The sequence below is a fragment of the Psammomys obesus genome, unplaced genomic scaffold (genome assembly GCF_907164565.1).
Source record: "Psammomys obesus unplaced genomic scaffold, mPsaObe1.curated_primary_1811, whole genome shotgun sequence".
NCBI lineage: Eukaryota > Metazoa > Chordata > Mammalia > Rodentia > Muridae > Psammomys > Psammomys obesus.
In genome coordinates, this window is record NW_026596057.1 from 1 (window position 1) to 69,905 (window position 69,905).

Below are 69,905 nucleotides of genomic sequence, written 5' to 3' on the forward strand. Positions count from 1 at the left end.
GACAGGGGAGGCAGGAGAGCAAGTGGGTGGGGTCAGCTAGAGGGTTGCTGCAGAGGGAAGAGCAGGCGATCAGGGGCTGGAGTCAGGGGCTCAGGGAGGGGTGAGTGTTGGTGATGCGGGGCTTGTGTCTGAGGATGGAGCGAGTAGTGGGCGTGTGATGTGTCGGGCGTGTGGGCTGGGCGTGAGGAGATGCAGCAAGGCCGAGGCGGCAGGGTGCAAAGTTGTTTGGAGGTGGAGAGCGTCAGTGGAAGCTTCCAGTGGGAAAATGATGGTGAGTGCAGAGAGGGTGTGGGTGAAGCCACCAGTGTTGGAGAAAAGAAGGGCAATGGTGTCAGGAGAGAGCAAAGGAAGGGCAAAATTGAGAGAGGCTTCCCTGACCGGGAATCGAACCCGGGCCGCGGCGGTGAGAGCGCCGAATCCTAACCACTAGACCACCAGGGAGCGTTGGGACTGCCCTTGGCCTGTCGGTTTCTGGAGCCAAACCGACAGCGACTCTCCGACACGGCGCCCTCACACCCGCTTCAGGGATCGCCCGGGCTTAGGGCGCCCGCCCTGCCCATCGCTGTCCCTCCCTGCCCTGCCCCTCCCTGCCCGCTGCGGCTCGGCGGGGAAGTGGCGCCCCCTCCCGGGCCGGACGCCCGCTCCTGCCGCTTCTCCCGCTCAGCACAACCCCCAAACGTCTGGCGCCTCCTTGGCCCGGGCGCGCTCTCTCGGGCACAGGCTGAGAAGTGCCAGACCGGGCCCCTGGGCCGGGACTTTGGCAAAACGTGGACGACCCGGCGCTGGCGCTGAGCCTTCCGGCCTGGAGCTCGGGCCCAAGGGGCAGAGTCCCCGCCCGCCCCGCTGGCTAAAAGCATGGCCAGGTCTCCCCGTCGGGGAATCGAACCCCGGTCTCCCGCGTGACAGGCGGGGATACTCACCACTATACTAACGAGGATCGCGACGCCGCCCTCCTCCACGCCGGGACCCACCATCGCGCTCCGCTGGGCCTCGGCCCCGTTCCCCGACGACCACGACCTCCGCGCCCAGCCCGGGGGCCTCGGGGACGGAGCCCCGCCGACGGCCGCCGTCCAGGCTGCTCGCACAGGCCGGGGCGCCCTGCGGGGTCACAGCGCGGATCCGCCGGGACCTGGAGGGACTCCGTGTGCACCACGACGGCGAGGTGACACCGGGACGGGCGCAGCGGGTCCCGGGCGGAGGGCGAGGTCCACAGCCTCAGCACCCAGCCCAGGAGCCCGGGAGCCCCGTCGAGTGCAGAGCGCTGTGAGCGCTCGCCTGTGGGCCTCGGCTCTCAGCCTCTCCATCGGCCTTCTGCGCATGCCCGCTGTCAGGATGGCCGAGCGGTCTAAGGCGCTGCGTTCAGGTCGCAGTCTCCCCTGGAGGCGTGGGTTCGAATCCCACTCCTGACAAGGTTTTGCCATCCCACCGGACCCTGAGAGAAGACCGTTGCTTCCTGAAGCCCTTGAAGAGGGCACAGGTACAGGCCCCTCCCACACAGCCTGAGTCTGATTTTCTTCCCTGATGTAATGTTATTGTGACCTGGAAAGGTACTTAGATGAAAAGCCACTTTTTCTCGTCGGATTTTCTTGGCTCGTATTGTGTGGACCCTTGTCCACGGTTACTTAATACTGAAAGCTGAATGCAGCATTAAGCAACGTCAAAAAAGTGCTTCGCACCTGGAATCCTCCAGAATACTCCTGAGTGGAACAGACTGAGGAGAAGAGCAGTCACGGAAGTTACTGGTGAGAGGGAATTGGAGGCCTGATCACTCACATTGTGAAAACATCACTTTCACTCTGAAGGGAAAGCGAAACCACCGAAGGACTTTTGAGCGCCCGAATGTAGCCTGCGTTAGCTGCAGGAGGATCCTTCATGCTCTGCTGAGAACAGGCATGCATATAACAACGAAGAAAGGGAGAAGTTGGGGGCTATTGCAGCAAGCCAGGCTGGAGAAGATAGAGGCCTGTATCGAGTCACGTATAAGGTAGCTGAAGTGTGTTAACTTCCAGGTTAAATAGAACTACCAGGCAGGATAGCTTCCCTGACAAAGTAGATACGGTAACAGAAAGGAATGGAAGGGTGATTGAGCCTAAGATTTTTTTTTTTTAAGCTACAAATTTTACTGTTGTTTATTGTAGCATTTTTTTTTAAAGCAATTAATTAGCTGATGCACACCTCCAATCCCAGCACTGGAGAGGCAGAGAGGGGCGGATTTCTCTGAGTGCCAGGCCAGCCTGGTCTATAGATTGAGTTCCAGTGACACGCAAGGCTGCACAAAGAAACTCTGTCTGAAAACAAACAAACAAACCACTTATTGTTTTAAAACAACCAATGCCATGGGGAGAAACAACTCAGGAGTTAAGACTGCTTTTCTAGAGGTCAGTTCCCAGAACTGTTCACAACTGCTGTTAGCTCTGGTTCCAAGGGATCCTACACTCTCCCCTGGACCTCCTGGCACCTGAGGCACATGCATATACCCACACAGAGACACCCACATATAAATAACTTTAAAATAAGTACTGTGAAAACAACCTCTTTTTTCTTTTCTTTTCAGAGTTAAGTGGGGTAAACTAAACATTCTAGCTTGGAGTTTCCTGCTTCTTCAGTCAGAGAGTGTTATTCGGAACCTACGGAGATTTGATTGTGGGAGGAATGAAGGTTGGATTGAGAGACTGGTGCTTCTTCTGTTGACCGACATAAAAGGAGAAAAGAACATAGCAATAGACAGAGATAAGGAAACACCAGAGAGCCGAGCTTTGCTGGCCCACACCTTTAATCCCAGCACTTGGGAGACAGAGGTAGATGGGTTCCTGTGAGTCAAGGCCAGTCTGGTCTACCTAGTGACTTCCAGGACAGCCAAACCAAACCAAAAAACCAAAGAAACAGAAGGAAGGAAGAATGGAAAGAAGGAAGGAAGGAACGAACGAACGAAGAAGAGAGAGAGAGCAGAGAAGTAATGGGAAAGAAAGGAAGAAGGAAGGAAGGAACAAGAGAGAGAGAGCGAGCAGAGAATTCATGAGCATTTTTATACAGAACACAGAAGCCATCTAGGGTTTCCTCTTGGTTCTTGTAAGCAGAGATATGAGTTAGTCCCGAGGTTGTTAACCCCGAAAGCGGTCCAGAGACCCCTGCTGTTACCCCATACATGCCATCTATTTTAATGCCTGAAGTCAGGGGCCATCCAAGTAGTGGGTACTTTGAGGTTTCAGTGCAGTGCACAGAGCTGAGCTTGCTCATCTCTTTGTGAAATTGGGAGTTTTCTAAATCATTTTTTGTGTACACATTTGATATATAGTATGTGTGTATATATATCAAGTATTTGAACCCTCTAAATACTTAAAATTGAGTCTAAATTGAAATATGTTGGAGGCAAAACAATCTATGTTGGCCTTTTAGGAATTAAAAAGCATGAAATACTGAAACATTATAGCAAAAGTTATAAAGAATTAACAAGCCTCCAGGACAAAAGGAAGGCACAGTTCCAGGAAAGGTTACCAAACAGCCAGCCATCACCTACAGAAGGGGTCTATTAACTGACAGGCAACTATACATGCATGTCAAGTTTCCTGTCTTTTGTTATGTCTGTCCTACGAGACAGCCCTGTTAATTCCAGGTGGAGAGTTTCAGAACTGAGTTGAAATTGTAGGAACTCCAGATGGTGTTGGAGACTTGTTTGATATGGAAGCCACGTCCCCAACATATTTGGTGTCAGAATTGTATAGATGAGCATATAGACCAAAAACAAATGTGGTTTCTTTTTACACATTTATTTATTTAGTGTGTGTGTGTGTGTTCAGAGGACAGAGGAAATCTGTTCTCTCTAACCACCATGTAGGTTCTAGAGGTGGAAGTTAGTAATACACTTATTTTTTTATACTTAAAAACTTTGGTTTTGCTCTGGGCATGGTGGCACGTGCCTTTAATCCCAGCATTCAGGTGACAGAGGCAGGCTGACGTCTGCGAGTTCAAGGCTAGCCTGGTCTGTGTAGTGAGTTTCAGGATAGTCAGGGCTACGAAGAGAGACAAGGGCTCAAAAATCAAAACAAAACAAAAACCCTCAACAACTTTCTTCTGTATGTGGAGGGCAAGATCAGACTCTTGCATATAGGCTAGAGATTCTCTTGAACTAATTTCTTTGGATAATAATAATAATAATAATAATAATAATAATAATAAATTGTCTAATATTGACTCTTTCAATCACCTGTTTAAAAGGTCTCTTTATCTCATGACTGGGTCAAAGCTCCCTGGGGACTTTCTGCCTTGTAAGGCAGGACAGGAAGTTGTGAAAGCAACGCGAAGTCAAGGTCCCAGAGAGTAAACAGAGGTTCCCTCTGCTGCTTTCTAGTGTTTGTCCCAGTTTCCTCCCAGCAAACAGTTACTTGGGGTCCCCCCCTCCCCGACGGTATGACAAGGAACTAGGTGTAGAAAGTCTTGTCTGACAAGCAGAGTCCATTGTTTGATTTATTATTCTTAGGTTAGCAGAAATGGTTGGCTGACCCACGAGGGCTGCGGAAGACAGTTTACTTCCTTCCTCTTTTTGTAGCTATCTCCTAAATCTCACTAGACGCCGATTCAGTTCTTGAAAGATTTTAAGGACCCAGATGTTTCAGAATGCATGTCCTGGAAGCCGATGGCTGCTTCAACCACTGGCGATTTTGCTGCTGTTTGGTGAGTGAGGGTCATCTGAAATACAATAATCTCGGCCTCCCCTATGGTCTGGACCCCAGAGACCAGGGTAGTAAGGAGCCAGTTTAGAAACTGGGGAGAGATAAAAAGGGAAGATCCAGGTCTGGCGGGACCTTCTTGTAATCCCCGAACTTTCGTGGTGGCTTCGGGAGAATCAAGGAGTTCACGGTTAGCTTCAGCTACAGTGACTTCCAATTGCAGGCCAACCTGGCTTCCTGGGACCCTGTCTCGAAAAGGGGATTCTAGAGCCGGGTGCGGGGCTACATGGTAAATGGTTAGTCTGGTCGACACAGTGAGTTCCAGGCCAGCCAGAGCCACACGGTGATACCCTGTCCCAACAACAACAAAAGAGGATTCTCACTTCCTACTATTCTAGTGGTGGTTTGGTTTGGTTTGGTTTGGTTTGGTTTGGTTTGGTTTGGTTTGGTTTGTTAAGGTCGGAATTCAGAGGTGTTGAATCACAGTCCCGGGAAAGGCTGTCCAAACGTTCGTACCTGCTCTGCAGGTGTGCCATTCGCGTGGCAGGATTAGGCGAGGAGGATGTGAGAGCTAGGTAAAAATAGAAACGGATAAGATAAACTAGAAACAGACCCTGGAGGGAGTTCATGGGCGAAGGAGAGGCTCCAAGCGAGTGTCGACTTTCCCTTCTACACACCTGCCTTCCTCCGCTGCCGCCTCCCCACACTGACCCTATCTCTTCTTATTTACAGCTTTTGCAGACGGGCAGACAGGTGAGTTCGTGCTTCCTGTGGTTTCACGGTGTTACTTCCTTACAATAAAATGCTATGTGTACTTTGTGGAGAAATGTCTGTTTTACCAAGGATCAGGCTTGGGTTCAGATTGGACGGTGCTCTCACAGCAGGGCCTGGAGTATAATCCTTGGTAACACTCCAGCTGGATTCTCCAAAGACCCAAGGGAAAAAGACCAGTGCAACTACACAATTATTTTTTTTAATGGTCTGGAGATTGAACCCAGGACCTGGAGTGTGCTGAGCAAGCTTCTACCACTGAGTTCTAACGTTTTTTATTTTTTATTTTGAAACAGACTTGCTAAATTGCCCACAAGTGGTCTTGAATTTACTTATATGCCGCAGTCAGGTGTTAAATGCTTCACCTTTCCCACTGCTGGCTTACGCTTTTGAGTCATCATCCCCAGGTCTTTAACTGGGTCAGTCACAGGGACTTTTTCACATTCCTTATTGTTCTCTCGCTCTCAGCCGATCTTCCCAAGGCTGTGGTGAAACTTGAGCCCCCGTGGATCCAGGTGCTCAAGGGAGACCTTGTGACGCTGAAGTGCGAAGGGTCCCACAACCCCGGGAACTCTTCCACCCAGTGGCTCCACAATGGGAGGTCCATCCCGAGCCAGGTCCAGCCCAGCTACACGTTCACAGCCACGGTCAATGACAGCGGAGAATACCGGTGCCGGATGGAGCAGAGCAGCCTCAGCGACCCTGTACATCTGGACGTGATTTCCGGTGAGTAAAGCCGGGCCCAGGGAGCAGCCGGGGAATCTGCTTACAGAACAGAAGTTTACAAGAAAGAGGATGGCCTGATTCCTGCGAAGCATCACCAAGCGCTTTTTTGAAAAGCATTTGTCTGCCCCGTTTCCCTTCTCACCCGCTCTGTTTGGTATTGTGTGAGGCGACAGCCTTATCTGACTCAGCTCTGGTTGAGCAAGGGGTTCAAGGCCACAGAAAGGCTGCCGTGAGAGGAACAGGGAAGTTCCCGCCTCCTCGTAAACACCCCCGCTGTGATGGTAGGGTGGGGAAGCGGGGAGGCTGTCGGCAATCAGACCTGTACAGACGGCAGGACAGGAGCAGCCTTGACCCTGTGAGGGGCAAGGAGGTGAGACCCCCAGGGAAAAAACTGAAGCCTGGAAAATGAGGCCAGAGACGAGGGCAAGGGGATCGCACCAAACACGGAGAAGCAAATAGGCTGTGTGACGACTTTCATCCCTAAAGGAGATAGAAACCTGTAAAACTTCAGGTTTTAAAAACTTGAAACTAATTTTTTTTCATCCGATACGTAAAATATATTTATGGAGGACAACGTGACATCTCTTTACGTGTGTATGTTGTTTAATTCTTAGATTGGGATAGGTTATCGTTTCTTTAAACACAGAATTCTTATTTCTGTTTTTTTTTTAATATACAGTACATTATCATTGGTTATAGATATACCTTGCTATACAATAGCACCTCAAAATGTCTTGCTCCTGACCATAAATCAACCTTTCCCCAGACCACCCTCCCCTCTTCGCTTCCCAGCCTCTGCTATCTTCTGTTCTACTCTCCACTTCTGTAAGATCTTCTATTTTCAATACTATAGCATGTGTGATATTCCATACTGGTCTTTCGCTATCTGGCTTAGCTCACTGGACATATGATTTCTGGTTCAATCCAGGTTGTTGCAAACAGGATTCCTTCTTATGGCTGAACAGTATTCCATTGTGTCATGATGAGGTGGTTTTAATTTAAGGAGTCACATGATCTGATTTAGGTTTGCATAAATACGATGTTCAGTTTAATGGAGTCTCTAATGAAAAATGCCCTCAGACGCTATTTCTAGCCCACTGCAACATCTGAAAATATAAGTGTGTTTATAGTGTATGTCAGATTTGCCTTGCTACGTAAGCCCTGAAGATGGTACATGTAAGTTTCTTGTGTTTTAGGTTCACCTGTTTAATACCAAGAAGGTAATTTTAAAAAACAACAACAACGACAAAACAACAACAGCATTTTAAGTCTGAGTGTGGTTACACATGCGTTTAATCCCAGCACCCAGGAGACATAAGCAGGTGTATTCTGTAAGCTCTAGACCAACCAGGGCTACATAGTGAGACTGTCTCAAAATAAGACAAAAGAAAATGGTTCTTTCAGGTTCCAGTGCCAAAGAGATCCTGGAGGCGTAGTCAGTTTCTGTTGGCAGTGCTCTGAGAAATAAATATTGAGTTAACTTTAAAAATCTTCCCAGTGATACCATAGCTACCCATTTCCTTTGTTTACATCTCACCTGTCCTGAAACAGCCAATGGGACTTCTTGCTTTTCCTATGAAAATATAAAATTACAAATTAAAAACCCTTAGAAGCTATAGGTAGCCCTCTAGTCACTGCGCGGTCTGCTGCCCACAGGCAGTGTCGTTGATAAATTATTCTTCCTTTTAAAAACAGACAAATAGCGTGGGCTGTAGTGGCACACGCCTATAATTCCAGCACCCAGGAGACCGAGGCAAGTGGAGCTCTGTGAATTCCAGGCTGGCTGGGTCTACATAGTGAGTTCCAGGCCAGCAAGGGCCACATGGTGAGATACTGTCCCCCAAACCAACAAAACACAAACACACCTCCCCCCCAAAAGCAAAAGACAATCAAGCAACCAACCAAACAAACAAACAAACAAAAAGGTAGAGCTGGCAAGATCAGTTTCTTGGTAAAAGTACTTTCCACACAAACATGCAGACCTGAGTTCAATGTCTGGAACCCATGGTGGGAGCAGAGAACCAGCTTTGACCTCCGCATGTGTTCTGTGGAGCTTACACGCCGTGTGTGTGTGTGTGTGTGTGTGTGTGTGTGTGTGAGATTCCCACCATCAGTGAAGGCTGGGAATGGTTGTAGTAAGAATGCTCTTAAGATAGAAAAGTAATTTTAAGTTTTAAAATGTTCTGCCCCTTTTGTTCAGATTCACAAGGAACGCTGAATTTATAAAGATCGTATCGAAAAGTCAGGCATGGTGACACACACTTTTAATCCCAGCACTTGGGAGGCAGAAGCAGTTGGATCTCTATGAGTTAGAGGCCAGTCTGGTCTACATATTGAGTTCCAGGACAGCCAGAGCTACTATAGTGAGACCTGACACATCTCAAAACAAACAAACAAACAAACAAACAAACAAACAAATAATCAAACAAATCTTACCTGGCTTACCAGGCATGATAGCTCACATCTGTTTGTAGTATCAACTGAGGCCTTAGTTATATAATGAGTTCCTGGCCATCCTGAGCTTCATTGACACAAACTGTTACATTCCCCCAAAAGGTCATACACTTTCTTTCTTTTTTTTTTTTTTTTTTTTAATGTTGGTGGAAGATTCCACTCAGGGTGTTTTGTGCTCTCAAATGTTTGTATTCCAAGACTGAGATATTGCAATTTTACCACCAAGGTAAAATTGGGTGGTCCTTTGGGGAGGTAACTAGGTCCTTAAAAGAGAGACCTAAAAAAATTCTGTAAGAGTGTGACAATAAACCTCAGTTCTATAAACTAGCAAATGGACTCTTATTAAATGTAAATTTTTCTGCATCTTGCTTTGGATTAATCTGAGGAGTAAATGTGTATTGTCTATAGGCCACCACGGTTATATTTTGAACATTTGCTTATTGAAATAGAGTACCATATAGCCCAGGCTTGCCTCCAGCTCACAATTTAGATGACCTTGAACTCTTGGTCCTTCTGCTCTGCTTCCCAAGTTCTGGGGTTACAGACATGCACTAACAGACATGTGGCTCGTGGGTACTTAGTTTATGGTACTTTGTCAAAGCAGCCTGAGTAGACCACGACAGAGAGGCTGGCATGATTCAGGCTGTACTCACTGCAAAATGGCTACTTACCTCATTTTGTAAGATTTGTTCAACAGTCATAGCATTAAATTAGTAATCTGAGACCATAAACTCTGTACTTATAATAAGCTGAAGGATTCAGGCTCTGTTCTATAACTCTATAGTTACTGAAATTAATGTCCTATGTGAGTATGAAGAGGTTAAAAGTAACAGGGCTAACTCCATTTTGTTTCTCGGACTCCACCTTAAGTTGACTGTCCTTAGAGTGACTTGGCCCCCACCCCTGAGTTCCAGAAAAGGCTGCACAATGTTCTCAGCAGCTTGTAGCTAGACACAGCAACTGAGGCTAACCAATAACCACAGGGATGGTCAAGGAAAACATGAGTTGTTCCCAGGTCAAGATACCCCTTTTGGACTGTTTTTCTCTGTGATTTGATCAGATGCAATTAACCAACTTGTTTACAGTGCATTGCATTCCTTTGCCCCTTTGTCCAATCATGTAATGCCAAGGCTTGTGGTTTTTCCCTTTAAAAACCCTGTCTCCCCAGACCTCGAGGACACTCTCCCAACCTGCTGTGTCTGGAGGGATTTCAACCCAAGCTTGAGCTTGAAAAAAGACCCTTGTGTGTTTTACATTTGGACTCGTGTTCCTGGTGATCTCTTGGGGGTCTTGTGATCTAGGCATAACAAGTATAGTGTTTCAAATCCATAAAATTGTTTTAAAATTGCTTTCAGTATCTCATAGATTAATGTCATGTTTTCATCACGTGAGAGGATGTTGCAAAGGTTTTTGTTTGTTCATTTGTTTGTTTGTTTGTTTCTTTGTGAGACAGGGTTTCATGTAGTCCATGCTTGCTATATAGTTAAGGATGACCAGGAGTTTCTGAATGTCCTGCCTTGACCTCTGAGGTGTTATGATTGTACGATACTCTCTGACCCTAGGGGAGTGGCCCTTATGCATGAATTCCACTGAGCAATATCTCCAGCCCCTTGGTGTTTTGTTTGTTTGTTTGTTTGTTTGTTTTTTCTCTCTCTCTCAGTTTTTTTAGACAGAGTTTATCTGTGTAGCCCTGGTTGTCCTAGCCAGATTGGCCTCAAACTTACAGAGATTCACCTGCCTCTGCCTCCCAAATTAAAGGCTCCAGACACTACTGCCCTTTGTATCTTGCTTATGGTAAACTTCCTTTCCATCTTCAGACTGGCTGCTGCTCCAGACAGCTAAACTAGTGTTTGATGAAGGTGAAACCATCGTGTTAAGGTGCCACAGCTGGTTGAACAAACCCCTGAACAAGATTACATTCTTCCAGAATGAAAAAGCTGTGAGATTTCGTCATTACAATGGTACATTCTCCATCTTAAAAGCCAACCACAGTCACAGTGGCGACTACTACTGCGAAGCATATCTAGGAACGGTACAACACTCATCCAAGCCTGTGACCATCACTGTCCAAGGTGAACCATTATGCCCAGCTTTAAAACATACTAGCCGCTCTGTTTCTTGTGTCCTAATGCTAGGATTCTGAGACCTACAGCTATCTACTAACCTCTTAAGCCCTAGCTTGGGGCAGCCAAATTGATCTGGGAGTCTTTCTGTACTCACAAGGAAACATGACTCTGTGCTTAAGAAAGTTTGCGTTGTCAAATCCTAATTATGCCTTTGAGGAGGCACTGCAACTGTTGTAGCTCAAGAATAGCCACACAAAATACTCACATTCCAGTCTTAGTCAGATAGGGATGGCTTATTGAATGCACACCCCAGGCCTAACCACAATTAGGGACACAGAGTGGACTTGGGAGACAAACTGTGGCATCGACGTGTTTTTTGGGCAGTCTTTTTATAGCAAAGCCAAGTGCGGAAGATAAGGGTAGGGCGTAATAGAGTGTAATACACTTTGGCCAACTAGACAAAATATTATCAGCTGACCTATGAGCTGATTGGTGCCAAGCGAGGTAAGAGAGGTGGGGGTTACGGTTTCCAGAGGACAGCCAAGTGCAGAGGTAACATAGAGCGCATCCAGAGTGCAGCCAAGTGTGGAGATAACAGAGCATCAATTATGACTCCATTGAGTGATAGTAAAATATAAGGTTAACTTGACCTCTGGCAGGTCTGTTAGTGTCAGCTATGAATAACTATTTCTGGGAAGCAGAGTTAAGTTTTTTTTAACTTAATTTCACCTTGTGAACAAAGATGGATACTGAACACAAAATGGCTTCAGCAAGGTTAAACATCAACCTGCTTTGACAGACTAGTATTGTCAGTGAATACCTCCCTGTCACAGGACCAGAGCAGATGGTTGGTGAAGAGCTGTTGAGGTGGTCTATGGATCGAGAGTTCAAGGCTGCCCAAAGGCTGTTTTCAAACTGAGAATGCGACATGACTTCTGTTCCTCTCATTTTGTATCCATAGTGCAATGAAATACATTTAAGGATTCCTGTTAATGCAATTCTGTAATCCCAGCACTTGGAAGGTTGAGGCAGGAGGATGATAATTAGAGATCAGCCTGGAGAGGGAAAGCTGTCTTTCATCAAAACTCTGACTGAAAAATCTGTCTCAAATGGGGGAGAATGGGGAAACCCTATTATAAAGAAAACATTAAAAGTTCTCTTTCAACAAGCCATGATAGCAAAAAACTTCAACGCCACCACCTGAGAGACAGAGGTGGATGGATCTCTGTGAGTTCAAGGCCAACCTAGTCTACAAAGCAAGTTCCAAACCAGCCAGGGCCACAGAGAGATCCTGGCACAAAAACAAAAATGGTGCTCCTTGTGGTATTTGTTAAATCTCAATGACCACAAAGTTTTTGTCCTTCTATAACTTCAGACAGATGTGGCCATGGTCACCGTTTGGGAAATGCAGACTTAGCAACCTCTTGGAGAAGACTGAGAGATAAAAAGTCCATCGAATGCTTCCCACTTCTTATATGCCCTTGTCCTTCCTTTAAGTACTTGGTGTGGGTGACTTTACAAAGGCTTTGCCCTAGGAACGTCACGGTTTGTTCTGAATTCCCGTATTAATGGCTCGCTCCTTCTAATTCTTCTGGTTCTCCTCCCAGGTTCAGATCCTGCGTCTATCACCTCTCTGCTTTGGTACCAGCTTGCTTTCTGCCTAGCGATGTGCCTCCTGTTTGCCGTGGACACAGGGCTTTATTTCTGCGTGTGGAGAAAGCTTCAGCCCTCACGGGAGTACTGGAGGGAAACCCTGTCAGTGAGAAAGAGCAAGGCTCCTCAGGACAAGTGACGTCTCAGCGTGGCTGCTGCACCTTTCAGCCACACCGTTGCTTCTCCTGCAGTCTTCCTTTGAAAGCAACTTTCGGCTAGGTCTGATGTTTGATCCTGCAACTACAACTGCTTAGGAGGCTGAGGCAGGAGGATCCCTGGTTCAAGACCTGCCTGGGTTATATAGACAGTGAGTGCACGTCTAGCCTGGGATAACTCTGTGGGATCCTATTTCAAGGAAAGAAGGCTGGCGTGGGCTGTACGGGTGTGTTGTTGAGATGGCTCCCCGGAAAGGGTGCCTGTTGCTAACCCTGCTGACAAGACCAGAGTTTGATCCCTGGCACCTATATAGCAGAAGGAGAGAACAAATTCCTCAAAGTTGTCCTCTGACCTCCCCACGCCCACCATGGTGGATGCACCTTCTCTCTCTAAATGCACAGAAAATAAACACACAGGCGGTGGGCTGAGGATTGGTGACAGAGCTGTTATCCAATATACATGATGCCCTGTCTTTGACCTCCTGCAATAAAACAAAAAATCAACCCGAGCTAAGGCTCTCCTACTTGTGACTTCTTTGCTCAAAAATATTTAAAAGCTTCTTCTTGCACATAGAAGGAAATCTCGTGACTTTGCAATGTTCTCCAAGAAGATACCACATGACCTTGTCTCTCTGTTCTCATTTCCTTCTTTTTCTTTCTTGTTCTTAGTCATTTTTGCTCTTCTTTGAGCACAGCGGCTGTACTCCTATAAGCTGTCATTTTCTGTCTCGGGCATGCTCTCTCGCTTACAGGAACCACATCCCATTTCACTTCGTTTAAATATGACTTGTTCCAGCCAAAATTCATGCTGAGGCTTGATCCTCAGTGCAGTGCCAGTAGGAGGTGGAGACCACTGGAAGGCATTTGGATCACAAAGGATGAGCTTACGCCTCCACAGATGCAGGGATTGCTGATTTCCAGAAGGGATAGCCTCGCTATCCTGCTATCCTGCAGCTTAGGTGCTTTGTCTCTCACCCATGCCCCTACTCGCTGCTGTACTTTTCTGCCATGCACAGAGCAACACAAAGTTGTCATCAGAAGCCAAGCAAATGTGGTCATCTATAACCATGAACAAAATATACCTATTTCCTAAAAAAACAAAACAAAAAACAACCTAGTCTCATATGCTTTGTAACAGAAAACAGACTCAGATAATGTCCTTTCAGTTTTTACTCAGATGTCACCAGTAAGGGCTCTTTGATTGTTCAGTAGTATAACCTTATTCCTCTCCCAAACTCCTAACTCCCCTTTCCTGCTTTTTCTTTTCCTCCTTCGTTGTTACCATCAGTCAATGTATATTGCTTGCTTGCTTAATGTGTGACTCTCTTCCTCCACCCATTAGTTTACTGGCTACAGGAGTGACTGCCTGTTTTGTTTACCACCACACACCTCAGACCCTAGTTCAGGGTCATGGCACTTGATAAAACACTTGATAAATATGTGTGGATTAAGTGCATTCTTTACTGTCTGAAATCAGAGCTCATTAGTCTGGAAAGTCTTTATAGAAGGTGATCCAGACCAGTGGTAGTGGCCTTTAATCCCAGCACTTGGGGAAGCAGAAGCAGGTGAATCTCTTAGTTTAAGAACAACCTGTTCTACAGAGTGACTTCCAGGACAGGCAGTACTACACAGAGAAACCCTGACTCAAAGCAAAATGAAAACCCACCCAGCCCCAAGTCGGGAGCCGTGACTCCAAGCGGCCGGTGGAGAGATGGCTTTTAGCAGGCCTTTACTAATGGCAGAGAACTTGCAAGTCCATCTCCTTTTGTTTGTGACAGCAGGTGGGATAGCTTGTGAGGGTCACACCTCCTCCTCAGGCTCCTGGTGGAAATTAAACATTGTTCTGAGATGTTTCTACTCTGGCTTAGAAACTCTACAATAAAAAGACAGGCCGACAGTTACTGCAGAAGAAGGCTGAAGATGATGCTCCAAGCATCCTGTCTCAACTCTTGTGTAAACAGGACACAAATAAGCAACTAGATACAATGTTGTGCAATGGGAGGAGCCAGAGGACAGGAAAGAGGGGAGGAGCTAGAGAAGAGGGCTGGAGGCAGAGGAGGCAGAGGAGGCAGGCAGAGCCGAGAGACTTGCTGCTGGCACAGCTTGCTGCAGCAGTCTGCCTTTTGCCATGGCTGTCGAGTCTGGACCTTTAAAAAATTTCCTGTGTGCTGTGTGTTTATTTTATTAATTTTAATCCTCACTCCCAACTCAAGAACTGTTCGACTCTGCTGGTGGGCTCCGGCAGCCCCCCAAACAACAAGCAAACAAACAAAAAGGTGGTCCAATCTCATTTTAAAACCGAGGAAGGTGTGCCCCAGAGAGATGAAACCACTTGACCGAGAACGTACGGCTAGTTGGTGTGACAGGCTTTTATGTATAGTCTGAGGGCATGCTCTAAAACATACTGTAGAGCTTGGCTTTATTTTGTGCTCAGTATTGGATCAGGGGTATCCCTTCCGTTCACAGAGGTCAAGATACCGCACTGGGCTGTGATCTTTCCGGGAAGAAAACAGCCGTTTATCCAGTAGGAGTTCTAACATCTATTTTTGAAAATTAGAAGTTTCAGCTGGGGCTGGAGGCCAGTAGTGCTGGTATTAGGCAGCTAGACAGGCATTAGCAGAGTTGGAAGCCATTGAGACCGGATCTCTCTCTTGTTATCAGCTTTGGACTCTCATTTACATATGAAAAGGTGAGACCTCAGAGTGATGCCCATTAAGGGAAAGTTGTTTTCCTCCAGGTCAAAGGAATACAATCTTAGGCAGGTACTTACAGATTTTCACTGCTAAATCTGCCCTCTTTTCCTGGTTCTAATTCAAAAGCATTCCTTTTCCTTTTCCTCCTCCTTTGTTTTGTTTTGTTGAGAAAAGGTCTTTCTGCAGAGCCCTGACTGACCTGGAACTCCCTCTGTAGTCCAGGCTGGCCTACAAACTCACAGGAATCCATCTGCCTCTGCCTCCTGAGTGCTGGGATTAAAGGCGTATGCCACTAAACCTGGTTCTTTTACTCTTTCGATCTTTAGATGCTGATGAGAGACCAAAAGATTAAAAATTAGCAGCTATTATTAATTAAGGCCTGAACTATGTGGGTGGAGAAGTCCAGCCATGCCCTGAGGGGAAGAACATGCCTTACTGCATTCTTTTCCCACCCACTAGAGATACAGTTGCTAGGAAACTGGCCCATTCCCCCCCCTAGGGAGGGACACCAGATCATTAATGGTCTGGGGACCTTCCTATAGCCAATCATTTCAAAATGCAGCATTTTGACCAATAGATGCTTGCCAGGCAGGAATCGCCCCTGCCTTGGGCTTGCTGGGAGGGACCAGAATCTTTAAATTATCCAACTAACCTGGGCACAGGGCTCTCAGCTCTCACCACTTCAGCGGTGGGCGCTGTGAGCCTGAGCTGCAGCTTGTAATTTGTAATAAAAAGATCCTCATGTGGTTTGCAATGGACTCGGCTCCTGGTGGTGGTCTTTTGGGGTATCGCGATTCGGGCACAACACTGACCAGAATCCTAGTGTGCTGCCCTTGACACTTGTCCTTCTTAGTGTTTTCTTGAAGACCTCCAGTCCCTTTTTATAGCTGCTTGCAGACCTCCATTGCTGACCTCCAAAGGCACGACTCTCTCCCTCCCCTGGCAGCTTCTGGCATTTGCAGTGGGTACAATACAGTCTGTGGCTTCTCTTCTAATAAAATCGTCCTTGAGTTTCCTTAAGCGTTTGCTTTCAGGTTCCTCTATTGAGGATACTGAGAACTTGCAAAAGGGAATTCTGAGTCCCTAGCTTGAAGAAAGCGAGGATTGGTCTCAAAAAGAGGAGAGAAGTGCGGGCTCTCCCAGGTGTTGCAAGGGTAGGGTGTTTCCGAATTCCATATGGCCGCAAGGTTAAGTTTGACTTCCTCAAAGGTAAACCGGTAAAAGAAGAACCCTGAGTTACCGAGCTAGGCTAAAGAAAAGGAATCGAAAAACAAGCAGCGTGCATTGGCCGGGAATCGAACCCGGGCCTCCCGCGTGGCAGGCGAGAATTCTACCACTGAACCACCAATGCCGAACGAGGAAAGGATTTGCTGTTCTCCTATTTCAGTTGGCCTCTGTTTCTCGTTGCATCTCCTAGGCAGTCATCCTCTTCGCATCAGTTTTGCAGACGCGACCTTCATGCTCCAAGAACCCGCTCTTTTAAAAACAAGCCCTCGGTGTTTACAGTTCTAGCTTGGAGGCTGTGGTTCTGTCTCGTGGCGGCACCCGCCCGGCTTCCCGGGGCAACCGGGCCGGGCGTCCGGCTGGCGCGCGCGGGGAACTGCCCTCGATGGGGCGCAGCCGCTCTGCGCTCCGCCTCTCCAGGTTGCTGGGGCCGAATCTTCTGCCCGAGTTAGCGGCTGGTCCTGGCTGAGCCACAGGGCCCCGTGGGCGGGGAGGGCGCACCATGCCCGCTACGTCGCCGATCTGGGTGGAGGCACCTTCGATGTCTGTCAGTCTGTCAATCCTTACTATCGAAAGGGTCAGACTAACTTTGTAACCTATGTGTCTTCTAAAGCCTGTAGTTTTGAGTTTTCGGTCCAGGTTAAGCTAAAGCCGCTTAGTACCTTTCCAGAGAACGGAGGGATGTGACCCTATCTGTGAGGACAGATGGAAAAAAAAAGCGAGCAAGCAATGACCTTCACTCAGCGAGAAGAACGACCAGACCCTTGTCTTCGAGAAGTAGGTGGTGGGGCTCAGTTTTCAGAAGTGTAAAGGGCTGGAGTAGATGCTGAAGGAGGCATGTGAAGGAAATCCACAAGGCTATATACAAGGTATCTTTCTTTAAAATTAATTTGTATTTAAAAAAGTTTTACTTATATTATTTTTAACTGTGTGTGAAGGAGACAAAGGTATGTGCACATGAGTGCTGGTGCCCTTGGAGGCCAGAGGTACAGGATCCCCCTGGAAGTGGAGTTTCAAGGTGTTGTGAGTCGCCTGATATCGGCACCGAGAACCTAACTCAGGTCCTGTGTAACAGCAGTATTCAGTCTTAGCTGCACCTCCAGCCCCTAAAGCAACGTTAAAACAGAAAAAAATATTTGCATAGAAATGGATGGGCTTCAGGCCTGGAGAGACGGACCGGTGGTTAAAAGCACCTGCTGCTCATGCGGAGGTTCAGATCCCAGCACCCACATGACAACCTACAACTGTCTCAACCCCAGATGCAGGAGATCTGAGGCCCTTTTCTGGCCTCACAGGCACCAGACACATGTGGCCCAGAGATAAACATTAAGGCAAAACATTGATATGCATTTTTTTTTTTTAAAGAAAGTAACGGGCTTCATTGTGCCATTCTACTTTCTCCTCACTCGCTACTCTGAACTTCCTTCCTTAAGCTCCCTCTTGCCTTCAGTTGGTGCCCTTTCTTCTCATAGTTAGTTTCCCCTTCTGCTTTCTTGTCACTCTATTTAATTGTGCTTTCCCCCATTTCCCTTAAGATCCTTTTTCCTGTTTCATGTTCCCCTTTCTAGTTTTGTGAAGCGCGCGCGCACACACACACACACACACACACACACATCAACTTATTATATTCAAGATTTCTATATGGGGAACACAGCACTTAAGTGGAAAATTTTAAGGTGGACACATGGAGAAAATATGGCAGTGTGAAGATTGTGCTAGAAAAGGAATATGGACTTTCTCTGACATGAACTCAGTGGCTGGCTCTTGACCTCCCCACCCCTGAGGGAGGAGCAGCCTTGATAGACCAAAGAGGAGGACATTGCAGCCAGTCCTGAAGAGACCTGATAAGCTAGGGTCAGATGGAAGAGGAGGAGGACCTCCCCTATCAATAGATTTAGAGAGGGGTATGGGAGGAGATGAGGGAGGGAGGGTGGGGTTGAGAGGGAATGAGGAAGGGGACTAGAGCTGGGATACAAAGTAAATAACCTGTGATTAATATAAAAAAATAAAATTTAATAAAAACTTTAAAATAAAATAAATGTTTTAAGCTGGAAAAAAGAAAGAAAGAAAGAAAGAAAGAAAAAGAAAGAAAGAAAGAAAGAAAGAAAGAAAGAAAGAAAGAAAGAAAGAAAAGGGATATGGTGTTCATATACAACCTTAAGGTAAAAATTACATATTGGAAGTTTAGTTTGTCAGCATCGATTACACTAATAAATAGTTTGTTATTGTTTTGTTTGTTTGTGTGGGTTTTTTTTTTGCTTGTTTTTAATTTTCTTTAATTTTATGTGTATCAGTGTTTTGTTTGCTTGTATGTCTGTGTGAGACTGTCAGATCTTGGAGTTACAGACAGGTGTGGTTTGCCATATGGGGCTGGGATTTGAACCCTGGCCCTCTGGTCAGTGCCCCTAACTGATGAGCCATCTCTCCAGACCCCTGTTCTGGCATTTTTGAGATAGGGTCTCAGTACGTTGTCCAGCTCACACAGCTCCTCCTGAGTGCTTACACTAAAGCCGTGGGCCGCCAGGCTGGACCTGTCCACATGCTTGTTTCTTAATCAGCTCATTCCATTGTCCTTTTGGAATCAAGACCACCCAAGGCTTTAGGTGTGTTAGAGTAGGTCTAGGGAGGTTAACTAAACTTAGGCTGATTCCACCTTTGTGAGGGAAACAGCTGGTTTCATCTGGTTTCTGCTAATGTGAGGACAAGATCAACACTAGACTGCCGGGCTTTTCAGCTCTGTCATAAACTACTGTGCAGATTAAACTCTCCAAACTGCAATGTTCCTGTCTATGCAGTGGGAACGGTGATCCTAGCATTCCTTTGTATAGCTGTGAGGCCTCACTAGGTGTAAAATGCGAAGAAGGGTAGGCATTTAACATACTGTTGGCAAACATCAGCTGTTACTAGTTGTTATTCCTTGAGTACCAGTTAGGTGACAGATGTTTGGTGTACTCAACTCATGCACTATCACGAGGCACTAGTATTATTATTACACACAGTACAAGTGTGGAGGCCAGAGGACAACTCCGTGGAGCTGGTTCTCCCCTTCTGCCTTTAGGTAGTTTTAAGATAGAACTCAGGCTTGTGTCCTGAGCCGTCTCGCCAACCTCTTATTTTACCTAGAGATGAATATTCTAAAGTAGAAAGAGGTCAGATGAGTTATTCACGGTCACCTAGTCATTATGGGAACAGAGGGAGGGTCAGCTTGACTTAAAGGCCCATTCTCAAGTGACTGAAATTGGGAAATATTCTCCTGCTCAGCTGTCCCTGCCACTCAAGCAAATGACAAGGATAAGCTTGCACGGCTTCGTTCCCAATTCATCCATCCCACCTCTATGTATCTCAGGAGCTGGGGATTCTCTTCCGGTTCAGAAGGGACAATGAGCTTGCCCAGAGCGATCCTAAATTCTATTTGAGTGGGTAATAAACTCTTGCTGATGGACAGGAGGCAGCCACAGTGCCTGGATGTCATTTCACATTTTTAACCGCGTTTGTTGGCCTGCACTTCACCCAAGTGTTTTACAATCCGGCTTTACACTAAGAGAAACTGCAAAAAGAAGAAAAGAAAAGAAAAAAGAGAAAAGAAAAGAAAAGCATTGAAGAAAGATAGAGTTGCATGTACCAATCCTGTCTCCCTTTTCTTTCTTTTCAACTTACATTAACCTCTTCAACGTGTTCACCCACAGACAGGATGAGTATGCAATATTCCGGAGTTTCTTAGCATTTCAACAATGTGCCTTTCTCTTTTAATTTTGAAAACGTGTATATTTCTTGTAAACAAAAACACCTCAGATCCTCCCAAGGAGGTCCTACTAATTTTCTATAACAAGATTTAAACAAATTAAGTTCCAAATCTGTTTTGTTGTTATTGTTGTTTTGGTTTGGTTTTTTGTTTTTTTTTTGAGACAGGTTTTCTCTGTGTAGCCTTAGCTGTCCTAGAACTCACAGAGATCTGCCTGCCTCTGCCTCTGCCTCTCTAAGTGCTGGAATTAAAGTCATGGCCACCACCAGGCTCCAAATCTGTTTTTAAGCAGTTACTGACGGTTTGGGTTAAGTTTCTTTAAAAAGTGTTTATTATATGATCAGCCATTATGGATCCTTAGGTTGTACGACAGTCTTACTGCCGAGTCCTGGCACGGCCTTAGGGACTGACCCGACAGGGGGAGACAGCAAGGGGATGAGGAAACAACAAATACGCACAGGCACATGGACTCCTACAACAGCTGTTGTCAAGTGGACGAGGGTCTTCGACGGAGAGACCACCGCGCCCGGGGAACTCGGTGTTCATTATACACAGCTGAAGAGTGTGTGTGTGGGGGGTCATCGCACCCAGCTGAACAAGGAGACGAGTCTCTGTCGGGGACGGCCTTCAGGCCTCAGACAGCGAGAGGAGAGCGCTATGGCAGACGTTTTCCACACACACTGTCACTGTGCACGCTCACACAGAGAAAGGCTTTGCTGTTCCCGTGAGCACCGCTCTCCCACGGCCCTTGACACGGCCTCGTCCACATCAACAGCGAGCGTTCACCCGGGGCTTCCCGCACCCCTGTCGTCTTACTTTGATTGTTGTAGTTACAACCATGTTTCCCTAGTTCTTCCAAACAGAACAAATTAAGTCAGCACAGATGTTCATTATTAAGCAACCAGACGCCGCCGAGGGTACTTTCTTGTCTTAGTCCCAGCTTCTCCTCATAGGCAATGACTTTCAGGGTCCCCCCTCCCCCCGCCAGTAATTTCAGATTAATAAAAGAATTGCAAAGACACTATGGAAAATTACTTCATTTCTCCCAGTCAACTTCCTTTAATGTTAAGGTGTTACATAAGCATGAAACACTTAGGCTGGAGAAAAGGTCACTAGAAAACCACTACTGATTAAGCTGTTGGTTTCATTGAGGCCTCGAATCTTCCCACGAATGTGTCCTTTCCCTGTTTCAGAAACCAATGCTGGGTTTCATATTACACCGCTTCATCATGCCTCCTGAACTCTGTAGACTCTGACAAATTACACAGTCTTATTTTTCATGATCTTTGCATTTTTAAAGACAGGCCAGGCGTTTTATAAATGGTCTCTTCATTCTGACTTTTAAAAAAAGTTATTCTTACTTATGCACATTTGTGAGCATCCACCTGAGGAGGCCGGACAAGGGAACTTCTGCATCCCCAGAGCTGCTGGTGAGCTGTCCAGTGGGGGCACTGGCCACCAGTCTCGGGTGCCCTGGGACAGCGGCGCGCTCTCTGACAGGCGGAGCCACGTCTGCAGCCCTCAGCTGTTTGCTTTTAAAATACTTTTTAAGTAAATTTATTCTCTTATAGGACATGTCAGCACTCAACAGGCAGAGAGGAGGGTGCCTGTGGTTTTGAGGCCAGCCTGGTCTACCTCGCAAGGTCTAGGCCAGCCAGAACTGTACGGCGAGATTCAATTTATAAACAAACAAACAGGTTCCTTGATGATTTCATATACCCATAGAGTGCATTTTGATTATTGCCATCCAAATGGTCTGTTATTTTTAACATCATTTATTTATCTTTTGAGAACTTCATACATGCATACACACTATCTTTATCCTATGCCTTCTGAAGATTCCCCTCCTATCATCTTCAACAGCCCCTGACACAATCCCCCTCCAATCTCCATGTCCTCTCTCTCTCTCTCTGCCTGAGTCCAGTTAGGACAGTCTGCTAGAACTTGACTGATCTTGTTGGTGTGGTTCTGTTCAGGTAACCACAGCTACTGTGAGTTCTTGAGTGCCATGTCATGCCCAGAGGACAATTTTACAGCACCCCTCCTGTTCTCCAGCTCTTACATTCTTTCTGCCTCCTCTTCCTCGAGTTCCCTTAATCTTGAGGGGTTGATACAGAGGTCCTACTGAGGGATGAACATTCACCAGTCACACGTTTTCAGCGTTTTGACCAGTTTTGAGTCTCTGCATAAACTGTGGCCCGTTGCAGAAAGAACCTTCTCTTGCCTAAGTTGAGAGCAGCTCCAACCTATGTTTATAAACATAAGTATTTAGATGGCATTTTGACACATCCACTTAGTAAACAATAATAGGAGGTCCTCCTAGGGCCTGTGGCCCCCAAGTCATGGGCTTTGGCCAGGATTACAGTACCAGGAATGAATTTCCTGTGGAGCAGGACTCACATCTAATCTAAAAGTGGTTGGCTACCCCATGACTGTCATGCCATTAGTGTACAGTGATCACCTCTCCCTCTCTCTCTCTCTCTCTCTCTCTCTCTCTCTCTCTCTCTCGGTTATTTGAGTCAGGGTTTCTTCACGTAGCCCCGGCTGTCTTGGAATTGTCTCCATAGACCCGGCTGATCTCAAACTCACAGAGATCCCCCTGCCTCTGCCTCTCAAGTGCTGGGATCAAAGGCATGTGCCACCACTGCCTGGATAGAGCACATCTGTCTTAAAACAAAACTTTAGCTGTGTATACAGGTGTGTCTGTGTGGCCTGAATAACACCTCCGAGCAACTGGAAAGCTAACAATCAGGGAGGAAATTTCTTGTCGGCTCAAGATTAATTTTGAATGTCCTGAAGCTATAGCATGTGTGTCTTCGGCAACGGGGTCCTGCCGTAGCATGGTGGACAACCAAGAGGGGTGGCAGTAGTCTCTGGGGCCTTGCTGACTAATAACTCACAGAGAGTCTATCCCTGACTTTCATTTTAAAATTTTTATTTAAAGACCCGTGTCTTTAAATATATATATATATATAAATATATATATATATATTTTTTTTCATGACATGATTGATGCTTTTGTGGGGAATAACATAGAGATGAAAGTACTCGAGCCATCACCTTACAGATCATAGGTGATCTACTTTACTGCTTGGCTCATGTTTCTTTTAAGAACTTGCTGAATGTCTAACATCTAATGTACATACTATGGTTTTCACAGCAGTTTTCTCTCCTTTGTTTTAAGCATAGTGGCTGACATGTTGGAAATGCTGAAACGAGGCAGAGTGAAAGGCAGCCTCTTGAGAAGCCCGGGAATGGGCGCCTCCACATCAGCTTCATCCTGTGAAGAGGACAGGCCAGCTCTTCTGCAGCTTTAATAAACATTCCAGTTACCTGGGAGTCTTGTGAGAGGCAGTCAGCTGGCCTGAGACTATCTCACTCCATCAATTCTTATATCCATTTTACTAGGATTGAGACTAAGAGAGATCAAATGCTTTTCCGAGAGTCATAGCCTCGGCAAACTTTAATAAACCTATCTAAAGGTTTTCCCATCCTCCAAGTGATGGTCAACTTCTTTTCATTTTTTTAATTTTAATTTTTCCAAGACAGGGTTTCCCTGTGTAGCCTTGGCTGTCCTGAACTCGCTCTCTAGAGCTGACTGCCCTCGAACTCACAGAGATTCCCCTGTCCCTGCCTCCCCGAGTGCTGGGATTACATGCATGCACCACCACAGGCTGAAGAATTTTCATTTTCTTTTCAATTTTCCAAAAGCTATACCTTAAATACCGTTAGTGCTCAGCTGTGATGGGAAAGTAACAGGACTAAAGAAAAAAAAAAAAAAAAAGTTGAGCATTTGTCAGAAGTGGGATTCGAACCCACGCCTCCAGGGGAGACTGCGACCTGAACGCAGCGCCTTAGACCGCTCGGCCATCCTGACACGCTGAACAGCTGTTTTCTATTCTGTCTTATAAGATCACAAACGGCGATGACGCAGCCCTCATCCATGTTTCTCTTACAGACTCCCCGGAACGCTTTCGCGGAGCGGGAAAAGTGACAGCGGCCGACACCCTTTCCTCTCTCCTGCTCGTCACTCTGGGCCTTCCGTCTCTTGAGAGGGCGGAGCCAGGCCGCAGAGGACCCCGGACCGGTCCGTCCGCGGGGCACGCTGGGAGCTGCCCGGCGGGGCCGGATGCAAGCGGAGCCGGAGCCGGGAGCGTCGGGCCGTGAGCAGGAGAGGCGAACGGGCCACGACGGTCTCACATTGGGAAGGGAAAAGAGAGCCCGAGCGCGTCCTGCGTTGGTGGTATAGTGGTGAGCATAGCTGCCTTCCAAGCAGTTGACCCGGGTTCGATTCCCGGCCAACGCAGACCCGTTTTTGAGCCTTTGGGAACAGGCCGGCGCGCGTGAGAAGCACATTTTGAAACCGTGTTTTAAATTGGAGTCACTGAGATGAATAACCCATGAAGCGCCAATGGCTGCGCGCTTCGGCCACCGAAGCCCTTTCAGGCGGGAGGCAGGCGCACGTGTGTTTTTTTATTTATCGCATGTTTAGGAAATCCCTAGAGAAACTGTCTGTCCTTCCTGATGAAGGCTGAGTGGAGAGCACATTACAGACCTCGAAGACTAGGAAAAGGTAGTGATTTCCACGTTGGCTAATGCCGAAACGATGCTTCGAAGGGGCACCGGCAGACGGGTAACGCTTGCACCTCCGCGCTCCAGCGTCCCTGCGTGGAAGCCGGCTTCGCGCACCTCTGGGGAACAGCAGTAGCGCACACCTACCCTCCTTAAGCACCTACTTCAGGTGCCTCGTCGCGGCGCTCCTCGTTAGTATAGTGGTGAGTATCCCCGCCTGTCACGCGGGAGACCGGGGTTCGATTCCCCGACGGGGAGGCTGGTGTCATCCTTTTATACAGTTTTAGCCGAACAGCGGTGAGACGTTGAGAGGCGGCGGCTCTCCAGTAAACGCAGTGACGTAAACCTGCCTGTCCGAGCTCCTCTCCCGGGCCACGCTGCAAGAACCTAGCCCAGGAGCAGCACGGGGTCTGGAGGGTCTGGAGGTCTGGCTAGTTGTTGGCAGTTTTAAATCACCAGGGGAGAGTCCGCCTCGGTTCCTCTGGACTTTAATCGGATCCACGAGCCCCGACACCCTCTGCAGGGGGATAGGGTCCTGCCAAGGAGGAAAGCGCTTCGTGCAGGCCGGCCTCGCGTTGCTCCATCCTCCATCCTCGGAGGCCCCGCTTCCGGCCTTCCTTTTAATCACTTCAGTGTGTTAAGCTACACACGACTCCGTAATTAGGCTGACACATTTGTGTCTGAGCACTTGCGTCATTTCCAGTGGATTTTCCCCCCTATCTCCCCTAAGGGGTGCGTGCGTGCGTGCGTGCGTGTGTGTGTGTGTGTGAGATTGTACCTATTTTGAACGGTTGACTTGAGCATAAATGATTATATGGCACATAATACATGCTCATTTTGGGAGAAAAGAGAATCGTTTTCCTGTAGTACCTACTCCTCGCAGAAAAATAGTCAACAAACGAAAGCCACACCACCCCCATCACGCCCCTGTTCCCATTCTGCCGAATATTTCTCCGGCATATTCGTGCTCGCAGTGCTGGGAATAGAGCCCAGGGTCTCCCGCAGGCCAAATGCTCTGCGCTAAGCTGCATCTCCAGCTCCCTCGGGCTTTTTGGGGTGTGTGTGTGTGTGTGTGTGTGTGTGTGTGTGTGTGTGTGTGTGTGTCACGTTTTGAAAATAAAGTTGGGATAAAATTTGAGCATCTTGCTTGCTCTTTGACGAGGCTCTTTTTACAGCTGCCTCGGGTTTGCAGCGAAGCTGGGAGAGGGTAACCGAGATTCTTGTTTGCCCCGATGCTCCCACGCCTGTGGCCTCTCCGTCACACGTCATAAGCACCCCAAAGGCGTCGTTTCCGTAGCTCATTCGGTGTTGTACATCTCAGGAGTTTTCGCGTAAAACTTAGTGTCTGTTTACTGTATATATATATAAAAAAAAAACCCCAAAAACCCCAACACATGTCTTAGAGTATCACCTCTGATTAGGTTAAGGCTGAAGGAAAGAATCTAAGGTGGTGGTTAAGTTGTGGGGCGTTTCCTGCCGCGTTGGCTTTCTTTGTCAGTCTCTTTGTTGTTGTTTTCCTCTTTAAATGCTTTCTCTTCTTCTCTTCTGCTCCCCTTGGACGGCTCTCACAGGCACCATGGCAGGCAGGCAGGGCAGGGGCACTGGAGCCATGGCAGAGAGCTTACATCTAGATTCACAAGCACAACCAGGAGAAAGGCAGGCACTGGGCGTAGGCAGCCTTCTGGACCCTCAAAACCCACCCCGCGAGGACAGGCCTCCCCCAACCCAGCCGCCTCTTCACACGTCATTCAGACCCCCACACAGCGCAGAGACAGTGTCAGCGGGAAGGTCACGCGTGGCAGATTATACGGGTATAAAGGACTCAATAATAACGACAAATTGTATGTGTTTGCACGTTTGCACGCGTGGGTCATCCGGACCAGCCACGTTTCCGAGCAAAAGCAACCTTCCTCCCAAGCCCTCGGGATTTTCCGGAGAGCCTCGGCGGTGGCGTCCTTCCGAACCCCGCGCGCGGGGACGTGTCGTCCGTTCCCCTGTCAATCTCGGCCCCAGCGTTCGGCAGGCGGAGGCGACCGACGTGTCCTTCGGTAAAGCCTGACTTGACAGCGCCACCGAGCATCACCTGTCTCTGTGGCGCAATCGGTTAGCGCGTTCGGCTGTTAACCGAAAGGTTGGTGGTTCGAGCCCACCCAGGGACGGGGACGATCTTTTCTTTTTTTTTTTCCGTGCACCTCGCATTCCCGAAATTTGTCCTTCGAGTAACTCAAAGCTAACGTCAGCTACCCGCCAGGAGCCCAGCGTCTGACCTTCCTAACGCGGTGGTCTAGAAACACCTCAGCCCAAGTTTTTTTTTTGCTAGCAGTGTCTGGAAGCTAATCCGCTTTCGCAAACACGGTTGCTCGTTCACCGCTGAAATTGCATCAGAAAGCAGACACCCACCCTGTGGGGGTTTGGACGTTTGGTGCCTGGCTTCCTTCGCATTCCCTGACTTCTGACTCCTGGATCCCTCCCTGACTGCGGGCTCGTGGAGCGTCCGCGTTGGCTCAGGTGCCTCCGCCTTGCCCCTCTCACTTCCTCTTTGATCTCATCGCCATTAGCCCCCGGCTCCCGGAGCTGCCCCAGAATCTGTTCAGCGTGAGCTGGCGCCGTCCGACGCCGTCTCTTCAGCTGGGGTATCAGCGTCTCACACCGAGGGGCCCCAGCTCCCTCCCTTCTCCCTCACTGGCTCTGTGAGATCCAGCAGGCAGAACCACACCTCCTGACCTCGCCAGCTTAGGGGCGGCTGGATGGAGAAGGAGACTGAGTTGTTCGCCTCATCTTCTCAGCACCTGCGTTCACTGCTGGCACTTTGCAGGTGGGAAGGCGAGCACAGGGGGCATTTTACCACCCCGGGACCCCACCTCGGTCTTGGGTTGTGCACATACACACACTCTCTTCCTATAATGCAGCGGACACCCTGGTGCCCGCACCGCGGCACGCTTACCCCTCTCCAAGCAACGCTTGGAGTGATCCGAGAACCCTCCCGCCCCAACCTGCACTGCGCCATACATACTCCATCTCTGAATAATCACATAAGTCTCCCCAACCCTGGCAACAATCCAATTTAGATAGTTTCTATTACTGCAGTGTATTTCCATTGTACCCGGATGTGCAGAGCAGAAGAATTTGACCCAGCTTGAATTGGGTTGGGGTACATGCCAGCCTCCTTTAGCGACCTTTTAGGGAGACTCCCCTACTTACCAATCTTTTGCCTAGACACAATCGATAGTGCATATGACTAGAATCAGCTGTATTATGGGAAGGGACATAGGAACTGAAAAGCTGATTTTTATAGTCCCAATGTAATTCTTACTTGTAATTCGGACTACTACGACTTTGGTCAACAAACGTCTTCACCCTGCGGCCATTCCTTTCTGTGGACTGGTGGTGGACTCTTAGCACGTTTTCCCAAGTCAGATCCTAAGCCGGCTGCATTTAGCGTAGCACAGGTCCCCTGCTGCTTTCTTTTCAACTCCACCCCCCCCCCCCCCCCCCCCACCCACACTGGCCCAGAACTGACCAATGCCCTGGGCCAACGCATCAAGACGTTTCAATATGACATCCTATTCAGACCGTTTTCAGTTCTGACGGAGCCTCCCCCAAACAAGGCTCACGTCAAACAAGGCTCACTACTAGTACATTTAGCTGTGGCTTCCGGTCTAGGATGAGTCGTCTCTCCAGCTCCCTGCTCTGCTCTTCACAATTAAAAAAAAAAAAAAGAAAGAAAAGAAACGTTTTTAACTTGTAGCTGGAGAGATGGCTCAGCGGTTCAGAGCACTTCTTACAGAGGCCCTCGGTTCAGTTCCCAGCACCCATTAGTGGCGAACAACCATCCGTAACTCCAGTTCTAGGGGACAGGACACCCTCTTCTGACCTCTGACGACACCAGGCAGGCATGTATGTGCGGACTTACGTGAAGACAAAATGCTCATACACACAAAGTTAAATAAACCTGAAAGGTTATTTGACAGCTTCAGATATGCATCCGATAAATATATTTCGGTCATTCTCCAAAGGAGAAAATGCAGGCATGACCGGCAGCCAGCATGGCTGGCACGCCGTGCTTTTAAATAAGAGGCCTCACAGGCCATGCCTCAGACGCCAGAACACTGAGTCCTGAAGCAGCAGGAGTAGCTGGTAGCTGGCCTTCGGTGCACTCTCCAGGTCTTCCGCATAGAGACGGGAGCGGTATGAGCTCTCACTGTCCAACCTGAGGTCGTGTGCTAACCAATCACACTTGATTTGCCTTCCACTGTGTAAGAGGTTGCTCTGTGCAATGAAGCAGACGCTGATTTCTGAAACTGGTTCTGAAGGGGTCCGCCTCTGCACCCTTTAATGAACCGTGGCCATTGCTGTCTTGTCAGGAAACTCGCCTGCAATTTCAGCAGTTCTCACGTTTTCACCCTTTCCTGTTCCCATGGAGGCCCACCCTTCTGAACAAAGCCCCACTCCTACTTCCTTTCCCATCTTGCTTGTTTATTTCCCACTGAGTTTAATTAAGGCCATTTGCATGAGCCCAGGTGGTAGGTTAGGGCACTTTACCCAAGGCTACAAACTGATTTCCCTCCCTCCCTCAGAAACCACCAACTGCTCCTGGCTGCCATTCAGTTCAGCTGTAAGCCCTAGATCCCCAGGACTTCCCACACTCTGATAGAAGTCTCGGGGTTCCCTGAAGGCAATGAGGCCTGAAGAAACGCATGCAGAAAGCTGTCACATTAGCTCAGACAGCCATTCACTTTCCTACAGAAGTTTATTTAGGAACACTTTTGAGCATGGAAAACGTCACCACCCCGGTCCATGTTGCTGCTTTACTCTAAGGGAGTGTTTGAGACAGAGAAAGCGTAAAACTCTGAAGCATCGCTTCTTGTGAGGACAGCTTCATACTCACTGGTGCTTCACTGTTGGTCCTTGAAGATCACAAGCCTTTCCTTTCCCCTGAGACGGTCCATTGGAGACAGACAGACAGACAAACAAACAAAGCCAGAGTTGGGGGAGGGGCCTTTCTCTGTACCATTCGTGCTGCTCAAGGCATGATGCCCAATGCAGATGGGAAGGTTGCAAGTCCACAGAAAGGTTCTTAGGTGCTACATCATTGCTCTTATCACCCCATGAGATACGGGGTGACCTCACTTGTCCTGAAGTTCCTTGCTCCAGTGAACCTCGGGTTCCTCATAGTCTGCCACTGAACTTTGAAGACCCTTCCGCACAGAGAAATACAGCACGGTGTCTATTGCGAACAAGAGTCCTACCAGCAGGCAGAAAATAATCTGAGATGGAGAGACGGAGGGAGGTGTCCCATCTAGTAGGAGGAACAGAGAAATGAGAAAGACGATTGTCATCAAGTCATTGGATAAACAGTGAGGTCAACGCCACCAGACAGGGCTCCTGACACCTGCCTCGATTCAGGTGCGAGGGGATATGTGGGAGAACCTGGACCAGTTCTTTGCTCCCCCCACCTGGCTCTGGATCTTAGCGGAACCTAAGCGGAGCCCGGCAGGCAGGTCAGACATTTAGTTAACGGCTTCCGCTTGTTGGGTGGTGATGCGGCAGAGCGGGTCCGGCAAGGTAAGTTGTCTACCGGTGTCACATGACAGTTGTGACACTGTCATGTTACTGTTGGCTAGGAAGTGGACAAATTCACGCATTTTGGTTTCTCTCTCTCTCTCTCTCTGTTAAATTTGAAATACAGGGTCTCACTATGTAGCCCTGGCTGTTCTAGAACTCACTATGTAAACCAGACTGTCCTCAAGCACGGAGATCTGCCTGCCTCTGCCTCCTGACTGCTGCTGTTAAAGATGTGCCCCACCAAGCCTAGATAATACTTTTCTTATTTAACATTTTTTAATTTTGACTTTATGTGTATGGGCATTTTACCTGCATGTATGTCTGTGCCCCAGGTACATGCCTGGTGCTCATGGAGGCCCAAAAACAATGTCAGATTCCTTGGAACTGGAATTACAACTGTGAGCCACCATGTAGGTGCTGGGAATCAAACCCAGAACCTCTACTGAGCCATCTTGCCATCTTGCCTGGGTTTAATTTTTTTTTTTTAACTAAGAATTTTAAGCATGTGGTGTGTTTATGTGTGCATTTGTACATGTATGCATGGGTACATGTGAGTGTGTGTGTGTTTGTGTTCATGTACATGAAGATCAGAGGACAACCCTGAGTGTCATTCTCAGAAATGCTGTTCAGTTCCTTTCAGCAATGTTTTGGTTAGTTTTTACTGTCAATATGACGCAACCTAGGATCACCAGGGAAGACAGAACCTCAGTGAAGCAATTGCCTAAGCCGGAATATCTGTGAGAAGTTGTCCTGATAGATGTTGATGTGGAAAGGCCAGCCTACTGTGGGCAACACCATTCCTACGCAGGTAAGCCATACGAGGAAACTAGCTGAGCATGAACCAGAGAGCCAGGCAGTAAGCAGTGGCCTTCCACAGCTTCTGCCTCACTTCTGCTTGAGTTTCTGCCCTGACTTCCCTCAGTGATGGGCTACGACCTAGAAGTATGAGCTGAAATAAGCCCCTCTGTCCCCTAAGTTGTTTTTGTCATGGCATTTATCACAACAGAAAGTGAGCTAGGACAGACAGGGTCTGGAACTCACCACTTAGGCTAAACGGGCGTGTCCTAGGATCTGTTGTCCCTCCCTTCCCACCATTGGGATTGCTGGTGTGCCACCACCCCTAGCATGCTTTGTGGCTCTGGGGCTGTGACCCAGGCCCTCATGCTTGTTGGGCAAGTGCTTCAACATCTACTGAGCCAGCTCCCCAGCCCTAGCTGCATTTCTTTGCTCGCTTGAGACAGGGTCTTACTATGTGGCCTCTGCTAGCCTAAAACTCACTTATGCAAACCTGTCAGGCCTTCAGTTTACAGAGATCCACCTGCCTCTGCCTCAGAGTGCTGGGATTAAAGGCACGTGCTATCACACGTAGCCCAGCTTTAATTTTAATTTTCACTTTTAAAAAATAAATATTTATTTAATTTCTTATGTATGTATGTATGTTTGTGTGTGTGTGTGCGTGTGCGTGTGTGTGCATGTATGCCTGAAGGTATGTATGTGTACCACATTCACAGGACCCTGGCAGGTGAGAAGAGGCATCAGATCCCATGGAATAAGAATTGTGGATGGATGGTTGTGAGCCACCACTTGGGTGCTTGGAATTGAACTCAGGTCCTCTGCAAGAGCAGAGGTTTGAAACGGTGGTTTCAAAACGAGAATGGCCCCCTAAAGGCTCATGTATTTGAACGAGCCTAGTTGTTGTGCCTTAGTTGGTGGACTGTTTTGGGACAGTGTGGTCTTGCTGAAGGAGGTATATCACTGGGGTGGGCTTCCAGAGCCCAGGCTCTCCTTCTCTCTGCCTGCTTTGTGAAACATGGTTTGTGAAGAAGATGTAAGCTCTCAGCTCCTGCTCTAGTGCATGCGGCCATGATTCCTACCACAATGGCCACACTTAGAGTTTCACCCTCTGAAACTGTAAGCAACCCTCCAAGTACATTTCTTTTATACATTGCTTTGGTCACAGTGTCTCTTCTTAGCAATATAAAAGTAACAAAGGCACCGTTTGAGAGTACAATAGGTCCTCCATATCTGTGCCAGGTTAAGATTTTTAAAACTTGAAAAAGGCCAGCAAAAGCTCTTGATGCCAATCCTAACTGCATTAGTTGGTTCAATCCCCAGGACTCAAGTATTGGAAAGAGAGAACTGACTTCTAAAACTCGTCTTCTGTCCTCCACAAGCTCACTGTGGCTTGCGCACACAGACACACAAACATATGCATGCACACACACTAAATATAATAATATATAACAACAAAACCAATATAATAGTAATAATAATAATCATAAACCCTAGCATGCTGTGAACCGTTCTGAAGAACTCTCACCTCCTATCCTGATTATCAAGGACTCTGAAGATTTGTTGTTGTGGCCAATAAGCCCTCTGCAGAAGTAGGAGCCGCTGTCTTTGTGTGTGGCTTTTTGAATGTGCAATTCAGCATTGTTATGGAAATACTTCTTGCCTCTGCCGTTCTGCAAGTACGTGACCTTCTTCACAGGTCTGTTTTCCCAGCTGTGGCAGTTCAGCCGGAGCTGGTCCCCCTCCTGGAACTGCCACTTAGTGGTCTGAAGCACCAGCCAGCCTGAAAGACAGAGAGATCTCAGAGTGGGAAGCCAGGTTCTGAATCTGGATCTCTTCTACAGGGAAAGGTCACCACTCCATCCTAGATGCAATGGAAATCCAGACGGAGAATTGTCCTACACAGCTCCTCAGATCATACTATGACTTTCTGTCTAAAGGAGAAAAGGGACACACCAGGAAGACTTGTCCAAGAGAGATCAATTTCTATTATTTAATAAGGTAGATCATTTATCAGCCAAGACAGCAAACAAGAAGCTAAAGCAAGAAAACCAGGAGTTTTAAGTTTAGCCTAGACTCAATACATAGTGAGGTGCAGGCAACTCTGAACTACATGGAGCCTAATATTTAAAAAGTAAAATAAAACAAAAAGAAATGCCCCAAGCAAACAAAAGCTATAAACAAACAAGCTATATTGGCCATTAAAAATACCACCTATTTAGCCTCTTACTTTTTCAGCTAAGGAGTACATTGTGGTTAGCATAAGATTGTAATTGATATGGATATAGCTTGGCGTTTGGGGTGATATTCTTTTATTAAAATATTACGTTTATGTGTTTGTTTCTTACACAAGACAGGGTCTTGTGTAACCAAGGCTTTCTTGAGCTTGCTTCGAACAGCAAGGAGTCTTGTGTCGCTTGATCCTCCAGTTCTGCCTCCCAGGAGCTGGGGTCACAGGTATGCTCCGAGGCAAAGTCTAGGGGAATATTCTTGTTTTGTCTGTCTTGCTGCGAGCATAACTGATATATGGACATACATTCATTCAACAAACATGTGACAGACATTTTACACTGGGGACATTCAGAGTTCTAAGGCGTTATGATGCCTAACCTCACAGAACCTATAGCCTAGAACATAGAAACGTAAATACTCCGAAGCATTATACTGGGGTGTGGTTAATTTCTACAAGATATGTAATTGAACAGGGAGTGGGGATACTGCAGGCAGCTGAATAAGAAACTGGGGTTATTACATCCAGCCAAACATGAGGTAAGGTTATTGTTGCATATAGATGATCAAGGAGGCAGGTTTAGCTAATTCAGGTAGGAGCAGCCTCTGTAGGGGTCAGTCTCCAGGCCGTAAGCATCCAGGGGAGAGAGCCACGGTGGACATTTTCTGCACACACTGCCAACATCCACACTTGGACCCTCCCCCTAAGTCTCACGCCAAGAGAAGGCTTTGCCATGTTCCACAGGTCTGAGGCTTTGGAGTCCCTGACATGGCAGCGAGGGAGGTCTGTGCATCCTCATCCTCTACATGGGTGCTTCTCAGCCTTCCTGATACAGTTCCCCAGGTTGTGGCGACCCCAATCGAAAAATCACTTTGTTGCTACCTCATAACTGTAATTTTGCTGCTGTTTATTAGTCGCAATGTAAATAACTATCAGGCAGGCTATCTGATATGCACCCCCACAGGGGTCCCCGCCCCCACACAAGTTGAGAATCACTGCTCTACATTTATCATAGGATGGACATGTGTGTGTCAGCATCCTAGTATGACAAGCAGGTAAAAGGACGACTTTTTCGGGCAGAGATCTTTCCTCGTACCCTCGGAATCTCGTCACAGAAGCCTCACTATGTTCACACAGCTGTCTCCTTTGTACAGTGGGAGTGGGTGGGACGGGCCTGGAGGGAAGAAGGTGAAACAGAAGGAGCTCTACATCAGGGTCCCATTGAATTGGGCCTCTCAAGCTGGTTCTTGTGGCTTCTTTGTCTATCCACCTAGACTGCACAGTTCTCACTCTGCAGAGCTACAAGAAGGAATGTCAGTTTGCATGTTGGATGAAAAATGGCTATCTAAGAGTGTACCTTTGAGGGGAGATACTAAAAGGAAGCGGTAGAAATCAAGGAACAGGCCTTTAATCCCAGCACTCTTGAGGCAGAAACAGGAAGATCTCTGTGGGCGGGTTCAAGGCCAGATTGATCTACATAGTGAGTTCCAGAACAGCCAGAGCTACATAGTGAGGCCTTGTCTCAAAAACCAAAACCAAAACCAAAACCAAACAAACAAACAAACCCTCCCAAAACAAAAACAACAACAACAACAACAACAACAACAACAACAAAAGCTGAAAAGAAAACCCAACTCTAGTGTAGAATTTCCTTGACTTGGCTCTAGAAATGGGCTTTGGACAGTTAGTTAACAAGGACTGCAAGAGGCTGCGACCATGGGCAATTTATCCTGGTTCTCTTTTAGGACCCAGTTTCACTTTCACTCATGCTCTGTATTTTCTTTGGGTAGATTTTTTTTTTTTTTTCTGTGAACATTCTTAGCTTCCTGGCTGCTGTGAGCCCAGCCCATTGGATCTGAGCTTTTCTGTGTGTCCATCTGTGTTTATCCTTTCTTTGTTTCTTTGCTTCCCTGGTCAGGTCTGTCACTTACACTAGGTGTGTCACCCCTGGAAGGGTCCAAGCATACGTTAACTCGTAAGCTCCAGCATGGCATTGATGGGAAGATGGTCCAGACCACTAAGTGGTCCAGACCTGAAATTGAGGCCTGCTCTTTGGCCTTTTAGATGAGCTTGAGCGTGAAGTCTGGGAGTGAGGAGAAGACTTAGATCCTAAGAACAAATTCATCCGTCTAACTAATGAATGCTGTGGAGCTCGCCATTGACCTCAGACCTCAGAGCACCTATCTGTGTTGCGTGAATTCTGTGAAAATGCCAATTCCTGAAAGCGTTCCATGTCACCGTCCTGCACTCACTGCAAGAGTTTTGATGCTTGGCTTGGTTACAGCTAGAACTGTAGTTCTGCTCCCATCCCAAGCCATACCAGCTTTCCCCAAGTAATTCCCCAAGAAAGGGCCTCTCTTTCCCCTCAACTCACCTACATGGACTTCTAGCTTCACCGGGTCACTGAGCATGGAGCCGGATGTCTGACACTTGTACTCTCCACTGTCATTAGCTCTGGCATCTCTGATGAAATAGATGGCATTCCGGTGTGAGATGATGCTTTCATTATGGTACCACTTGGTAGAATTGTTCTCAGGTGAGTAGGTACCCTGGCACTTGAGGGTCACATGGTCTTTCTCGAGCACCCTGACCCATTCAGGGTCTAGGGTCACCACAGCCTTTTGGAGACCTGATGTGGAGTCAAGAGAATGTCGAGTGAGAACACAGATGAATGGGCATTTCAGGGCACTCCCAGGCTAACACTGGCAGAGCAAACAAACCCACAGTGCCCTAAGCCCATCTATGGCTCATTTTTAAGGTATCTAGGCAGCAAAGCACCTGGCCCCATTTTTTGACCTTTTCTATAGTTGGAGGAAAATTGGCCAGGGGTGCTTGGGCTGATCCTGACTGTGTTAGGGTATTGCTCCTAGCCCCCTGACGTGCCAGACATCACACAACAGTCCTTTCCAACTTTCTGTGGCCTTTGTATGTGACTCACTCCATCAATCTAAGACCCCGAGGCAAACTCACCAGCTCCAATGCCTGAGGAAACTGCAAGAAAAACGAAAAAGAAGAAGCAGTATGAATCAGATGTTGAGGAGGGAGACTCCCTCTCTCTCGCCTTTACTCCTGCTGGTTCCTTCTCCCCTCTAACGCTCTGGGCCTGTCTGCAGGAAACTCAAATGCTAGTTTTTGACATTGTTTCCTTTCCTGTTCTTCTGTATTTAAACTGTCAGGTTAAAAGTAAAGGCTGCATTTCCCTAAATCAAGCCCACAGAAACCATCATATCCTAAACCCCCACCTGGAAAGAGAAGAAATGGAAAGAGAGCCTGCGATTATCACACTGGAAGGCATGAACCTTAGGAGCCACCTGAGAGTCCTTGCTCTTCAGTTCATACTTAGGGATGATAGATGGGTGGACTCACAGCCACCTCCAGAAATGCAAGTCAGAGCTAGGACACTGCTCATCTCTAACAATCTGTCTGAGGAGCTAAATCCAGGCCCATAGTGGGGATTCCATGCCTGACTTGAAAGTGGGCAGACCTCTCCTGACAGAGGCCACCGTAAGTTTTTACCTCCGTTTAGACCGAGCCTCACTTACCTGTAAGTAACAGAGCCGTTGGTAGTAATAGCCGCCACATGTCGCTGCACCAGACAGAAAATGCCACTACAGATATCCGGAACCCTTAAGGGGCCTATTTGACTAGAAGAGAGGAAGTAAATAGCTTTTTTTCCCCAACCCCCAAGTCCATCTCACTAGTTTCTTTTCTCCAGAAACATCATCTGATTCCTGAATGTGATGGGTGAGCCCTGTTAGCGGGGCAGGGACAGGAGGGACAGTGCCTGGAGGATACCAGAGGGGGTGTGCCCACTTGTTCTGTGTAGAGCACAGCTGAGCACCTGGGGTTCACCTGGAGGACCTATCAGAGTGTATGGGGCAGCACGACCCTGGTGATGGCCTTCACAGTAAGGGCCATGTCCCAGGGGTCCCTTGGGCCTATCTCAGAATTTATGGCCATCTTGTTTGGCACAGACTCATTTGCATCCAGCTCAGGGGCTGACCTCATATATAAAATAGTAATTTAAACCTCTTTTCTTTTTTCCAAGACAGGGATTCTCTGTGTAGCTCTGGTTGTCCTAGAATCTTTCTGTAGACCGGGCTGGCCTTGAACTCAGAGATCCACCTGCCTTTGCCTCCTGAGTGCTGGGATTAAAGGCTTGTGCCACCGCCTCCGGCTAATTTAAACTTTTTTAATCCTTTAACATCTCTTTCAAAATGTCGGCTCCTGGGATATGTAATCCACAGAGGTTACAAACTTCTTACTGTAAATTTGATGGCTTTTGTTGTTGTTGTTGTTAAAAGAAACACAGGAGGGGAGGTATGCTCTGGGAAGAGAAGAAACCAATGAGAGGCAGAGGGAGTGGGAGTGCAAGGTGAGAACAAGGGCTCCTTCAACATCCCCCCCCCCCCCCCGCCCAGGATGATTCCATTGATTATATAATGAATCAGCCTACACGCCAAGGATACACATTACTTTTGTGGAGAAACCAAGATGAAGATGTGAGCTGAGGGGGCTTGGCAGCCGGTTTCAGGATGGAAGAGTAGCTACTAGTGCTGAGCCCCAAATATTGTTGCTGCTGTCACAGTTAACTGCCCAGGAGAGGACTGAAGGAAGTAGAGGACCCCTGTTTGATCTGTCACCATCCCATTTTACATCATTCTCAGCGGATTTCCTTTCTCTGCGGAGCTTCAAAAGGGCTCAGCGTTTCCATTTCACAGCCTTTGGCCCCATGTGTGAGACCTGTGATGAGGAGGGACGTTGTGGCAAGATCACATCACTCACCTCCATCACAACCAAGAAACAAAAAGCTGGAATAGGAGTTCTATCTTCGCTCCAGTGTGGCTGGGCCGTGCTCACCACAGTAGCCCAGGGTAGCTCAATTCTTAATGATTCTCTGGGCGTGGGCTGGTCTCTGGGTCAAATGGCCAAAGTGCAGGGCTTCTCAACAAAAAACGTGGAGGGTGGAGTAACAGGAAGTGGTAAGATTGGTTAACATCTTCTCATATATTCACACATTGTTCTCCCCTAAACAGAGCCAGTGTTTGGCAGTCATATCAGCTCAACCCCCAGACAAAAGAAGTTAAATGTTCTATTTGCTCAGCCTGCTCCCTCTGTGGGTTCTTAGGAACCTGGTCTGCTCTCACCTGCTTTGGGAGAGCAATCTGGGGTAGAATAAATGAAGCTTAGCGAGGGTTGAATGGAGTAGAGGCTGCCAAAGACGCCTGCTGACCACTGCTTTCGGCTAACTCCCTCTTTACTCCAGAGTCATCTGAAGATCATTCTTCAGGTTTTACTTTTGCTTTGTTTTGCTTATGGGTAGAGAGAGTTGATTGTGGCCTGTAAAAGTTGTTTTTTTTTTTTTTTTTATTTTCTCCTATGAAGGGATGAGATGAGAGCCATGCTTAAGCTTTATGAATACATGGCTGAGCCCAGAGCCTTTCTATCTCTGTTCTATGTATCCCTAGGCCTAGGTAAGCTTCTAGCCTCCATAGAATCTAATCTTCTGTAAGCCCGGAGCATGAAGTCTTCAGCCTCTAGCCTCTGCCTGCTAAACTAGGCCTAGAACATTTCTGAGACTTACTGCTGAACATGCGTCACCCTTTGTAGGTTTTTCTGAACTGCGGCTGGCTGGTTCAGCTCAGCTGTTCTGGCTCAAACGCTTCTCCAAGATGATTGATTTAATCTGGTTTCTCTGACTGAATTGCTTTGCTTTGAAAAACTGCCTCTGAACTACACGAACTGAACTATATGAACTGAGCTGCATTGACTGCGAGAACTGAACAGAACTGGATGGAACTGCATGAACTCAGCTGAACTCGGCTCCACTCTCTCTCCCTGCACTGCTCTTAAGTAGCCTCTCTTTCCTGTTCTCGTGACCCTCCTATCTTTGATTCTTTCTGTCAAATCTTTCCCTGATTTGTCACTTTGTCTGCCCCTCAATTACATCCTTGTTTGGGATCAGAGGTGTGTCTAAGGGTGTGTCTGCATTCCAGCCAGATCACGTAGACCTAGGTCTTTGGACGTGTATTCATGCTGCTGGATTAAAATTCCCCTACGGTTGCCCATTGCCGTCCAGTCCTCCTCATGTGCTTGCAGCAGCCCCTCCTTAACTGGCCAGCAGTGTAGACGTCTGATGAAGACGAACAAAGGCCGTGATCCAAAAAGCCATTCTAATGTTGCTCAGTAGATTCACATTGTAGAAAACATAGCTGAGAATCTGGAATCTGAAAGCTTTGATGCTTATCTATAGTGCTTTGATGCCTAAAACAGAAAAAAAAGGAGGGGGTGCCTATAGGCCTATGGGTACTCTGTAAGGTAAAGGGTATGTGTTTCCAGGCACTTTCTGTTCTTCAATTTCTTGGTGGCTTTCTGCTACTTAACTTATGACATAAAGCTTCACTTTAGTTTTCCTTCCTTGAAGTTTCACTTTTGTCTCTGACTAATCTTTTCTCCACGCCCTCAAATGAAGGAAAAAGGTGTTAGGAGCATGGACATAGGCTTGATAGGAAAGAGAGAAGAGAAAAGGGCCCAAGATGGGTGATTTCTTAGTTATTTTTTATTGCTATGATAAGACACCATGACCAAGGCGACTTATAGAAAAAAAAAAAAAAGTTTACTGAGGCATGGAGTTTCAGTGGGTAAGTCCATGACCATCACGGCAGCATGCAGGCAGACATGGTGCTTGAGAGTTTACATTCTTATCTGTAGGTGGGAGGCAGAGAGAAACACTGGAAAAGGCATGAACTTGTGAAACCTCGAAGCCCACCCCCAGTGACTCCTCCAACAAAGCCACATCTCCTAATCCTTCCTAAACAAAAATGAGGACCAATTATGCAACTATATGAGCCTATAGGGGCCATTCTCATTTAAGTGACCACAGGCAAGAAGCATCCAGAGGGATTTTATGGGTGCTCATTGAGTAGACGTTACATGGAATGTCATTGAGGTTGTTGCAAGGGTTCCTTTTGCAGTGTTGGGTAAGATTAACTTTTTCACAGAGGAGCAGCTAGGACTTGGGATGTCTCATGCAGGATCTGTGAACACATGATTATCTTCACCTTTTGTTTTCCCTCCCTCCTCTTCTCTCTCATTCTTTTCTGCCTTTTCCCTTTTTTCCCCTCTTTCTTCTTTTTCTTCAACACTGGAATGCAAAGTACAGCACAAATTATTGAGATTATACAAATCAATCAGTTGCTTTTTCTCAACACTTACTGATTCCTAGTGAGAGACCACCAGATCAGAAGTGTTCTGGGGATTACAAGAGTGCTTTGAAAATACTACATATTCACAGATAAGGCAATGGCTGATCCATTTTGGTGAAGGGTATCCACGGAAGAGCATGTGTTAGTTGGACCACAAAACATGAAGAAGAAGCACAGACTTCTTGTTCACGTGATATCTGGTCTCAAATGAGCCTGGCATCAAATCTCAACGCTATCATTTCTTTAATCCTTACAGGCCTCATTTTTCCTTATCTGTGAATGTGGGGCTAGCAATAGCAACAGTAACTCCAAGGGGCTGTGGAGTTTAACTGGAACAGTTCAGACAGATTTGGTGGTCTGGAATCATACCTGTTGATCAGCAGTAGAGGTGGAAGATGGGAGCTTGAGGCTTTCTGTCATTTTCCAGATTAAGTCGTTGTATTACTCTTTCTCTCTCTCTCTCTCTCTCTCTCTTCACTGTGACCAAAGGTTTTGTTTTGGCTCGTGAGCCAAACATAGGACGCAGTCCATTAGGACACAGTCAGTCATGGTGGAGAGGGCACGTCTGCAGACAGCACTGTGGCTGTGGGAGTGTACAGACAGGACTCTACTTACTCATGGCTTGGCAGAAGAGAGCAAAGAGAGGACCTGGAAGCAGGGTGAGGCAACAAACCTCAGGGGCTGCCCCCTTTGAGTCACTTTCCTCAGCTAGACCTCACCCCCTAAAGATTCCACAACTTCCTAAAGGAGTGGCTGGCACTGGTCAGGGGCCCAGGGCTTTCGGGTGGCATTTCACGGTGAAACCGTAACAGTTGTGACACAGCTGACCTCTGGAACTAGTTTTGGTCCTCGTGCTTCGACACTGTGACTCATCACAACACCAACTGGAAGGCCTCAGAGGGTGTGGGGTCTACTCATTTTGTTTAAGGACTTTATCCCCAGTTTTCAGCCCAGGGTTTGGCACCTACTGGGGTGGGGGGGCTCAGCTAGCACTGGTCGAGTGATCACAAAGGGCTCTGTATGGAAAACAGTGCTAGGCACTCTGCTCTGAGAGCTCCCAGGAACTCATTAAAGACTCTCAGTTGTGAAGTAACGATAAGCTAGGAGTACATGGTCTTGTGTGTGTGTGTTTGTATGTGTGTACCTCATGCATGTAGATGCCATTAGATGTGGATGGGAGGGTGGGGGTAAGGCATGTGAGATGTCCTGGAACTGAAGTTTACAGGTAGTTGCGAGCTGCTGGGTGTCTTTCCTAGGAGCTGAGTTTGGGTCCTTCGCAAGGGCCGTAAGTGCTTTCAGCTACTGTGCTGTCTTTGCTGCCTCATCAGCCTTATTTTTATTAAAAAAATAAAAAAATAAAAAATAAATTAAAAAGACTGAAAGCTGACTGAGGCAGGGCATGCTGGGAATACCAGCACGTGGGAAGCGGGAACAGGAAGATCAGGAATTGAAGGCCAGCAAAGTTCCATGAGACCCTGCCTCCAAAAGGCAATAAAAACAAACGAGAAGGTGGATGATAAGGCTCAGAGGTAGAGCTGCTTGTTTTTTTCAAGCCCAGTGACCTTCCTTTGCTTTCTAGAACTGGCTGCACACAGTTGTTCTCCGACCTCCGTAGGCATTCCTTAATCAATACATACGTAATTGGATAGAAGAATGTATTATTTATTTTTATTTTGTGTGAAGGGGTGTTTTCTTTGCAGGTTTACCTGTGCACTGCCTGTGTGCATCATGCCTGTAGGGGTCAGGAGAGGGGGTTGGGATCCCTTGGAAATGGAGCTACAGAGGTGGTTGTGAGCTGCCATGTGGGTGCTGGGAACTGAACCCAGGTTTTCTGCAAGAAAATGTTCTCTTTTGTTGTTTCTGACTATGAGGCCATTGTGGAGATTTCAGGTGGAGATGCCAAGAAATCAGTTAGACCCAAAGCCCTGACCCTCAGAAGGCTGATTAGGATGATGACATGGTTGAGGAGGCACTTGAGGTTGATGCTCTAAACTCCTTCCCCTCTCATTTAAGAAGTTCCATGCCAACCCTTGCAAACACAGCTTGGTTGCAGAGTGCTGGCGAACATGGTAGCCTCCTGGCATGAGAGCAGAAAGAAGGACTGACAATAGACTGGACACGATCTCTATAGCTTACCCCTGTATCCATGGAGAAGAGGGGAGGGCAGTGAGGGAAAAGAAGGTGGGGCTAAGAAGGAGAGGTTGCTGAAGAGAGAAAACTCGGCACAAATTTTCATACCTTGTGAAAAGGAAGAACAGCTTAAAAAAAAAGAGAGAGATTTTTGAGCAGAAGAGGCCCAAAAGGAGAGAGCAGGAAGATCACCAAGGAAGGAGTGGTCAAGGAGTGGAAAGGGCACATAGGGTTGCATTAGTGTTTCAACTGGGGAACTAGTAATATCCAAATTCAAAAGTCAGAGCTGAAGGACACAAGCTTGATAGTTTCGATTGAAAATTAAGAGGAGGGGAGAAATCCTATTTCTTTTAAGAATCTCCATCAGGAAGGGATAGTGGGTATTTTTCCTGGCTGTCCAGATCTCCTTTCCTCTCTTCCTGTGAATATTTTATTCTCTTTTGGGGAAGCCCTACTGTGCAGTCCTAAAAAAAAAAAAAAAAAAAGCTACTGCTTTCTACCCTTGAAAGTAAGGGGTCAGGTTCTCCTTTGCCCCACTTTGGGGCAATGTTATGGTCTAAGCTGTATCTACCCAAATCCAATATGTCAAAGTTGATGTGTTGAGCCCTTTGTACCAAGGACAGGGCTCTAAAGTGGCCTGCCATTAAATTAAAGCAAAGTCATTAGGGTGGGTTGTGATATAATTACCAGCATAAAAAAAAGCTTCAGGGTGTCGGAGGGATGGCTCAGTGGCTAAGATCACTGTCTGCTATTGCAGAGGACCTGGATTCAAGTTCCTGCACCCCCGTGGTGACTCACAGCCTCTCTGACTGTCTCAAGGCAGTGGACCCTATGGCTTGTATGTAGTATTTCCAAAGCTGCTCAGTAGAAGGGGAAATGGTACATGAAGGTGTGAGGGACTTCAGCGGCACCACCCAAGCTAGGAAGTTATAAAGGGAGCTAGGAGGAACGTCACTAACTGTCTTGGTTGTCTTTGGAGTAGGCCAGGTAAAGAATTCCAGGAGTTTATTATGTAAAAACTTAAAAAATAATGAATGTGAGTAGGTGTGTGTGTGGGGAGAGTGTATATGGGAGTGGTGCCTGTGGAGGACAAAATGTTGTATTGGATCCCCTAGAGCTGGAGTTACAAGTGGTTGTGGGCCACCGGATGTGGGTGCTAGGAACTGGACCATGTGCCTCAGGAAGGGCAGCAAGTGCCATCACCAACCACTGAGCCACCTCTCTAGCCCCTGGTAGTTGTGGTAGGACACAGTGTTTATCCTCCTGCCCCTAAAGATTGATGAGACTCAAAATGTTTTTTTCCAAATACCTAGGCCATATAGGTAGGCTCTTCTCTGACTAGCTTATAATGTAGAAACCTGTTTATACTAATCTACATTCTGCCAAGTGGCTGGTTATCTGTGCTCATGAACCATGTGTCCATCCTCCTCACATCTGTGGGATGAATTTCCTGCACCTGATTCTATCCCAGAATCCTTTCTGCCTCCTGGATGTCCCACCTCCTATTTCCTGACTAAGCTATAGGCCATCAGGCTTTTTTGTTTGTTTGTTTGCTTTGCTTTTATTGACAAGTATTGCATCCATAGAATACACAACACTCAATACCCAGTGATCTAATCTCAAGTAACAAGACTGAGACTTAATGTCTTAAGGCAGCAATAACTCCTCTGGCTGTGGGAAACAAAGATCCTTCCTTCACAATATGGGCACTGGGGCAGTTAGTGAAGAAGAGAGAATACTGAACAAGAGGCTGGAAACTCCAGACCTGGCTACCTCACCCAGATGAGCAATGGAGTCTGACCGGATCTCAGTGTTTACACTGTGAATGGAGGGCACACGCTAAGATGCCCCTCTGGTTTCAAGGTCTTTATACGCTGGCCAAGATGACTTTGAACTCACTGCGTTCTTTTTGCCTGAGCCTCCGAAGTAGAGGCTCTACAAGTCGTACTCCACTTCCCCCGGCCAACCTAATGTCTTAACAAGCATCAACCAGAGGAAAGATGACTCCCCCACCCGTTCACAGGAAATTAGCAATTGACGACTACAGAAAGACAAAAATTAATTTAATTGCCTTGTTTTGTTGAGACAAGGTCTCACTAGGTAGCCCAGGTTAGCCCCCAACTTGAGACTGTCCTACTCAGTTCTCCAGAGCTGGCAGTACAGACATGCGCCATTGCACTTATCTTTGTCTTTTAAGCAAATACTCTACGTGCTTATTTTAATTTGCATAACAAAATATGTAAGCACAGAATTGTAATCTGGTGAGTACTGGAATCATTTGATTAAACAAATGTTCACTCTACATATCTAGTAATCAAGGAAAAGAAACAGGAAACTGGCAGCAGAGAAGGGAGAAGAGGGTAGTTAAGGACTGAAGGTATTATTTATTTTTATATTAGATGTCGGTGGGTGTTTTCATCCGTGTATGAGTGTGCACCAGGTGCGTGTAGCACCCATGCAGTCCAGAAGGGAGTATCAAGCCCCTGGAACCGGAGTTACAGATAGTTGTTAGCAGCCACGTGAATGCTGGGAATCGATCGAATCCTCATCTTCTCTGGAAGAGCAGCCAGTCTTAACTATGGAGTCATCATCTCACCAGCCCAGAGACTTGGAGATGGGGCAAAAGGCAGAAGAGGACGCCTGGGGAGGGGACTAGGAAGATGGATTCGGTAGCACCTGCTTTCACTCTCAGTGCTTAGGAGGCAGTGGTAGGGGGATCGCTGTGAGGCTGAAGCCAGCCTGGCCCACCGGTGAATTCCACTAGGGTGCCATAACAGGACCCTGTCTCAAAGGTGGTGGTGGTGGGAACAGATGCTGGAAAAGTGAAAAGAGTACACCAGCGAAGACCTTCAGATTCTTTAACATGGAGTCTTAGAAATACAAGGAAAAAAAAAAAACAACAAAAGAAATACAAGGAAAAGGCATGTAGAGTCAGGCATACCTACACAGAGAGGTCCAGAGACAGTTTCGCGTAGAGACAGAAAAGCAGTCATGAGAAGGAGCCGAGGACAGCACCCACAGCCAGGAAAAGACAGACAGAAGTAAGAGAAGAAAATGGCAAGGGATTTAAATACACATTGTGGTGCGGCCTTAAGCCATAGCTTGTTTACTTTACCTGTGAGTTTTCAAATAATACAGCCTTGTTGCCATAGGAGAACTTTCCAAGCCACGACACTGTCTAGCTCTCTGACCTGTAACCAGCTCATCACATAATCCCATTAGAGCACAGTTAGACTCTGCTCAAATTACAAAGTCATTTTTTTTAAAACTCAGCATGTATGTTTCTTTTATTATTTTAAGTTCTCTGTGTGTGTGAGTGCGTGCTTGTGAATGCAGGCGTAAATGAATGTGTGTGCTTTTGAGTGCATGCATGAATGAGTGTGTGTGTGTGTGTGTGTGTGTGTGTGTGTGTGTCTGCTCACATGAGTGCAGGTGCCCTCAGAAGCCAGAGGCATCAGATTCTCTGGAGATAGAATTGTAGCCAGTTGTGAGCCACCAGGTGTAGGACCCTGCAAAAGTTGTTTGGGTGGTCTGCAAGAGCAGGACACGTTCTTAAGCACTGAGCCATCTCTCCAGAACCTAATATATATATAGTTATAGTTAGTTTTAGGAGGTTGGACAAATGGCTCAGCCATTAAGAGCACTGGCTGATATTCCAGAGGACCTGGGTTTGACTCCCATCACCCACACGGTGGCTCATAACCATCCCAGAAAATCGATGCCTTTCTCTTCTGCACATACATACATTCAGGCAAAACACCCATACACATAAAATAAAGGTGAAAGGGCTGGGTGGTGGTGGCTCGTGCTTTTAATCCCAGCACCTGGGAGGCAGAGACAGGTGAATCTCTGTGAGTTCGAGGCCAGCCTTGTCTACAGAGCGAACTCCAGGGCAGCCAGGGCTGTTACACAGGGTTTTGTCTTAAAAAACCAAAAATAAATAAATAAATGTTAAAACTTTTAATTTAGTTTTTTTTTTTTTTTTAATTGGCTTTACTCTTTAACTGATGCATAAAAAAAGAAAAGCTGTATGTACTCATGGGTACCGTGGGATAGTTCCATGCCGCTCCATAACTTATAATGTTTAAGTCAAGTGAAACATACCAGTCTCATAACACATTTATCATTTCTTTGAAACAGCCACGTCTTAACGTTTCAGATCAGGGGACTGTTGGTGCAGTGAGTACCCTGTTATGAGAGGAATTTTGGTCTAGAAGGAAGGAAGTCCAGGTTTTGGTTTCAGTCTCAAGCCACTTCCTTCCCTAAGTACATTTCCTCATTTGTAAGACTAGGTAATTAGCTAGATGTAACCAGCTGTCTTCTTCCTGTCTGTTCTGTAGTTCTGGATCTGGCTACCTCCAGTTGAGGTAGGTTAGAGAGACATACGGTGGGAAAGGGAGCCCCACACCCGCTGGGAGTCTGGCTGGAGCCTTGGAATTCCGGTAGAGTGGACATTTGCTGTGAAGGATGTCAGCATAAAGACGACATCCTTCTATACGGAGACACATCCCTCTAAATAGCAGTGGAGGAGTGCATGCCCATGGTCTTGCATCCCAGAGCCTCATTCCTTTCCCTACACGTTTCCTGAGACCCTCAGGATGCCTAACCACCATGTATTCAGGTGAGCACCACCCCCCAGAGACGTCATTTACATTCCTTAGCAGACCTTTCAGACGGTAACTTCAAAATCCACCAAAGTGGTATCTTTGACTACTGTGATGGCAAGGAAGGGCCCCCCAGACAATCCCAGGCTCATGCCTTTAGGTGTGTTTTCGTTGCTTCTGTGCTTCCCCCTTCCTCTTAACCCTCACGCAAAAGTCCATGTTAATTTGTTATTATTATTAAATCTGGTTTCTGCTTCATACTCATTAGTCCTGAAATTCTTATGTGGGCCAAAGCCTTAAATCCCTGATTGACTTGAGTTAAAGTTTCTGAAAGATTAATCGAGTCCCTCTGGGTGCTGTGGGTGACAGAGTGGGGGAGCTAGGCCTCCTGTCTCTACCCGACACTGCTAACATTAATGATAATTTCCAGACCCCATAGAAAATGGTTTTCTGCCTCCCTTTCTCAGGGAAGAGGAGGGGGTGTGGGGGAAGGGGGCGTGAAGGCAGGAATGGGTGGAGAGGAGGGAGGGGACTGCAGTCAGGCTTTACAGCCTGATTAAATAAGTAAATTAATGAAAAAAAAAAAGTGGTATTCTTTCTTGGATACCTTTTCATTTCCTGAAAATCCAAATGAAGATCTGATGTTGGACAAGCCACAAAAACAAACAAACAAACAAACAAACAAACAAAACCCTTTTCTTTTTGAGACAGGGTTTCTCTGTGTAACCTTGGCTATCCTGGACTAGCTTTGTAGACCAGGCTGGCCTCGAACTAACAGAGATACTCCTGCCTGCGTGCTGGGATTACAGGCATGCGCCACAGCATACACACTGCACAGCAAAGCCTTTAACATGTAAGAATTAGTTATAGAAAGAGAATTCTTGCTTTTACTCAGACTCAAAATAGAGACTGATACGGAAATGAAGATGTAGCTCTTGAAACGGAAATGGGAACCAGGAGGTGGTGGTACACGCCTTTAATCCTAGCACTGAGAAGCAGGCAGATCTGAGTTCAAAGGCCAGCCTGGTCTGCAGAGTGAGTTCCAGGACAGCCAGAACTACACAGAGAAACCCTATCTTCAACAACCACAACAAAACCTGAAACCAACCAACAAAACAAAAAAGGAAATGGAAATACTGCTTTGTTTTATTTTAATTACTGCCTCCTGAGGCCGGATTCAAAGACGGGAAACTTAAGGGAAGAGGATAAGCGGAAGACGCCCCACAACCGGAAGTGGCTCGCCAGCAAAGAACCAAGAATTCCCTTGCAGCTAGCAGCTAGCAGCGGCTGACGGCTTTCCCCTCTTCCAGCCACAAACCATAGGAAAGCACATATCCAAAGTCCGTGTGTAATCTGGTTATGTTTTACCGGGTTATAATTCTGTACAAAACACCGGGCACCTCCACAACGACCCAAAAATCTCACTTAGCAAAAGATTCCATGCCCAGCTACTTGGGTCGTTGTGAACAGTCAAAGATGAAATTTCTCTTGGATGGAGGCTGTCTACTCTTCTTTTTTACTTATTAACTGTAATCATTAATTTCAGATCAACTAAGAGACAAGCCCATGGGTACATCTGGGAGGGACTTTGTTAATTAGGTTATTTGACATGGGAGGATCCACTGTAAAATGTGGGTAGCAGCTGATGGTGATCCAGGTATTCTGAGGTCTCAGGGAAAAGCTTTTGCCTTTTGCATGCCTGACATCCCAGCCCACCAGTGAGTTCATATATCCTGCTTCTGAGTTCCCCTACCCTGTTGCTGCCATCACTGCCACCCACCGCCGTCATTCCCAGACCTGAGAGCCCAGCTTCTGCCTTTCACTGTGGGCTGAAGACCAGTGGCTCTCCAGGAATCATCCTGACCTTCAGCACCAGGCTGGGAGGGCTGAGATTCCCAGCCTTGTGGACTGAACTGTCAGTTCTCAGCCTTTCCATTGTGAAAACTACTGTATCATGTGAGCCAATCTAATAACCCTTTAATCAGTTCTCTTTCCCTGACCAAAACAGAAACAAAACATGATCTTTCTCAGTATATGATAATCATGAGATTTAGGGAAGGCTAGAGCCTTCCTCACCAGGAAATACTTTTCAGTTAACTTAAGCTGGCAGTTCTCAAAGTTGAGCTATATCAGAGTCATTCAAAGTGCTGGGTTTCTCTCTCTCTCTCAAAGTTTCTAATTCCAGTAAGTCCTGAGAATTTGCATTTCCAACAAGTTTCCAAGTAATGCTGACGCTGACTTTGGGAACCACAGCTCTAAGGCAATCATATGATTCCATTCTCTTGTCAGTCACTGGGCTGAGCGTGTGACACAGCCGTGGACAGCAAACCCCAGTCTGCTGGATTTTGAGGTACAATCATTGGTGAGTTCTCCATCTGTCAGTCTTTGGACACAGTGCCACTTAAAGGCACAGTGCTGGGAGCTACTGCAATCATCTTCACCACACTTTCCCAAGAAAAGTGGCTGACAAGGTGAAGAGAGCAAAGAGGAGGAAGTGGCTAGGGACCACCCCAACAGAAGATCCCTATGATGAGTAGGTGTGTTGAGACCAGTAAAAAGCAAGACCGCCCAAAGCTGACAGGGATCCAACACAGATGACAACTGTCATTTGCTTCATCAGAATGATGTCTCTGTATGGTTGGCCCTGTGAAATGGCCTGTTCCTTTCATGCATCGGCTTCCATGACATATCGGACATCTCCATATAAGGACAAAAATGGGCAGTCACCCAGTTGGGGAAATGAAAGAGACCCCAACCCATTCCTGGGGTTCCCTGATTTTTCCCTGCCTTAACTCATGAATAATTTTCCCTTCCGTTAAATTTTGTCCCACACAAGCTTTCTAAAATCCTGTGCAGGGTGACTGTTTCTAGGAGCCCTCATGTACCTCATGTACTTCCTGAGTGTGCGCTTTCGTTCTGAAGCAAACTTCCTCCTAATTCCTTACTTTGTTTCATTTAAAAACTCTTTTTCTGATGATGATGAGAAAACTGGTAACAACCTCAACTGGGTAGAGTTTGCAGTGTTCTCTCCCTCTCTTTTTCTGTGTGTGTGTGTGTGTGACTTCCTCGGCTTCACCTCCAGCAATATTAGTATGAATTATCTAAGTCTGGGACTGTCCCTCCTTTAAGAAACCTGGTATGGTTCAGAGAATAAGAACACTCGCTGTTCTTCCAGAGGTCCTGAGTCCAGTTCCCAGCAACCACATGGTGGCTCACAACCATCTATAGTGAGATCTGGTGTGCAGGCAGAATGCCGTATAAATAATAAATAAATCTTAAAAAAATCTTTCTTAAAAAAAGAAAAAGAAATTTGGTATGCCACGTGGTAAAACCATTGTTTTTACTTAAATTGTTTTCTGGAATTTGCTGTGGAAAGCCACCTAATGATACTCTTTCTATGACTCAAAGACTCCAGTTAACTTAGCAGAGTCTAGGGGACCAGGGTTCTCTAGGCTGAGGGCTCAGGGCTGTAATGCCAGCCAGTACTAATCCCTACCTCTAGAGCACCATGAAGGCTACACAAGACTTAAGGATAGAAATATGTAGGACTGATTGGAGACCACACATAGCCATAACCAAGGCTTAGGAAGCTCTTCCTAGAAGCCCAAAATAATCATGATGTGTAATAAGGTAGGGTAGTAATTTCAGAGGCATAACACTAGAGGGCACTATTGTTTGCTGCAGCCAAGATCTGTGGAAAAGGAAGCCTGCCAGAGACCTTGCTTGGAAAGCAAGACCAGCTTCCTCCTCTGCCTCAACCTTGAAAAGCCTTACTAACCCCCCAGACAACGACCATTAGTGAAAATCCTTTGCTTGGGACCTACTCTTGCTATCCATGAGCTCTACTTGCCTCCGATCTCTTAAACTCTTACTTGTAAACCTATAATAAATGTTATAAACATGCCTTCCTGTTGCTGCCTATGAAATTCATGCTTTGAGTTCATAGAGACAAAGGACCCAGACACCTGAGATGGGAAAGCCTCCATTTCTCTCAAGGACCTTCCACTTTCCCCCAGGACCAGCGCAAATGGCCAACCTTTCTGGAACCCCTCACCTTTAGGAAGGCAGAGCAGGCATTTTGTGGCCCGAATGTCTAAATGAGATGAAGGCCCTCTGACCACTGAATGTCTCGTCTTTTGATTGTGAAGAGTGTAGCATAGTGAGATACAGGCACACTATAAAAAGGCGTGATCCTGAGGTCGTGGGGTGCCACTCATCATTTTAAATAGCAAAGTGTCAAGATGTACCTCGGGCTTTAAAAAGACTATTCTGCTAACAGCTGGCAGACAGGTTGAGGTAACAATGAGGTGGGTTGTTGCAATAGCGCTGGCAGCACATGAGGGTGACTTCAGACTAAGGAGGAAGTGGTACAGTAAGATAAGGATGTTTAGCAAGGAGAACTATCAAAAATTGGTTGTGAGTTTTGAAAGAAAGAACCAACTGTGACATCTGGGCTTCTGGCTCAGGAGGTGCCGTTTCCCTAGATGGGAATATGATGGAAAGAAGGTTGGCTAGTGTGAAGGTAAGGGAGAGGTTTGGATGTTTTGAATCTGGTGTGTGTGGGGAGGGCTGTCTGTGGGTCATGCTGGTGGCTTGGTCAAGAGTAGCTGGTTATGTCCAGGAGAGGTCTTTGCTAGAACTAGATACATGGCCATGAAATGGATTGTGTTTTGAGAAAACCAACCGGAAGCTGAAAAGTTTGATTCTATAACAAGTACTTAGAAACCTATTTTCTAAGAAGCGTTGACTCTCTTGGGCCCACATGGTAACTGAAAGCAGGACAAAGAGCCTGGTATGTCTGCCTTTATTTTGAGTTATCCTGTTTCACTCTGTGTAGCTATGCTAATAAGAGTGTTCACTTTAAAAAAATGGTGGTACCTAGCCTATCTCACTCTTCTTCAAGGCTGGAGACACAAAAATAAGAGTGACTGGAACTTAGCTTTTACAATGTCCTGTTCTGGGCACCCCAAAGGAGCCTAAAGGTATCTAGTCATTGTCCTAAACCTATGCTCACCTTGGATTCCAAAAATAGCAGACTGACTGTTCCATCAAGTAGGGAGTTTTCTCTGATGACAAGGAGAAGTGGTCATCTTGCAGGAGTCAGCTGCACCATGGTGACATCCACTTCCTTGGCCACTGTGCAGAGTCAGATCGAGAGAACGATCAACCACATCACACTTTGACCACCATGGCTTAACCATCCGTTCCTCCTGCTCTTGGCCTCAGCTCTTCTATTGAAACCTGAAGCTCATGTCAGTGCCCTGGAGACAGACTGAGGTACCAGAACCTTTGTTCTTTCCCCTTCTGTCTTTGCTTTCACCAATACTTGTCTCTAAACGCCATGTTAGGACCCCCAAAATTGAGGGCTCACCAAACTTCTTTGTTCCTCTTCCTAACATGGCCACATTGAATAAAATCTACCTTTTCATGATTAATTTGTTTCTTTAATTGGCCTAGTGAAGCTGGGTGGCTGATCTTGGTTTTATGGGGCTGCTAGGATCCTGGATGACCCTAATGATTCAGGTAACAGGTCTATTTTCAGTTTTTGAGAGCTTTCACACCGGCTCCCATAGTGGCTGGACTGATTTACATTCCCACCAGCAGAGGATAAAGTTTGCCTTTCCTCTTAGTCTTCTGCCTTTTCTCGCTGAGCGTTGGGGTTACTGGCATTGCATAACCACACCTAGCTGGCAGTATAGTTTTAATTTGCATTTCTCTGATGGTTAGTGATGTGTAAAATTTTTTCATATGTTTCTTGGCCATTGGTACATCATCTTTTGAGAGCTGTCTGTTCAGTTTATTAGTTGATTATATTGTTTGATTTCTTGGCATAGAGTTTCATGAGTTCTTTGTATATTCTAGATATTAATCCTCTGTTAGATATGTTACCAAGCAAGGACCCTTCTACCGCTCTATAGTCTTGTCTCTTTACTTGATTGTCCCCTTCAGTTTGCGAAAACCTTATATTTTTATGCTATTTCATGTCTAGACTGCCAACCTTATTTCCTGTGCAATTAGAATTCCTTTTATAAAGCCCTTGCCTATGCCTATGTCTTGAAGTCTTTCCCCTATTTTTGATTCTGTTTCAGAGTTGAAGGTCTGACATTAAGGTCTTTGATCCATTTGGAGTTTACTTTTTACAGGATGAGTGAAAAGGATCTAGCTTCATTCTTCTACACGCTGTTACCCAGTTTTCCCAGCACCATTTGTTGAAGAGGCTGTCTTTTCTCCAATGTATGCTTTTGACGTCTTTGTCAAAAATCGGTGGCTATTGTGTGGGTTTTTACTATCTCCGAATTCAGATGAACAGAAACAAGCAAGAGTTTCTGGATGCCACACCCTGAGGTCAAGGGTCACTCAGTCAGGGACTGAAGAGGTGGCTCAGTGGTTAAGAGCACCTGTTACTCCTGCAGAGGACCAGAATTTTGTTCCCAGCACCTACATGGCAGCTCACAACCAGATGTAACTTCAGTTCAAAGTGACGTGATGCCCTCTCTGGCCTCCAATGGCACCAGGCACACATAGCGCACAGACATATGTGCAAGCAAAACACTTGTATACACAGAGGGGGTGGGTGGGAGGGGGAGCCAATCTCTGGGTCTGACCCAGAAAGACACACATGACAGGAATTCGAGGACTTGCAAGGAACAGCGCTCCCGGGGTTTTGTGGAAGTTAGGGGAAGGAAGGATGGAAAGACCCAGAAGGGACAGGAACCCTGCAAGAAGACCAACAGCGACAACTAACCCAGACCCACGGGGGCTTACAGAAACTGAGACACCAAACACAGAGCATGCATGGTCTGGACCTAGGCCTCCTGCACATATGTGGCTGATGGGCAGCTTGGCCTTCATGTGGATCAGCAGTTGAGTGGGGGGAGGGGCTGTTTCTAACATGGACTCTATTGCCTGCTTTTGGATCAATTCCCCTTGGCAGCACTGCCTTGCCTGGCCTCCGTGGTCAGTTCAGAGGTGGCTTGATGTGCTGGGGAGGGTTGATATGGGGGGAGGGCGACTTCCCTTTTTTGGAGGGGAGAGGGAGAAGGGAGGAGAGGAGGGAGAGGGCTGCCCTTGGGGTGCAAATTAAATTATATTAAATTTAAGTTAAAAATCTGAAAAAAAAAAACAAAAACAAAAACAAAAAAACACAACCCACCTCTTTTTAAAAAAGTTCACTCGATAGTCCAGTCTGGTGTTCCACACCTTCAGTCTCAACACTCAGGAGGTGGAGTCACCTTTGTGAGCTGGAGGTCAGTCTAGTCTATATAGTAGGTTTCAGGATAAGGATGAGCACATAGTGAGATCCTGTCACAAAACAAAGCAGGAGTCGTTCAATCAGAAGGAGAGATCAGGTGGGTTGAAGCAAGGGCATCCATCTTTAGCTTTTGTTTGTTCCTGAAATGGACTCTCAATCCCCCAGACTAATAGCAGTCTGTTTCTTATGTTAAACCACTTGGATCTTTCTTCAGCCACCTTGAATTATTCCCTGCTCACTTCGTTTCAGCGGAGGGCGGTAGACGGTAGACGACGGCAAAACTGTTGTCTTGGGACTTCTATTGCTGTGAAGAGACTTCGGGACCACAGCAACTCTTATAAAGGACAACATTGAATTGGGACTGGCTTACAGTTTCAGAGGTGTAGTCCATTTATCGGCATGGTGGGATGCAGACAGGCATGGTGCTGGAGAAGGAGCCGAGAGTTCTACATCTGGAGTGGCAGGAAGAGAAGTGCCACACCGGGTCTGGCTTGAGCATCTCAGATCTCAACGCCCACCCCCCAGTGACGCACTTCCTCCAACCAGACCACACCTACTCTACCAAAGCCACACCTTCTAACAGCGTCACTCCCCGTGGGGCGCCATTTTTCTTCAAACCACCACAACAGTTTATATTTTTAAATTCAGACAAAAAAAAAAAAAAAAAAACCAAACCCCATGATCATCTCCAGTGTTACACAAGCTTCGTGTGCTCTCCAGTGGGTAGGATCTCCGTGCAGACAGGCTAGATCTCAGAGAGTCAGCAACTCTTAGATGACCCTCGTAAGTGACAGGTTAGCATCGTGTGGCCTGTGGAAGGCTCCTGGAGAGGAAGTGTGGTTGTGAAGAATGAGTGTGGGTTTGCAAGGTAGCTTTGTTCACATAAATAGTACCCCAGGACCAGGGACATAGCAATGGCATGGAGAGTTTGGGGAAAGCCTGGGATAAGGGCGGGGAGTGGGGCGGCTGGAAATGGCAACAAATGTCTTTAATCCTGGCAGAGGCAGGGGGATTCTCTGTGAGTTGGAGGCCAATATGGCCTACATAGGGATTTCTAGGATAGCCAGGGCTCCACAGTGAGACCCTAGCTCAAAAAAAAAAAAAAAAAAAAAAAAAAAAAAAAAGGTGGGGATATAATGATAATAATGATAATTGACTCTCAAATGCTGTGTGTCATCCTGAAGTGCGTGACCACCACCTTTAGGGGTAGGTCATTCTGGGGGCAATGGGATGCCATTGAAATATTTTTAAGCAGAGCAGCAATCTGATCCATCAGATTACTTTTTTTTTTCTGTCTCAATAGTTAAGAGTACCCACTGCTCTCCCCAGACTGGGGTTTGACTCACAGCACTGGGATCCAATGTTCCTTTTTGGAAAAAAACAGTGTTCCAGGTCCTTATTTTAGCCAAGTCTAGCTGAAATTCAAGTATTTTTGAGTTAACAGTAGAATTTTGGAGGGAAGAAATAAAACTCATTATGCAAGGACTTTATCTTCGTCAAGCCTAAGGACAATGCACATACGGAAATGTTAGCCTGGAACTTCTTGGTGGAATGCTTTGGATCTGGTGTTTTCAAATGTTAATTCTTGAAACCGACACTGAAAAATGAGGAAAAAAACAACTTGCTGTAGTTGTACAAGAAAGATAAGAAAGTGTTTTATAGCAAAGCTACAAATTAAGAGCAGATGATTTTACTTTGTCGTAAAAACAGTTTGAATTTAATGATGTACCCAGAGATCCAATAAAACTATACGGCCTCGTACTCTTAACTTTTTGAAACCTATTAAAATGGTATTTTGGGCTCTATTTAATGCTTCTTAAAACATGAAAATGCTTTGAATACAGTATTAAGAGATATCAGATCTTCAGGCTGAGGCTGGGGCTCTCAGCTCAGAGAACGCTTGCCTAGCATTCATGAAGCCCTGGGTTTGAGCTCCAGCGCTGTACAAAACTAGGTGGGTGTGGTAATGCATGCCTGTGATCCCAGCACTCAGGGGATGGAGGCAAGAGGATCATAAAGCAAGGCCATCTTCAGCTACAAGCAAATTCAAGGCCAGACTGACAGTGTGAGCAGGAGATAGAAAGTGATCCGGCATTTTGGGAATAGTAATCTCAATTCTTGTCCATGGTCGAAGTTGGAAATGTCCTTAGCTCAGTTGTGGTCTGAGGCCAGAAATGCTAAAAAAGCTGTGGTTGGCTCTGGTTTCTTGTTACTGTTCTTCTCCTTTTACAAAACTCTCTAGGCATTTGTGAGGATGTGACCAAAGCTGAGGTAATGAACATTTCACAGGGTGGGGGATGGGGCCAACTGTACTAACCAATTCATCCTCCCTGCCTCAACCCAGAAAAGCCTTATTGACTCATAGATGTAGACTCTTGTTAAGAACGTTCTGCTTGAGACCTGCTCTTGGTACACAGGAGCTCACTAGACTTCCTTCTCATAAGTTCGCACCCATGAACCTATCATAAATTCCTTTTTAAAAACTCACACCTCCATCCATTGTCTGCAAAATTCATTCTTCAAGTTCTTGAGACAAAGAATGAAGACGCTTTTGTCTTTAGGTGACTTTAGTAGCTATTCATTTCTGGGACCCCAGTCCCCTAAGCTGTTGACCATCTGAGATGAGAAAACTTGTCATACTCAAGGATCCACTGCTCTTCTCCCATGTCACTGGGGTATCTGAGGCCATATCTCAGAGAGGGGGAGAGAGAGACAGACAGAGAGAGAGAGGAAGAGACAGAGAGAGAGAGAGAGAGACAGAAATTCTACCCACTGGGCCATCTCACAAGCTGTATTAGTCAGAGTTCTCTAGTAACAAAATGAGAATGAATTTCTATATATAAAAAGTCAATTTATTAGATTGACTTACAGGCTGTACTCCCACTAATTCAACAATGGTTGGCTGTAAATGGAAAGTCCAAGAATCCAGTAATTGCTCCATCCACGAGGCTGGATGTCTCAACTCATTTTCAGAATACACTGAAATTTCGAAGAAGTAGGCTCAATGCAGGTGAAGGAATGGATTTGAAAGTAAGGCTAGGGCAAGCAGACAAAAAAAACAAAAGCTTTCTTCTTTCTTCTTCTTCTGGGTTTCCAACAGAAGGTGTGGCTCAGGCTAAAGGTGTGTCTTCCCATCTCACGATACAGACTAGAACTGTACCTTCTCACTTCAATTTAAAAAAAATTTAAAAAACTCCTTACAGGTTTGGATTTTAGTTAATTCCTGATGTAGTCAAGATGACAACCAAGAATAGGCATCACACCAGCCCTAGGACTCGGAGAAACTATACACATCTAAAGAAGAGTCCAGTTGGCTGGAAGTACATTTGTTTATTTAAGACAGCATCCACCAAATCGAGCTACGTAATATTAAAGTAGCCTTGAAGGCCATGAAGAATGGATATCAGGGCACTATTGAGACCCATTAAGAAAAAGCTATTACCTCCTGGTCAAAAGAATGGGATTTACCTGTGGCTGAGAGTGGAGACATGGCATTTTGAATTGTGCCAAATATAAGAGTTGTTTACTCCCTTAAGAGTTAATCCAGGAGGCTGGCTCAGTGAGCAAAGGCACTTGCTTTCAAACTGAACAACCTGAGTTTGATCCTTTGTTTCTATAGGGTGGAGAGAAATGACTACACAGGAGAGTGCTGACTCACAAGTTGTGCTCTGAACCTCACATTTGTGCCATGGCACATTCCTTCACATGAAAAATAAATAAATAAATAATAAAAAAGAAAAATTAAATAGATAGATGGATATATATATATATATATATATATATATGTAAAAAGAAGGAGAAGAAGAAGAGAGTTGGTCAAGAGAGAGAGAGAGAGAGTTGATCTAGCTGGGCCTGTCAATCACTTAGCCCAGAGATGACACCTCAGGAATGTTGTTTACCTAAAGTCAGGCTAATAAGACAGGAGGAATGATTATCTCTTTAACTGGATAATGTACTCACTCTTCCCAGAAACTTCTCTTCCATGAAGCTCTGCTAAATTTGCTTATTTTTCTGAGTTACTACAAACTTGTGACTTTTTTCTCTTCTCTTTTCCCAAAGCTTATGCATACATATTTCCTTGATGCTTTGGGCTTTTTCACTTTGTCTGAGGCTACCACATCCTCCACCACAAGGATTCTTACAAACATCATGATTGTTTCTCTTCCTCTTCTCCTTCCTTCAGGCAACTGCTAAGATTTACAGCTTACCTATCTTGTTTTTTTCTCAAGCTCTAAAAATTGTCATTAAGCTTCCTTTCAAGTCCATTAATTTGAAAAAATTAATGGAGCTAAGAACCCCTGGAAGGGAACCCCAGTTTTCCCAGAAACAAGGTAAAACGTTTGTTAAGTTACAAATTTTTCACTGACTACATAGATGATGATAATGATCTTCTAAAACAGGTTCTAGAAAGAAATTAAAATTTATCCATTTACAGTCAAGGGTAAAAGAAAATAAGAGGACATGAAAATCTTTACTTTAATCAAATACTTAGAAATAATGTGCAATTAAAATCCCCTTAGATTATTGCTATGCATTTCTTTTCCAAGGATGTTACCCAGAGGCTTTAAGGTTCAATGCTTTGGCTTAGCCCATCTATCCCAAATACACCAAATAAAGAAACAAGTAATATAAAAAAGCAAAGAGAGTAGACTGATTCAATATGGCCACACTGGGAAGTGGAAAAAACAAGGGGGGCTAGTAACCCCCAGATCCACTTTCAGGTTACTAACATGAAGTTTATATTAACAGAGGTCAAGGAGTATACATAATTAAGGAGAGGTTCTGTCTACCCCTGACCCACCGTCATCTCCACTTCTGTCTATCCAGCAAGACAGTCTGATAACTATCAGGACTATGTGAAATTTCTTCCTGGGAAACAAGTTCCTCCTCTGGCAGCTGGGAGGGCTTCCTTTCCCCCAGTATGGGATTCCTGGGGAAATTTTAATTCTTTGAGGTCCATTGTTTCAATAGTCTGAGAGCCAATGTGAGGAGCATAACTATCCTTTTTGTTTTTAGACCTCAACCTTGAGGGATGTGAGGTGATTTCATGATTTGTGATTCCTAAGAATTACCATTTGAGGCTGGAGTGATGGCTCAGCAGATAAGGGTGTCTCTTACTCTACCAGAGAACTTGAGTTCACTTCCCAGCACCCACAACCACCTCTAACTCCAACTCCAGGGAATCTGACACCCTCTTCTGGCTCCCATAAGCACCCACACACATAGCATATACTCATACAGACAACACACATATGCACAAATAAAAATTAGAGGTAAATCTTTAAGAACTGACATTTTAACAGGAAACTCAAAATTAACATTTCAATATCTATATTCTAGTTGGCAAACCAAAATGAAGTTCTTGAATAAATAGGTTTATTTTTCCTACAGTTAACTTACTCTTCTTTCTTTCTTTCTTTCTTTCTTTCTTTCTTTCTTTCTTTCTTTCTTTCTTTCTTTCTTTCTTTCTTTCTCTTTTCTTTCTTTCTCTCTCCCTTCACTTCTGGGAATTGAACATATGACCTCATGCATGCTAGACAAGTGTTCTACTACTGAGCTATATTCCCAGCCCCAGTTAATTCTGAAGCGCTTACATTTTTGCTGAGCACTTTTTCAGAAAAGAAGGTGAGTAAGAAAGAAAAGAGTAGGAGCAGAACAGACAGTGTGTGAACTTTAGAGGCAACAGTTCGTAAACGTTGATGTAGTCAAAAAATTGTTCTTAACATACACAAGTACACACACACAGGTTCACACATTCCCAAGTGCGCGTGTGCGCGCACGCGCACGCGCGTGCGCACACACACACACACACACACACACGTTTTAAATATGATCTACCAAAAAAAAAAAAAAAGAAATTTTACTATATAGTAAGTTGAAAAAAGTGCAAGTCCGTTATTTCAGGAGCTCTAGGGGTGGATTAACTTTTGCCCCGTGCTGTTTTAGACACAACATGATACCCAGAAACAGAGTTCCAAGCTGCACTGAACTTGATGCAGGATCCTGGATATCCACCATTTGGCCCATGGGATTATCTGCAACAGTTAAATAAAGCTTTTGGAGAGAGGAGGGGGGAGGAAGAAGAAGAAAGATGGTAGTAGTGGAAATCAGAGAGAGAGAAAAAAAGATCCATTCAATGTGGACACAGTGGGAAGAGGGACATTCCAGCTAGGGTTTCTATTGCAGTGTTAACACCAAGCGACTAAAAGCAACTTAGGGAGAAGAGGGTCCATCATCTTACAACTTGTAGTCCAACATCCAGGGAAGTCAGGGCAAGAACTTAAGGCAGGAACCAGGATGCAGGAGCTGATGCAGAGGCCACGGAGGAGTGTTGCTTACTGTCGGCTTGCTCCTACTGGCTTGCTCCGCCTGCTTTCTTATAGCACCCAGGACCATCAGCCCGGGGTGGCACTGTCCACAGCTAGCTGGACCCTCCTATATTAATCACCAATCAAGAAGATGTGCCCTTCCCCGGAGGCAAGTTCCTCTTCTGGCTGGCAATGAAACTTTCTCCCCTCAGCCTAGGATTTCCTGGGATATTTTAATTCTTTGGAGTCCATTGTTTCAATAGTATGATAGGTGTCCAAGTGTCACTTTAGACTATCCCCTATTCTACCAGGGTGGTTACAGTTAGAGTGAGCAAATAAGCCTATTTTCAAAAGACACTCCTATCTGACAAAGAACGCACAATCATTGCCATTATGTCCCGAATCTCAGAGAAGTGGTACTTTGCTCAAGGTTATATGAATCCGCTGTTGGGCCAAAAAAAAAAAAAAAAAAAAAAAAATCAGATTTCCTTTTTTCCTCCCTCGCCCCACTTAGGCAATTAGAAATGAATGTTTCCTTGTAGTTTATGTCTCTCACTATGTCAAAGGCCTTGGCTTCCTCAGAAATAACTATCTATTACTTCTCCCTCCCTTCTCATTAGACCTCTTCAGCCTGTTGTTGCTCTGAAGAAAAGTGGCCTGTGAACAAATTTACATTCTGGAGTTAATGATCCACAAAGCCTAAGAGATTTGCATTTCTAAAAGGTTGGAGATGATGGTGTTTGAACACCAAGACCTGCTTTCCTTGGTGACATTTTTAGGCTAGATGGATGATGCTGCTGTTTGGGTCTACCTGAGATCTTGCCAACCAGCATCTCTTTAACTCAGCCATCCTCCGGGATTCCCTTTTTAGGGTTGCTCCCCCTCACAGGCCTGCTCCCCCAGCCCCCCCCCCGCAGTTGGCATTTGCCTGTAGTATTTAGGGAGACTCAGTTCATGGGGAAGTGGTTGTAACCAGGAAATCCTAACCAGGACTGATAAAGTAAACATCACAGGGATCCACTGACATGGTGGTCAGGATGTTGAGAGGAAGAGAAACAGAACAACCAGGAAGAAAGAGCAAGCAGAGAAGATGCAGGATCTGAGAGCCATCGAAGTTCACAGACTTCATCTACACCCTCAGTCTGGGGCTATAAACACAGTTGCTGCTGGAAGATGGAAGCAGCAACCTAGACTTTTCTAGTCTTTAATGACAGTACTTCTAAAGAGGGTCTATGTCAATGTCTTAAGGTTTTGTTGTTGTGAAGAAATACCATGACCATGGCAACTCTTAGAGAGGAAAACATTGAATCGGGGCTGGCTTACAGGTTCAGAGGTTTAGTCCATCACCATCATGTCGGGAAACATCATGGTGTGCTGGCAGACATGGTGCTGGAGAAGAAGCTGAGGTTTCTACATCTTGATCCACAGGCAGCAGAGGGAGACGGTGTGCCACACTAGGTGTAGTTTGGGCATAGAAGACCTCAAAAGCTACCCCCACAGTGGCACTCTGCCTCCAACAAGGCTGCACCTCCTGATAGTGACACTCCCCATGGGCCAAGCATTCAAACCCATGAGTCTGTGGAGACCATTCCTATTCAAGCCAACAGTCAGTCAACTTTTAAGTGAACCTTTATTCATACATTGCCTTATTAAGCTTCACAACATAAATATTATTTTTTTTAAAAAAAAAAAAGCAAAATAAAGACTACAGTAGAAGCTGACATAAATTCCCTTTAATGAGTTTTATTATGAGAGGGCCAACTCCACGATCAGGTGGGAATGAGAGCATTAAGCAGAAACAGTATTAACATATGGGGTTATAAACATGGTAGAGCTTTAATGGTGGGATGGGCTTTCCTTTTAAAGCTCAAAGCAGAGATTCAGTAAAAAGGAAACAGGAAAGAGCCCTGGGTTGTGTGGAAGGAGCACACATCATGAGAGAAATGGTGGGGTTAGGTCAGGGAAGCCCCACTGGAGAGTATCAGCTGTCATTCACCTCCGGACCAAATCTCCACAAGGAGCCTTAGATTGATCCCTTATTGTTTTTAACAAAATCTCAGTCGTTTGATTTTAGTAATAAAATCATTTGATTTTACAGATGTTGGAATGAAAGCCTGCTACCTCAGAGAGGCAGAGAGTGTGCCCAGCTGACCTTCCAACTCAGCCGAAGTCTCCAAACAATGCACCTTTCCCACAGCCTCTCAAAAACAAAACAAAAAGAAACAACAACAAAAACCCTCAAATTGACTCTCCCCTCACTCTACCTTCTGTGGGTCTCTCTGTCTGTACTCCCGAATTACTCTTCCTCTCTATGTTCTCTCTCTGTCAACTGGTTGCTTGCTCTGCCTCTTGACCTGTCATTGACTTTACCTAAATCCAGCAGAAAGCTCTTGGATTAAAGCTATGTGCTAGGACTAAGCCACACCACAACTAGAAACAGGTTTTTCCAGCAAATATCACAATCTCAGGGTTCACGGTATGATCAAATATCCTGCAACAATTCCCAGAACAAAGCAAAATTCTGACTTTTTGCAAAGTTTTGGAGGGGGCGAGAAACTTCATATGATTTAGTACATCATAGAGCACGTGGCAAAACACGGAGGAGCCAGGTACCATGAACTGAAAGCTGTCACGTCACAGCACAGAATGCTCCTTAAATCTCTTCCAGAGAGTGCTGCACAGAGGAGTAGCCTGATTTAGGCCTTGGTATCAGGCCTACAGGTGCAGGCTTGTGTTTTAGCACTAAACCCCCCCCCCCCCCCCCATTTCACAGAACTTGGAAACAAGATGTCCAGGACCCTCAAAGGATGAGGCTTTTGATCTGGGTCTGTCCCTGAAGCCTGTGATCCTTGGTTGTTTTTCTTCTTTAATTTTTTGAGATAGGATCTTTCTGTGTAATCCAGAGTAGCCTTGAGTTATTATGTCACCCAAGTTTTTATTGCACACCATCCTCCTGCCTCAGTCTCCTGGTTGCTGAGATTACAGGTAGGTATAGCCATGGTCATCTTGTTCTTTTTTTAAAAAATTTATTTATTTATATATTATGTATACAGTGTTCTGCCTGCATATACACCTGCACACCAGATTTCATTATAGATAGTAGTGAGCCACCATGTGGTTGCTGGGAATTGAACTCAGGACCTCTGGAAGAACAGCCAGTGCTCTTAATCTCTGAGCCATCTCTCCAGCCCCACCCCTCATCTTGTTCTTTATCAGTGGAGTTGAATGATTTTCTTTTTCCAGTTAGACCTTTTTCCAGGACCAGAAATAAACACTTTCTATCACATATGCCTTTTGAAGAATTTTTCTTTCTGGTTGGTATATTCCAGTTTTCAGTTGTGTATCCCTATGATTGCAACCGTTTCTTTTTACAAGCATCTTCTATGTTGTCCTTTCCCAGGTATGATGGGAAAGAGACTCTTCGTTTGGTTTCAGATTAGTGTTCCTGGAAATGCCCTATCTGGCATTGTGACTACCTCATTTAATAGGCTGTCCAAAAGATATTGTCTTGTTCTTCCATCTCAGTGAAATGGTTGAGCCTGGGGAAACTCGGAAAAGTAGCATGTACGGTGTGCAAGGCTGTCTGACCATCTTCACATCTGGGTACTGAGAGAAAACCACACATGCAAATCAGGCTGTTCACAGGTGCCACAACTGGGACATCAAGCTATTCTGGAGCACAAGGGACACTCAAAGGGTGGGATAGTTAGTTTTATGTCAACTTAACACAAGCTAGAGTTATCTGAAAGTTATTTAAAAAAAGGGCCTCCATAGGCATATTCTTAAATCGTGGTTGACCCAGCCCATTGTGGGTGGTGCCATCTCGGGGCTGGGGGTCCTGGATCTATAAGAAAGCAGGCTGAGCAAGCCATGATGAGCAAGCCAATAAGCAGCATCCCTCGGGACCTCTGCATCAGCTCCTGCCTCCAGGTTCCTGCCCTGCTGAGCTCCTGTCCTGACTTCCTTCAATGATGCACAGCAATACAGAAATGGAGTTCCTCCCCATCTCGATTTTTTGATCGTGGTGTTTTGTTGCAGCAATAGAAACCCTAACTAAAACAAAGGGTCAGTATACCCCTCCGTCTGCACATCTTCGCTTGCAAACATTCATTGCAATGGTTCATTGGTCTGGTTCAAGGCCTCTGGCTTCTGTGACACCATCAATATTGTGTCCTCGATGGAACTCCTCCTCAGTATCCCGTGGTTGCCTTGTGTCATGGAGATCATGAGCTTTGGTTCAGCAGGACAAGCCCTTTTACATGTCCCAACAGTTCAGTGAGGGTCGAGGTCCTGCACAGCTCCTGGACATCCCCATGGTCTTCAGTGTTAATATGAGCTACAGACATTAACACTGACCCTGACGCTGCCTAGCCACGGACACAGGTGTGGCCTTCAGTGGGAGCATGGGCTGTGAATTCACCATGGCCTCCAGTGGCTTTCTCACAACAGGCTATCCCTCCATTTCCTCGTCTCCAGTTCCATCTTCCTTCACAATGTTCAGACTGTTCTGATTCCCCTTCTCTACCATGCTCAGCACATACTTGCACAATGTAGTGGCGCCACTGCAGGCGGGCTTCCGGCTGACCTTCTCTGTCCTCACCGCATGGCATAGCGGCTTTCAGGTCTCCAGCTATCTACTGCCGGCCCGTGTGGCATGGTAGCAGGTGGGCCTGTGGACGTCTTCCCCCTTCTATACCACATGGCCTGGCGGCAGGTTGGCCTCTGGGGGTGTATACAGCCCACCCGAGCTGTCCAGTGACAGGCAGAGTGACCGTCTGCAGCCAGTGCATGCTGTGTGGTAGTGGGCAGGTCTCTGAGAATCTTTCCCTGCCAGAGCCAACGCAGCACGGCATGGTGGTGTGCAGGTCTCTGGATATCTCCTGATTTGAATTTTAACCTGCACGGCCATCAGCACGGCCCTGGGATCCTGTGATGACCGCCTTGTCACTGGCCTCAGCACACTAGCCAGAGGTCCAAGCCCCAGGCAAGTTAGGATGCTTTCTTATCTAATGACCTTTTTACGGTACTGATGCCATCCTGTTCACTTTCTTAGGGCTGTTAGGGGTGGGGCTGGGAGGTAGTACGGCACCATTACTAAAGTCATACAGTAGAGAGGGTGGAACTGTTGAAGGTTGCTCAAGGCCACACAGTGTGAGACGGGTTTATAATGCCATTTCCTTGGGTACCACAGCTTGCTTCCTGAAGGGGCCTTTGGGAAAGAGGACCCAGAAGAGCGCCCCAGGATTGATCCCAGAACATCTCATCATCTGAAGATGCTGGCAGAAGGCAAGGACAACAAAAATAGCACCCACTCTCGATGCATTCGTACTCCTTTCTGTTTTCCAAAAACCTTGAATACAGTTGGTTTTCCACCGCTGACACTTCTGCCCACCTTATTCAGGGGGGTATTTACCTAAGTCTTAGGTCTCTTTTCTTTTGCTTCTGAGAAATATCTCTGCTGCCTAATGGGTAGCAGCAGGATGTGATGCTGAACAGCCCATGATGCACAGGGGAGGCCCTCACAAGAATTATGTGACAGTTGTTATGGCAGTGCACACCTGCAGTCCTGGTGTCCCAGAGGCTGAGGTAGGAGTCAAGCTTGAGGCTACCCTGGGCTACATGGCTAGTTCCGGGCCAGCCTGGATTATATAACAATACACTTCTTAATTTTTTTTTTTCTGCTAAAAATGTCAGTGCTGTAGAGGCCGAGAAACTTTGTTTGAGTGGGTGGAAACGATGATCTTCATTTTACAGACCAGGAGCCAGGAGCTTCCTGATGCTCATACTTGCTCTCACAGCTTGGAAACCCATGATCTTTCACCATGACGTAGTGGTGAGAACAGGATTAAGAGCCAGGGCACACACTGATGCTCACTGGGTAATTACTGAGATGTTCACTGAGTGAGCAGAGGTGTGAGGAGAGGGAAATGTGAAGGATGAGTGCTCTGTTGCTGTTCTGACAGATGTTCTTGCTTTTGGTCCACAATTTGACAGCGACAACAGAGAAACCCACACGAAGGTAGGTGGTCTCTGGAACCTCCGCTCAGTTTCCAGAGGGGTCCAGATTCCAGAGACTGGTCCTCCAAAAGGAAGAAGTTCCAGAAGTCTACCATCCTCCATCACCTTTCCTGAGGAACACAGAGACTGAGGCAAATGAATCTGGGTTACCATTTCCCTCTCGGTATCACAGGCCCAGGCCAGCTATGGCTCCAGCAGAACAAGAGGGGAGTCGAGACTCAGTTTCTATTTTTTATTTTTCTGTTTTGTTTTTGGTGATCTGAGCTGAATTGAGTTGATTCTGGTCAGTCCTGAATCTTCTAATAGGGAACGGATGAAAGGAAAGGGGAGGAGCCCATGATTAAACAGACCGTTTCTTCTCACTTCCCCATTTGGACTCCAGAACTTGTGTGTTCTCTGGTTAGAAGCCGCCAAGCCTGGAGAGAAGCTTGTGCCTGCAGCTGACCTGCTTCGAGGATGACGCGAATTTCATTGTTCCTACCTCTCCTCAGGGAGAGCAATCAGACTGCCTACATGCCCTCCCGGATTTGGTGCCATATGCTGCTGTGGACAGCTGTGCTGAGTAAGTCAGATCCTCCGGAAGGGAGGCAGGGGTAAGGACACCTGGGTTTGGGTTGGGCTTGTGTAGGGATGAACGAGATGCAGGAAGCATGTCAGCACATTCAAGACTAAGGAGCAGGCTAACAATTAAACTGTAACGCTCTGGCTGGCCTTGGAAAATCGAAGCTGGCAGGAATCTTTGCTGTGACTTGTTTTCCTGTCACTTGGTACCCAGGTCCCTGATGCACTATCTGCTTCCCCATTAGAACCTACTGTCACTCCGCTTCCAGGACACTGCTGCCCTCTCCATCAGAACCTTCCCTGATCGAAATCTAGTGTGCTAGACTTGAGCAAAAAATTAAAGGACGAGTTTCTCTTTGAATTTGTGATTCACACAGGACCAAATCTTAGGCATGATGTGTAGTACGGCTTTAGACATGGGTTGGGGGGAATGCATGCATTTGAGGGGGTATCAGAGGATATTTTCTGTGCCCGTGAAGCCATTCTATCCATCAGAAGAAGCTCCACACCCCTTTAATCTGAGAGGAGAGGCATAGGAAGGTCTGGGTTGTCCTGGGAACTTGGATTCAGAGTATCACAAACCTGGGAAAATCTGGAGTTGTCAATTGTGAGGCCAGCGGATTCTCTCATGCCTCTTTCATTGCATCAGCCTTGCAAGACCCTTGGCCTTGGCGCTGCTTAGTAAGAAAGTTAGGGTCAGGGGCTTAGACTGCGATGGAGGAAGGTTTTCTGGTCCTGGTCTCATCTGTGGGCCAAAGGACAGAAACTGATGGGGCTAGGGGTTAGAAGAGTCTGGGTAAAAGCAGGAAAGGGAGTCTTATTGCAGGACCACCTTGTAAGTTCATTTCCTGGGGTGCCTACCCATACTTCTGAGAAGAAGGCATACAGCCATCCACCCTCCCCACCTCCAAGTTATGTGCAGTGATTCATAATGAAATCTGGTCTGGGCCAAGGGACCTCAGCTCTCAGTGCTGGGTAGGATGTGGCTACCAGGGAGACAGGTATAAAAGATAGACTATGACTATTTCCCAACAAGTATATATATTAAAGTGACACCCCCATAGGTTGGTTTTCACACAGGAAGGCTCAGTCCTAGAGAGGAAATATGCTTTTCTGCTTGTGAGGTACAGCAGTCAATCACTTGATGAAGACCCGAAAGGATGGCATTTTCTTCCTTTTTTTTTTTTTTTTTGGTTAATCTCCATTTTTTCACCATTCTTTTCTGGGGCTCCACACTCAGAACTTCATCACTTGCTTCAACTTTGTAACACCCTCTGACGATGTCTTGGTTGCTCCTGACTTCGATCCTGCGTGCTTACAGAATCTTCCAGTACAGCTATGGGGAGGCAAAGCGCTATCTAAGTGCTCTCGGAGCTGGCCCATTGTCTCCTCCTTATCATGTTCCCATTTCACCCCAATGGATCTTCCTCAGCCAGGCACTGGGGACACCACACTTGGCTCTTACTACCTGTGTTTCTGCTGATTCTTAAAGTTCTTTGTGCCAGACACTGTTCTGGGTTTGGGGTCATATCAGTGAACAAAACAGGCAGTTTTCCTGACCTAAACTACAAGGTATTTGTCTTCCTTACAAAGAGTACATTAGACATGAACATAGTTTTCACCATTGTCTGTTGGCTATAGAATGAATGCACAAATGATGGCCTCTCCCTTCTGCATCTCTTTGCTTTTTTTCCCCTCTTTTTTCATGCACTGTACTATTCTCCTTGCCAATCCTAGATGCTCAAAAGTTTTAGCTATTACTTCTGTGTCACTAGCTCCCAAAATTATTTGTTTTTCCTTCCTCTGTATACTTTAATTTCCCTGCCTGTTGACTAGACATCTATAAATACATTGTCAGCTCAGGAACAAATTTATATTCAAAATGCAATGTAGCATCATTTCCTTACAAATTTTCTTATCTTTCCAATATTTCTATTCACGTGAGCAAAGCCACCTTTTCCCTCATCATCCACTTTTATCATCCTATGTCTCATTAACTGCCAATTTTTACAGTGTTGCCTTTTAAGTTTCTCTTACCTGTGTGTCTTCTTTACTTCCTATTGTCAATGTAGATGAACAAGCAAAGTGATAGGGGAATATAGCCACATTTGATGGAGTCAAATGGTAAATAAGTTAAAGATCCACCTGTGGAATTTGGGAAGTAGAGGCAGGAAGAACTGGAGTTCAAGGCCAACATGGGCTACAATACAAGTTTGCAGCTATCCTAGGCTACCTGAGACCTTGTCTCAATATCAACAACAATAAAAAGGCAAAGGAACTGGCAATGAGGTGATGATAATGATATGTGTGTGTGTGTGTGTGTGTGTGTGTGTGTGTGTGTGTACTTGGAGGTAGACAGTGGTGAGATAGAAGTAGTGGTCAGGTGATCGTAGATGCTGTACTTGAGCAAATGGAAGGAATAAAAGAGGCAAGGGAGGATTGTGACCAAAGCCTCGAACATCTGATTTTGTGGTTTTTGAAGTTCTTGTGTTTTGGAGGGAGGATAACAAGGCCATC

At 46.3% G+C, this 69,905-nt stretch overlaps 3 protein-coding genes and 8 non-coding genes across 12 annotated transcripts in view; 6 read left to right on the plus strand and 5 right to left on the minus strand.

The window, feature by feature from the left end:
- Window positions 1-369: 369 nt before the first annotated feature.
- Window positions 370-441, minus strand: Trnae-cuc (transfer RNA glutamic acid (anticodon CUC)). Its single transcript has one exon. It is a non-coding gene; the product is annotated as a tRNA-Glu (tRNA).
- A 424-nt stretch (window positions 442-865) lies between these two features.
- Trnad-guc (transfer RNA aspartic acid (anticodon GUC)) lies at window positions 866-937 on the minus strand. Its single transcript has one exon. It is a non-coding gene; the product is annotated as a tRNA-Asp (tRNA).
- A 389-nt stretch (window positions 938-1,326) lies between these two features.
- On the plus strand, window positions 1,327-1,409 carry Trnal-cag (transfer RNA leucine (anticodon CAG)). The gene has a single exon. It is a non-coding gene; the product is annotated as a tRNA-Leu (tRNA).
- Window positions 1,410-5,908: 4,499 nt separating this feature from the next.
- LOC129689316 (low affinity immunoglobulin gamma Fc region receptor III-like) lies at window positions 5,909-13,001 on the plus strand (the record flags this gene model as incomplete). Its single annotated transcript, XM_055624452.1, is given in 3 exon segments — window positions 5,909-6,164; window positions 10,436-10,690; window positions 12,292-13,001. Coding segments are annotated over 3 exon segments (696 nt in total), but the record flags the coding sequence as incomplete, so codon positions are not given.
- Window positions 13,002-16,465: 3,464 nt separating this feature from the next.
- Trnag-gcc (transfer RNA glycine (anticodon GCC)) lies at window positions 16,466-16,536 on the minus strand. The gene has a single exon. It is a non-coding gene; the product is annotated as a tRNA-Gly (tRNA).
- A 7,409-nt stretch (window positions 16,537-23,945) lies between these two features.
- Window positions 23,946-24,028, minus strand: Trnal-cag (transfer RNA leucine (anticodon CAG)). Its single transcript has one exon. It is a non-coding gene; the product is annotated as a tRNA-Leu (tRNA).
- Window positions 24,029-24,385: 357 nt separating this feature from the next.
- Window positions 24,386-24,457, plus strand: Trnag-ucc (transfer RNA glycine (anticodon UCC)). Its single transcript has one exon. It is a non-coding gene; the product is annotated as a tRNA-Gly (tRNA).
- Window positions 24,458-24,909: 452 nt separating this feature from the next.
- On the plus strand, window positions 24,910-24,981 carry Trnad-guc (transfer RNA aspartic acid (anticodon GUC)). The gene has a single exon. It is a non-coding gene; the product is annotated as a tRNA-Asp (tRNA).
- Window positions 24,982-26,808: 1,827 nt separating this feature from the next.
- On the plus strand, window positions 26,809-26,882 carry Trnan-guu (transfer RNA asparagine (anticodon GUU)). The gene has a single exon. It is a non-coding gene; the product is annotated as a tRNA-Asn (tRNA).
- A 2,572-nt stretch (window positions 26,883-29,454) lies between these two features.
- LOC129689317 (low affinity immunoglobulin gamma Fc region receptor III-A-like) lies at window positions 29,455-36,934 on the minus strand. The gene is made up of 5 exons (XM_055624453.1): window positions 36,853-36,934; window positions 36,281-36,301; window positions 35,685-35,939; window positions 32,609-32,863; window positions 29,455-30,022 (listed from the first exon to the last, which is right to left on the minus strand). Exons 1-5 carry the CDS (start codon window positions 36,890-36,892, stop codon window positions 29,850-29,852), a joined length of 744 nt encoding a protein of 247 aa, XP_055480428.1. The 5' UTR covers window positions 36,893-36,934; the 3' UTR covers window positions 29,455-29,849.
- A 30,279-nt stretch (window positions 36,935-67,213) lies between these two features.
- Fcgr2b (Fc gamma receptor IIb) overlaps window positions 67,214-69,905 on the plus strand; it is a 17,257-nt gene continuing 14,565 nt past the window's right edge. For both annotated transcript variants that reach the window (XM_055624451.1, XM_055624448.1), the window contains exon 1: window positions 67,214-67,389. In XM_055624451.1, the coding sequence (XP_055480426.1) occupies window positions 67,284-67,389 (106 nt within the window). In that variant the 5' untranslated portion in view covers window positions 67,214-67,283. The remainder of the gene's footprint in view (window positions 67,390-69,905) is intronic.

Coding starts and splice junctions, on each gene's coding strand:
- LOC129689317 (XM_055624453.1), bottom strand. CDS start 36,892: ATGTGGCGGCTATTACTACCAACGGCTCTGTTACTTACAG. Junction 36,302..36,852: donor AACGGCTCTGTTACTTACAG/GTAAGTGAGGCT, acceptor TTTTTCTTGCAG/TTTCCTCAGGCATTGGAGCT. Junction 30,023..32,608: donor CTTGATAATCAGGATAGGAG/GTGAGAGTTCTT, acceptor TCCTCCTACTAG/ATGGGACACCTCCCTCCGTC.